General features: G+C 50.1%; 1 protein-coding gene across 1 annotated transcript; it reads right to left on the bottom strand.

Annotated features, from left to right (window-relative positions):
• Positions 1–26337: 26337 nt before the first annotated feature.
• LOC121852245 (calpain-1 catalytic subunit-like) lies at positions 26338–50874 on the bottom strand (the record flags this gene model as incomplete). Its single annotated transcript, XM_042346332.1, is given in 20 exon segments — positions 26338–26491; positions 26802–26886; positions 27236–27352; positions 28314–28392; positions 29596–29664; positions 29974–30038; positions 31041–31110; positions 31303–31365; positions 31614–31650; positions 33288–33499; positions 34971–34982; positions 35818–35987; positions 36454–36614; positions 37140–37214; positions 40043–40128; positions 41043–41126; positions 42661–42829; positions 48646–48715; positions 48718–48778; positions 50653–50874. Coding segments are annotated over 20 exon segments (2061 nt in total), but the record flags the coding sequence as incomplete, so codon positions are not given.
• Between the last annotated feature and the right edge of the window lie 639 nt (positions 50875–51513).

The following is a 51513-nucleotide window of genomic DNA, read 5'->3' as shown; positions in this document are numbered from 1 at the left end:
CGGCGTACGCGACGCGCCTGATTGCTCGGAACAACGAGAAACGTTCACATCCGTCGGCAGCATTGCAAACCGCTCAGTGGGACTGTGACGAGAGGTTCAAGGATCCTTGGCTCGATGCTGGAGTGAAATCATTTTGATTTTGCCTGCCAGAGCAGCGTCGCGCTGGCGAACGCGCTATTTCGCCTGGCGGAGAGCGAACTATTCGCCGTTCGCTTCCCGGTGCAAGGGCAGCCGTCAACATTCACGTGGTTCTCGTTGGAGTTTACTTCAGGTGAATAACCTGTCGACCAGTCACCAAGACGTCTGGACCGCGTGGAAGAGTAGGTCAATGCGCCGTATAATAGAGGATCCTCTCTAGAGCTTCCTCCGGTGGAGGTTCTTCCGCCAGGGAGTGGCGTGAGCAAGCAATTGCAGGGCTGCTCCTTTACATCTTGTTTTTTCAACGTGTCACCGCTACTCAGGCCACCGTTCTTAGCTGACTTGATGACGTGGAGCGTTGGGTTTGAGTCGCTACTATTTGTACAGGTGAAGCCAGTCGCTGAGGTGCAGCCTTATTGACACAGCCTACGAATGCAGGAAACTATCGAGACGGCAACAGAGACACACCGGAGGGTTTTCTGGAACCGTTATATTTCGCGTCGGATTTCCAGCAAACATATCCCAGCTTTGCCAAGCGTCGTCTGACCTTTGCAGCAGCACAATCATCAAAGCACACGCAGTGCTGTCATATTCGGTGCGTGCCATGCATGGCTGATGCTGTCTGTAATCGATCGCACACTGCGGTGCAATCCAGTGGAAGTCGGTTTGATCTCCAGATGCGGAAGATTAAATATTGGAAAGTTTTTTTTTAAAGAATCTTCCCCCCCCCTCCCCTCTCCGTTCCGCCTGTGGTTAGACCACAGTTACAGAGTTAGTCGACCAGCAAGTTGCGTGTGGTGGGGTACAAAGGTGGGTACAGGGACTCCTTTACTTACGAACGAACTAGGTTCCAGAGGTCTGTGCATAAGTCGATTTTGATCCCAAGTCCAACTTTACCCCTGTCGATTCCAAACACGTTGTTACGGCATGTACACGAAACACGGAGAATGGCTTTAAAAGTTGTACAATCTCCTGTAGTTGTAGATACCACCGGTTCTTCATGTTCTGCAGATGTAGATGCCACCAACGCTATTTATTGCTTGGCAGTTGAAAATACGAGAAGTCGGGCAGAATAAATACGAAGGGGGGGGGGCTCTCTGGAGCCCCCTCCCGTGGAGAGGCCCCTTCTGCCTTCCAGTGACGTGGGCAGGCAATTGCAGGTGCTGCACCTTTAACTTCACATTTCACAATGCCTTTACGACAGCCGTTTGAAGAGCAATGCAGTAATGGACAGCTCTTTTATAACATCAACGACAAGAAAAGGCGACTGTAATTCGCTGAAGAGAAGCAATTTGGAAAATATCGGAAACAAAAAAATGTGTACATCATCTGAAAAAATCGCCTCCATCAAAACAAGCGCCATGGGATCAGAGCTTGAGCAAAGTTTACGGAAAAGGAAACTGGCCCTCCGTTCGATTTTCTTTTTGGCTCGCACTCGTGCGGAGCTCAGGTATCCGGGCACAATGGTTTGCTTCTATCCTTGGTGGAGTGGGGGAATTCCACCCATTAATCGCACATTGTACAAAACTGTTTTCTGCGGCCAGAGAACACGTGTTAGGTGGCAGCAGACAACAGCGGCTACCCTCGTGGGCAACGTGACGTTATTATTTATGGGGCATTTAAATGCTGAGAACTGTTGATGGAAATAGGTGACCTCATAATTGCTTTGTTTTCATAACTTTGTAGCGGCGTTTAGTGCCAATAGGTGTGTTTGTCTTTGCGCGCGTGCGTGCACACGCACAACACATGTTTTTGATCTCGTATATACGGAGCGGGCATGTCTACACACGGGGAGAGGGGTTCTTAAAAGGGAATTCCTGTTGCTAATGATGATCTACAATGGAGATGGTAATGAAGAAAAATCACAGCAGCCAAATATAACCCACAGACGTGGTGCTTGCTACAAACCGAATAATTTCGTTTGTGCAATGCATCGTGTATAGTCATCGTCGTCAGCCATTAGAGACGAGCAGCCATGCAACACAATCTCTGGGCCCTATAGTGAACTACTGTTGTCTATGCCCCTTCAGTGGAGAAGGAACAGCAAAACTACACGAACTCTCCTCCTGAAGCCCTCTCAACGTGCCTTGGAGAGCTCCACATTTGGCTCCTGAACATATGGCCGTGGAATAGAATCATCAGCCACGGTCAATCCACTTTGGGAGTAAGGCCTGCTCAAGCCACGTGGGCCACGTGACTAACATCAGCGGTCACCGCTGATGTTAGTCAGGCTGGGAAAGTGCCTGGCTGTCTTCAGACCGCAGTGCTCTGAGGACTGTGGATATTTGAATATGGCTATGTAAAGCTTCTAGTTGTGATAGCGTCTCTCAATGATATTGTGACACACACACACTTGCACACGTACTCAGGGTAGGGGTGATGATTGGGACGAGGGTAGGCGGGGGGAGAGCTGGCAAAAGGGATGAGTGCTATTGTAAAAAGTAGACGTATCGACGTATGGCATATGCATCACTATAAGGCACATCTTTTACCTCTATTTTTACTTTGCACATCTGAGTCGTGCTGAGCCAGGATGGTACGGATTATTTTTTTCCATTGCACAAGCGGAACTGTGCCACTGATGTCACCCAAAGTTCGTAACGTCAGAGTGCATGCAAACGACGCTATTATGTCCCGCGAGGCCAATGTTGCATGGCTCGGCTTGGTAAAATGCCAGTGGAAACAAACAGCCATGCCATGCTGGGCCGGTGCTTTCAGGCCTCGAATGTGCAAATGGGATAATGGTTACTTGTTTTTGTCTCTAAACCAAACTATTACATTTTTATTTGACCAGGTAAGGCCCACGAAGCTCTAAAGCTCATTTTCAGAAGCGAGCTGGCCATAAATGATAACTCAACCAAGTGGCTTATCACGTGGGAATTTATAGCAGCCAAACATTAGTCTAAATGCATGTTTCTAAATATGGAAGGAAAAACCGGGGGACCCAGAAAATAATCCACTTGACCACGGGGAGAGAGAGAACACGCAAACTCCAAATATACCACAGGCATTAGGGTCCGGATGGAACCCACGACCTCCTGTATACCGGGCGAGGTAGTTAACATCTCCTAGCCACCGTGATGATGATGACAGAGAGAGACACGCAGACTTCAAATATACAGCAGCAGCAGGCGTCGTCAGGGTCGGGATGGAACCCACGACCTCCTGTATACCAGGCGAGGTAGTTAACATCTCCTAGCCACCATGATGATGATGACAGAGAGAGACACGCAGACTTCAAATATACAGCAGCAGCAGGCATCGTCAGGGTCGGGATGGAACCCACGACCTTCTGTATACAGGGCGAGGTAGTTAACACCTCGCCACCGCGGCGTCCCTGTGTGTGTGTGTGCGCGTAGGTTCACGGGCGGTGCGTGTGCAAGCATCGCACGCGGGGGCTCAACTGCGAGCAGTGCGAGGATTTCTACGCCGACTCACCCTGGAGGCCGGCCGAGGGACGTCAGTCGCACGAGTGCAAAAGTACAAGACACCAATTTGTGCCAATTACTTTAAGTAGGCGTAGTCACCCGCGTTCAAAGGATGACGGCTCTCGGTTGACCTTCGACCGGGATCTGAACTCAAGATCTCGACAAAATATCGGAGCTTCGCCGCTCTTGCTCTGCCGGCCGAGATAAGTCACGACGGCCGTTTGGTGGAGGCCGTACGAGTCGATAATATGTTTACGTTTCGATTTAAAGCTTTCGTGACTGCAGGGATTCATCTTCTTGGTTCTTTCGGTAAAGTGATGTAGGAGGGAAATAATAAAATAATAAAAATAAAACATAATAAAATACAATTCTCACGACGTTTCGGCCACAACGCAAGCCACAACGCAAGGAGGACGGCTGCTTGCGTTGTGGCCGAAACGTCGTGATAATTGTATTTTTTTATGTTTATTTTTATTATTTTATTATTTCCCTTCTACGTGACTTTACCGAAAGAACCAAGAAGATGTTTTACGTTTTCCGCACGTGTCGCTGGTCGATTCGTGAAGATTTCTTACTCCGGGCACGTGAGCGTGTTCTCGATTTCACATGTTTTCTAACGCTCACGATCAGTGCGCTGGTGTGCAGATTAATATCATAGTTTTTTAATAAAATACTTTGTTTAGAATATATTCATTTGCCAGTATTGCTTAAAAAAACTGTCCACATCTGGACGTCGGCATTGGCAGACTCTGCACTGGGTTTTCTCGCCATTGGTTGAGAACTATTTAAGTCTGTCTTGAAACCTCTTTACATTGGCCTTTCCCTCCTATTTCCGGCCGTTTAACCTGGTTCTTTTTATTACCTGATTAACATACACAACGCATTGGGGTCCGCAGATGGTTGCGCCTTACAAATGTAAATGATTATCTGTAGGGGGTTTGTAGTATTCTTGACAACGCGCGAAAGTTGTCCTCGGATGGGCGGCTATAACAGAGGTACGAGCGTCAAGTAATGCTTCCCAGACATGGCAATAAGGAACCGTTCAGCTCCATAAAAAAAGAAATCTGCTCAGTTTACGAGGCGGCATTCCCCACAGTGTGTCATTCATTCTAGTTGAAAAAAAAAATGAAATCCCCCAGCAAATTGCACGCGTAAACCCCCGGCACGAAAACATGTTGCGAGCGTCCGTGATTGCTGCGTTGGCATTTTCCTAACCGGGAGCACGCGCATAACAAATGCCGCGTCTCGGGGTCAATGTGTTGGAGGCACGGGTACAAATCTCCCCTGCACGGGTGGGATCGGTGGCACAAAGGGGGCGGGCGGGGGGGGAAACCCCGTGTGCGGCGATTGTACCACATCCGATCGTAAGCTGCGCATTAATCACGCGCAATCGATACGTCCTTCAAAGTTTCCAGGGCGCACCTGCAAGGGCTGCGGCGCATTAGTCGGCCGTGGTCGCTGTGCCAGGTGAGGTGTGAAAGAATTAGTGTTTTGCTTAAAGCTGCATAATTGCGTGCGGTGTATGGCCGCGTGGCAACGCGCTTGGGGAGAATTTAATATTTTAATTGCAAGTTGGTTTTTCTTTTTTTTTCAGCGAGCAAAAATGCACCGCTGTAAAAATAAAAAAAATGTGCAGAGGACAAATGATATCCTTGCGCGATGGAGCACGTCTGCGATCCAAGGCAAGGGTTGGCGGATCATGCAGATGTGCCAAATTTCCAAACTTAATGGGCTGTGAGATTTCCAGGAGATGGAAATTCTGCTCATTTACTCTTGAATGTTTTTATACAGAGCTTTTAGTGTTAGCCCCCCCCCTCCCTATGTCTGGGGATTTTCCAGGTACCGTGCTTCTCTCCCGCAAGTCAAAAGCTAATGAAGGGCATTGGCCAAACATTTCAATTAATGATCCCACTAAAATAGTCATGAGACCTCAGAGAGACATTGCTGAATAAATAACGGGCTTTATTATTATTATTGAATATCAAATATGTTTGAGTAAAGCGAATATACCAAAACATATTTGCGAGATTTAAACCATGAAGTAAGTGTGTTTGTTAGGGCCCATGAATTTGCGAGATTTTTATTGTTACATAATGTTTTTTATTTCCAGAATATATTTTAAATGCTAGATAATATATAAAAAATTCTCACAATAATGTATTATCTTGGCATTTTATTATGTTTAGTGCTCCGAGCAGAGGAGGATTGTGGAAATAGAATGAAAATCGCAGCCATATCTTATTTTCCTTTGCAGACCAACGGGTTATCTACCAGTTAATTGACGCGCATACATACAAATACAAAGAAACAATTACACGTGGCCAGAAAGCAGCCAGACGAGGTCCACAACACAACAATTCAGTCAAACCACCTCGAGACATTCAGTGGGCTCCGAGTCGTCAGCGTTCAGCTCCTCGAGACACCGTGTGCAGCGCGCACTCCCGGCCACGCGTCCCACCACCACGCGTCCCACCACCACGCGTCCCACCGCCGCATGTCCCACCACCCTGCGTGCCACCGTCATGCGTCCCACCGCCACGCGTCCCACCACCGCGCGTCCCACCGCCCTGCGTCCCACCACCCCGCGTCCCACCGCCCTGCGTCCCACCGCCCTACATCCCACCACCCTGCGTCCCACCACCCCGCGTCCCACCGCCGCACGTCCCCCGCCCTGCATGCCACCGCCCTGCGTCCCACACCCTGCGTCCCACCGCCCTGCGTCCCACCGCCCTGCGTCCCACCGCCCTGCGTCCCACCGCCCTGCGTCCACCGCCCTGCGTGCCACCGCCCTGCGTCCCACCGCCCTGCGTCCCACTGCCCTGCGTCCCACCGCCCTGCGTCCACTGCCCTGCGTCCCACCACCCTGCGTCACACCGCCCTGCGTCCCACCGCCCTGCGTCCCACCCCCTGCGTCCCACTGCCCTGCGTCCCACCGCCCTGCGTCCCACCACCCTGCGTCCCACCGCCCTGCGTCCCACTGCCCTGCGTCCCACCGCCCTGCGTCCCACTGCCCTGCGTCCCACCACCCTGCGTCCCACCGCCTGCGTCCCACCGCCCTGCGTCCCACCGCCCTGCGTCCCACCGCCCTGCGTCCCACCGCCCTGCGTCCCCCCCTGCGTCCCACCGCCCTGCGTCCCACCGCCCTGCGTCCACCACCCTGCGTGCCACCGCCCTGCATCCAACCGCCCTGCGTCCCACCACCCTGCGTCCCACTGCCCTGCGTCCCACCACCGCCGTGCGTGCGTGTTCCGTGGCTTCTCCGCCGGTCAGAGTGCAACTGCAACAACCACTCGGACAAGTGCCACTTCGACGTGGCCGTGTACAAGGCGTCGGGCAACGTGAGCGGCGGGGTGTGCGAGGACTGCCGCCACAACACCATGGGGCGCAACTGCGAGCTCTGCAACACCTTCTTCTACCGCGACCCGCGCCGAGACGCTGGCGACGCCGACGCCTGCTTGCGTAAGTGACGCCGTCTCTCCCTCCCTCCCTCCCATCGAATGGGCGGGCGATAACGACTCGGGTCCGCACGGCAAACGCTGTCGGAGCGCAGAGCCGGCGCTGCTGAGATCCTGGGTTCGCACGCCGGTTGCAGCTGCGTTACGGGCAAATCCGCTGCGTGGTGCTCGTCTTAATGATGAATAAGAATGTTTTTGAAAGTGGTCAGCCACTGGTTTTTGCTCATTGCTGAACTTTTTGTGTTTATTTTGTCGTTCTTCCCCCACACCTCCGATTAGTGTATGGTGCGAAAGAAGTTCAACGAACGAACGTACATACTTAACTGCCTCTGCGAGTAACATTGAACCGTCTTGTGAGGCAGGGTCCATTCCAGATGCCACGTAAAAAAATATCCAATTCCGATAGCTTTCTTCATTGGAGAAACACCATGGCTTTTCGTTTCGAAAAAGTGAATCACCACCATCTGCCGTACGTGCATTTAGCTGCTGTGTGAATGCAAGTTGTTTTTCATCGGACAAAAGTGCTGTATTTTGCCTAACATTGGGCACACAAAGCCTTTCACTGCCACGATAATCTGGTGGCTCAAAGCTCAAGCTAACAGTACAGCACGCAAGACTACGCAGCCGGCCCCAAATCCACGTACCGTCTTTTGAGTTGAGCCACGCGATGAGCAATTTTATTCTGCCAAGCTTTTGCCACGCGCGCGACTGCACGCGCCTGCAACTCCTTCGAGTCCTGCAGATGTCACGCAGCGGCGCGCGGCAATAAGCGAAGGCTCGGGAGGAATAAATGCTGAACACGCAGACCTAACCCGGGAGACCGCACTTGAAAAACGTCACATATATATAAAAAAAAATCCATCCGGTATAAACACCTCATGCAGTCTTCTCCACACCTCCCTGTGCCGGCCCGTCGCATCTCCGGCAGCGTGCGACTGCGAGCCCGACGGGACGCTGAACGGGGGACTCTGCGACGGCCACACGGACGCGGCGCTGGGCCTGCGCGCCGGCCACTGCCGCTGCAAGCCCAACGCGGAGGGCCCGCGCTGCGACCGCTGCAAGGCGGGATTCTTCGGCCTCAACGGCGACGACCCGCTCGGCTGCCGCCGTGAGTTTGACGCCTCCCCACGTGACCCCCACCCTACTCCCTGCGATCCACGTGGGCTCTGCGCGTGGGCCCTTCCGTCATTTAACCGGCATTTAAAACTATAAAAATATCTATTTTTATTCTTAGGTTTTTTCGGTAAAGTCATGTAGGTAAAAAAATTAAATTAATAAAAGTTAAATGAAAATAAATAAAAATTTTATTTTTATTTCACTTTAATTAATTTAAATTTAATTTTTTTACCTACGTGACTTTACCGAAAAAACCCAAGAATATGAATCCTTGCAGTCACAAAAGCTTCAAATCTAGAATTAATATCTATTTTACCAAGTAAGGCTCACTGAGCTATATAGATCTTTTTTTTCAGAAGATACCTGGCTACAAATGATAACTCAACGAAGTGGCTTATCGCGTGGATATTTATAGCAATCAAATACTCTAAGCGCGTGATGTTGATTCTAAATGTAGTGGGGAAAAACCGGAGGACCCGGAGAAAAACCCATGCGACCACGGAGAGAGAGACACGCAAACTCTAGATATACAGGCATCGGGGTCGGGATCAAACCCACAACCTCCCGCAAGCCAGGCGAGGTAGTCAGAATCTCACCACCGTGGCGCCCGACCGAACGATTTATCAACGCACGTACGTACGATGCCGTGATTGATAGGGCCGGAGTTGCGAGAGAGGGACACGGGAGTGGAGGTCATAGGCCAGAGTCGAGACTATTAATAATCATTTCAACTTGCAACACGGACGGGATCGGCTCACTGTCGAGGAGAGAGAACGACTCGGAGGCACGAGGAACCACAGGCAAGCAGGAAGGCAGCAGTCAGGCAGTGAGCTAGCATCAAAAAATTGCCCAAGCTCTATGGCCCTATATATAGCATGTTTTTAGTCAACTAAAGTGCTTTTATGACTACGTGTAGGAATAAAGCGGTGGTCCCTTGTGTATATGAGCTGCAGACGAAGGAATATCTCATTAGGCAGCTGAGATTGACTGTTTTGGGGGGCTGTAGCTGAGGGATTGGATACGACGGGTTCGATTTGTCGCCTTGGGTTACATGGTGCTCTTTCTGCCCGCCCTCTCGACTCCAGCGTCTCAACACGGTGCTGTTTCGACTTGACACGTCTATGGTGCGGTACATTTTAATGCACTACAGATGCTGTTGATCGTCCATTAGAATGGAACGTATGTTAGCAGTGAAACTACGTGTTTATAATAATGCATACATCCTCATTGCTGTTAAAATTAAGGCAATTGGGTCAAACCCTCCACCTTCCCTCTGTCCAGAGGAATCATAGTTGGGGAGAGGGCAGATTAAGTCTATTGGTTTTCCTTGGAGTCTACCAGCTGAGTCAGTGGTGAGTCAGTGGTGAGTCAGTGGTGAGTCAGTGGTGAGTCAGTGGTGAGTCAGTGGTGAGTCAGCGGTGAGTCAGTGGTGAGTCAGTGGTGAGTCAGGGGTGAGTTAGTGGTGAGTCAGTGGTGAGTCAGTGGTGAGTCAGTGGTGAGTCAGCGGTAAGTCAGCGGTGAGTCAGGGGTGAGTCAGTGGTGAGTCAGTGGTGAGTCAGTGGTGAGTCAGCGGTGAGTCAGTCCATCGTGGGGCTACATGGTGGGCGACAGAGGGCAGGCAGTGCACACATTCGCCATCCGCACTCGCCAGCGTGGTGAAGTACGGTCAACTGACCCACACGACCGATGCGGCGTTGGGAGGGCTTGCTCCAGCAGTGGCTTGACGAAGGGTTCGTGCATGAAGAATGCTGATGTATTGTAATCACATTAATAACCATAACGATGAGACCTCCTTTACCTCCTTTACCAGTGGCAACCTTTAAACTGGTACAAAACTGACACCTTTATACAAGGCATCATGTTTGCAATAACCACAACACAAGATGGAGACTAGGCTCTAAGGAAAGCTGTCTCGGGTGTGGACCAATCAACTTCAAGGACAGTGCATATCATTACCATTTTCAGAGTTGTTTCTTTTTGTTTGCATTTTGACTGCTTGTGTTGTGGTTATTGCAAACATGATGCCTTGTATAAAGGTGTCAGTTTTGTACCAGTTTACAGGGTAAAAACCTACAACCACAACGATGTTTTGCCCACGAAAGCCTCTGCGGGTCGTCTGTGTTTGGCGGCGTTCGTCACAGCCACCGCAGCACGGCGAGTGGCCCCAAGTTCGCCCCCGGCCCACTCGCGAGGCCCTGGGGCCAGGCTTGAGTTGCAGCTCAATATTAAATGATCGCCGATGCCTCGAAGCACGCTTGGCTTAGCGTCTGGCTTACTCCCAATTCCTTCGGAGGTCACTTATTCGTAATAACGACGCGACACCCGGCGGTACCCAGGATGGAAGTCAGCGGCGGCGCTTGCTGCTGCTGCTGCACCATGGACATTGTAAACGTTTTTTTCTTCTTGGTTCTTTCGGTAAAGTCACGTAGAAGGGAAGTAATAAAATAATAAAAATAAAACATAATAAAATAATTCTCACGACGTTTCGGCCACAACGCAAGCAGCCGTCATCAGGTGAAGACCAGGTCTGTCGGGGAGACAGCGTCTGAATGAAACACCACCACGCTTGGAGCGTATATTAAATCGAAATTGTAAACGTTACGCGTTGCCGCTCTGTGTGCTGTCACACGCTGGCGTCTGCGCAGTCTCTCCGTTGTGTCCCGGAGCGTTGTCGGGCGATGCACAAACTCTGCGCTCTGTCTAAACCCGCGTGCAAAATTGTGTTTTAACAGCGAACAACTGTAGATCGTTATCGTTGTTATTGTCATCTGCCACGGTCTATCCACTGCTATCCGTCACGGTCCTGCGATGCAGCAGTTCCTACACGCACGAGTTGCCGTTCGCACTCCACCTCTGCGGTGGGCCTCTTCGTCGGAACGTCTTCTCTCCTTTTGCTGCCGTTCTTTCGCCAGTCTTGACCAAAGTCCATCATCTTTTCTGGCCACTTCATTTCAAGGGGAAATGCGATGGCCTTAATTTGTATTAGTTATCCGATTCATGCACTCTCCTTGTCGCCGCTCCGTCTAATCCGAAGCACGCTTCTCTCCGTGTTTCTTTGCACACCTTTTTTTTAGCTTCTGTTCTATTATCCTCACTCGCGTGCCTGCTTCTGATTCGTATGCCACAGCGTGTTTCGTGCACTTATTATTATAAAAAAAAAATTTACTTTGGGCACATTTGATATAATTGCAGGAAACTACGCGGACATGACACCGGGCACATTTGACCTCATGATGAAAATACGGTTGAGCACCGACCTCTTGATATACAACGCTGCGTACCGGCGGTGAACCAGAGCCAGCCCCCCCCTCCCCCCCCCAACCATTCCACGGCCTCATCCTCAGGGATTAAAAAATAAATCATACAGGATGTATCTGGGGCAGGGAGGGTGGGGGGGGAGTGCGGACTTTGGTTGCAGCGTTCAGGAAGGTGTGGGGGAGAAAGTGAGCACAAGGTATAGATTATAGTTCGCTTAAGTGCGCCTAATAGCTTGGGGTTTTTCTTTTTTTTCGCGACGACTTGCCAAGCCGGCCACTGGAGTTGCTCGACCGACCGGTGGTAATCCTCGGTGAAACGCGGCGCTGCCGTGGTAAATGAACAGCGCTGGGGAATTTTTTCCCCGAGGTTCGGTTTGATGCCAACTCGCAGGCCGGCTGGCCGGGTTTTTTTTTGTTGGTGAAATTGGACGCATTCACAATTCCTTCCTGTTCACAGCTCGCGACCGAGCCAAGACGGGGGTTAGCTCTGATCGAAAAGATTCTCAAAGCCATTGCCGCTCGCACGCCTTTCCTGGGGACAGTAACAAACAGTTTCCCTGGAATAAAAAACGATCAGGGAAGGGGCAAGGGATGAGACACACACTGTATGGGGAGTGGCTGGAAATGAACGTCCGGCTTCATGTGTCAGCAACTGCTCGCAGAGAGAGAGAGAGAGACAGCTCCTGGCTAAATGCGGCAGGAATTTAATTTGCTCTATTTTAAATCGTCTCTGCATGCCTCATGTCAGCGCAGCAACTTCTAAAAAAACCTATTCTTTCCCTCCGGCCCGGCTCCTTTAAAGATGCGTTTTTACCCTTTGATGGCCGGATGAAAGTGCTGCATGATTATTACAATTTGGTGAAGTTGATAATCACGGTGAGTGGGCATCGGATTAAATTCCAGTGAGAGAAGCGATTCTCTCTTGTAAGGGCAGACCTGGCAGCAACCGATATGAAAAGTTCACAGTGCTGTCTCCTGCAAATGGTCGCGTGGATTAGCAGTCCTGGGGCTGATAGGCCGAATTAGCTTGGTTATTTGGTCAGAAGTCATACATATGTTGCAATTTTGGCCCCCGTTAGAAAATGTCTCCAACGTGTCCAGAATATCCTCCTAGCCAGAGTCATTCATGTGGCCTCCCCTCTCGCGAGCTCTTCAAAGCTCATTAAGGAGCTGCACTGGTCACCAGTGAAAAAAAGAATCATGTTCAAGGTCGCAATATTTGCTCTTATAGCAAAGACAACCAACCTACTTGAGCGATGCCATCCACCCCAATGGATCATCACGAAACGTACGCTCAACTTCCATGGACCTGCTGCTGCTGCTGCTGGGTGTGAGATCCACTCGGCTTGGGACAGCAGAACGGAGTTGTTCACCTGGAGCCCACCCAGTGATCTGGAACAGTTTCTGCCGACTGAAGTCCGCTTAGTAATGACATTCGGGTCCTTTCAAGACCGGACTAATTTTTTTAATTTTCTCTTCTGTTTCGCTTAATTTAGTTTAACTTTACTCCGTGCCTATGCGCGCTCCTCTCTCAGACTTTGATGAATGTGGCCGTGCATTACGGAGCTTGGGTTGATTGACTGGCCTACTCACGATACATTTTTTTAAACGACTCCTCGGTCACAGATACCAATGGAGCGGACCCGGAAAAGTTCCCCAGACGACCATTCTATCGTGGACGCGTTTAGATAATGATGTCGATATGTTTGCAGTATATTTCGATGCACAATTTTTTTTACAATCGATCACTTTAAATATGCCCCGTGGTTTTAAATGACGGGATAATTATCCCTTAATTTAATAATAAATAAATATTATAAGAATTTATTATAATAAATAGCACAAAAACTCAACGCATTCCGTGGCCAATAACGTATGTATGTTGAATTTCTTTCGCACCAAACGTAGCCAACCGTGATATGATGTGCGGGTGAAGGACAGCAACCTTAAACGCAAAGAGCAGCTCTAAAGAAACGAGTTTTCAATCGAGATATAAAAGTGCATCGCTCCAGTGGCTTCCTGATATCGGAAGGAGGGAGAACGTTCCAGACGGCTCCAGAAGTGCATCTGAAAGCGTGCGACGCAGTGGCCGTCTTTGTTCGATGGGCAGCCAAAATCCGCTGCGAGACTGTGGCCTTAAGGAGAAGGAGTAGAGAGACACCTTCTCTGCAATATTGACTGTGTTTCTTATTTGTTGCTGCTGAGCTCATGCATTACAACGGAACTCCCGTGTGCAAAATAGCCGGGCAACTGGCCTAACGGTACCGGCCCGTGGAACAGATCAAAATAAACTTCACGTAAAACGAAAAAAGATGCAACCGGCGACGTTTATGGCAATGAATCTTATCCACTCAATGTCTCTGGTCCTCTCTGTTGATGTGCTATGGAGAAGGGGTCATTGCCTGAAACGTCGCCTTACAATTGTATCCTAGTCACTGAGAGGCAGTCCGCCTGATGAACATGTCGAGTTATTTTTGTTGTTCATGCTTTGTGCACCACTGCCGACGCAGCATCACAAAGGAAACTGGTAAATATATAGCATGGCCCTGCCCTGAAATCGAGGCGTGGGTGTGCGTCGTAGGTGTGTGGGTTTCCACACTCAGGGCGAGTGCCCGAACACTCACACTTAGTCGGGCAACAAACGAGGCCCTGCCAACCAAACTCCACAACTCTATTCCTATTCACTTGAGAAACTGTCAATGTGGAGTGAAGTTCCCGGTGCACTGCGTTGAACCCCTGTCTGAAGACAACAGCCAAGTCGCTACCTTATTGCAGCGCGGACTGCACAATGTGTGCTCGCGAAAAAAAAAACACGTCGAGGGCATTTCACTTATTGCTTTTTCAGCCCCAAAAAAACAGGACAACACCTTTGTAAAGCCGGCGTTCTCGCGACGCACGGTCTCCTACGTCTGCGCCGAGCGCCAGTTACGAGCTCGGTAGAGAAAGTCAGCGGGCAGCGTCTGTCTGCTTGCGGTTATTGAGAGAGAGAAGCTTTGGCCTGCCTTTATTTACGTTCCAGAAACTTCGGGTCGCAAGGACCCACGGGATCCTTGAGCTCGCGGGGCAAATATCAAAACGGGTTTGGCCGGCGTACGGACGACGCGTTATTAAAGGGGGGCAATGTTGAAGAGGGTCGGCTTTGTCTTGCCGTGCCACGTGACCTTGGCGAGAAATTGGCGGTGGCCGCGGGTGGCTGCAGCCCGTTACGAGCCGAAGACGGTGATCGGTTGTGTCGTTTGCGTCACCGCGCTGGGAATTTAGCCGCTGAAGCGGAATCAGAGGCTGCCACATCTGGGATTGGAGTTGTGCTGAATTACATCAAATGCAATATTGCAATAAGACGCAAACATTGCAATAGCATACGATGGTGTCCGTGTAGAGTTCAGAAGGTTTGTGGAGCGAGACCCACGTGGTACGTAAACACAGGTCCCCATGCATTCCCGCGCACACACAGCCGCACATTTGTCGCGATGATCCATCAGGAAATGCATTATTTATAAACTCGCAGAATCCGCTAATGATTTCCCTCTGTGCACCCCTCCTCCACTCATCAAAAATGCTAATTAAAAACACATGACGAAATGAAAACCTCAAAGTGATGGGCCGTGCAGGTTAAACTCTTCAACAATTTGACACTCAGGAGATTTTCACCCACCGAATGTTAAGTTGCTTTTGAAGTCCAACCATTGACGTTTGGAATTAATGAAGCTGTTCAGTGCGTGGGGTGGAGGGCGCTGTGCCGTGAACCCGACGACCTGAGTTCGATTTTCAACCACAGCTTCCATCATGGGCGTGTGATATCTGAACTTAAATTTTGACTTAAAACTTTCGTGACTGCAAGAATTCATTTTTTTGTTTCTTCGGTAAAGTCATCTATCTATGTGACTTTACCGAAAGAACCAAAGAATATGAATATCTGAACTTGTCCGAGTCCCCCTCTCCGCCGCCCCCCCCTCAACCAACTTCACTGACCCGCGTTGAGCAGCGTGGTGAAGTATGGTCAAACCAACCCAATGCCTAAGTGACATGGGGGAGGAAATCCATACAGCATTGGCCTGACAACGCGAAATCTATAAGTTGCTATTGTAATAAAAATGTTTTAATGAATACAATTCTGTCAAGTCCAAGTGTGTCTCCCTGTGGAAACGTCACAGAAGGGTGATGCTCATCTCTGTGGCAGCCTTCACCACGCTGCCAGTGTGGGTCGGTGAAGGTCAGTAGCATGGACGCGGCAGCATAGAAGCGCAGCACAACGATTGATTTGTCTGCGCTGTCCTCTGCTGCCCGCTACATAGTCACGCAAAACACTATCCAGGCTCCATCCTGCTTGGTTCCTGAGATCTGACGGGACCGAGCGCATTCCGCTTGATTTGGTCACAGGCTGCACATGACGAATAACAGCATGTTTTTTTGTTTGTGTCTCGGCAAATCGGGCACGATAAGAGTAAGCGACTATGCAGTATTAATGATAAGATTATTTCAATATCACTTTCACGATAGATTGTGTTTGCGTCATTCTGTGGGCTGCATGGAATCCCAGTCCATTGCTGACTACGTGAGCACGTGAGCGCGTAAGTTCGATTCTTGCACAGGGCCGACGCCAGTGACGATTATCAAACTAATCCTGGGCCTTCCGAGGCCGACTCAGCCTCCAATGGGTACCTGGTGTGGTGTGTAAACATCGCCGCTGGGGAGACGAAGGCGGACCGTGGGTGGTGCTGGCCACTCACCATCCACCCGCCCCCTCGTGTGCCGTATCAGCCTTCATAGGTGCTGCTTAGGGCTGGACGATTAATCGATTTCAAATCGACATCGCAATTTGAATCAATGCCATTAGCAAATCGCAAAGGCTGCGTTTTTTGCGATTTGAAAAGTCCTATTACTTTCTTGTTGGAATTGTTTTTATTTTTTATAATTTTTTATTTAACAATTGTTCTATGTTTGATTGTTCTATTTAATTAAAACATTTTAATAAATACATGTTGGAAGCAATTCATATCTTTTAAGTTCTCATCCTTGCATTCGAATATATAGAGCAGTTCATATTTTGATGGTATCATGTGGTAATGCTCCATCACATGTTTTAAATCTATTACACAGTGAATATGAACTGAAGCTTGACTTAAAAAATGTAATCGCAAATCAAATCGCAATATCTGTCAGAAAAATCGCAATTAGATATTTCCCCCAAATCGTTCAGCCCTGGCGCTGCTCAGCTGTGACGACCGTGCCGCTGTCCGTGGTGCTGAATGCAGGTCGGTGACGTCACACCTCCAAGCCCCCACCCCGTAAATGATTGCCACGAGGGGGCGCTAAGTGGCAAGCACGAACCAGGAACAAAACAATCGATTATTTTGCTCCACGATCCGTCCGTGCATCGAATAGTGGGGGAACTTACTCGATAACCTTAGATGCAGGCAACGTCTACTTTTTTTTGTTTTGGAATGGGTTCAACGAACGGGGGCCACGACGAATCGGTACAAAGGAGACGACGGATAGTCTTTGGGTTTTTTTCGGTAAAGTCACGTAGGTACTTGATAAAGTAACTTTGCTGTGACGGTGCCTCCTGAAGACGGAAGCTTGTGTTGCCTCCGAAACGTCGTGGTTTAATTTTTTTTTTTACCTACGTGACTTTACCGAAAAAAACAAAAGTATGGACCCTTGCAGTCACGAAAACTTCAAATCGAGACGCCGGATGTCAGGCGGTACGAATGAACGGACACCGCAGATGACACAAGCGAGACGGTTCTACTCGTTCGTATGACAATACGTTCGGCGCCAAATATAAAAGTCGAGGTCAGCTCGCCACGAGAGGGTTCGGTTTGCTATATGCGATTTACGATATTGTCCAAGCGAGACAGAACAGACATGCGACGACAGACTGTACATGATTATTCCGCTTGTTTACCCAGGAAAGCATCACTGGGTCTCAAGACCTCTTTTACTGGTAGGAACCCACTGGTTCCACCAGCCCACAGGGGATTATTGTGCGGTCCGTCCGTCGTGCATGGAGGGGCTGGGTGGGAGAGAGGGCTGGGTGGGGAGGGTGGGGAGGGGCTGGTGGGGAGGGTGGGGCTGGGTGGGGGGTGGAAGGGGCTGGGTCGGGAGGGGCTGGTCACCCCGTGGTGCCCTTATAAAACTCAACGTTTAACCTACTCACGCCGGCTTGTGCCCGCCCTCACAGTCGGCCATATTTGCGGAATACACCACACCGCCGTTGACCCTGGCCATTGACCGAGCAACCCAACGTTCCTACCAGCTCCCTCCGCAGGAATGTGTTAGTTCAGGAGAAGTCTGTCAAGTCTCGCAGTCGTAGAAGGTGATGATTGCGATGCACTGCATATTTCAAGTGAATAATTTGCGGTGCACATTTTTTCTTTTCTTCCAAATTTGGACCAAGGCGCAGGCACACAATGGCCGACTATTGGGAATGACGTGACTGGATCTTTAACGTTCACTCTAAAACAGACTTCGCCTATTTTTTTCCTGGTTAATATACACCCGCGATAAAAAAAATAAAGTGACGGCCGCTGGATTCTAACCTTGAACCTCTGCAAGGCACCGCGCGACTCAACGCGCTACGCGCTGGCCATTGTCATCGCCTGAGTATAAACGAGGTAGCACAAACGAGGCGATGTAAGCAAAGACAATAAACGCGTGGGTCGAGTCGTGTCAATGGACTCGTACATCCCTACCCAGTAAAACATGTTCATGTGATAACCGTCCACTTACACTGTCCATAGAGACCAGTCCACATTACATTCACAGACGCTCCCGCTGTGTGTGGTGGGGAAGCTGCGAGCACACATTAAGGCCGCTGACACGAGGCGAGAGAGCTGTGTAGCCAGTAGCGCGCCTGGCCGCCTTTGTCTTTCTCCCCAGTGCGGATGTTTACACACAGCACCAGGTACTTGCTCGTTGAAGGCAGCATCCACCTAAGCCGGAGGGAGGCGCACAGCACGTTCTCAGACCGTGCCACTGGCGCTAGCCGCGGGCGAGATTTGAACCTACGCAAGCAAGAGGTGATTACAGGGGTCGAGGGGAAACGCAAGGGATATAGGAACGTGTGAGCGAGGTGCATTAACTTTCTACTTGCAGATATACAAAAAAACTGTTCTCAAGAGTAGGCCACCGTCAATTAACCCCTTTCATGTTAAGCAGATGAGAGTCATACAAGGAAAGTCTCTTACAATTGAAGCATATTTTACGAAACTATAACGTTTTTGTTTAGATTTCACCAGGTAAGGCCCACTGAGCTCTTTCTCAGAAGCGACCTGGCCGCATATGATAGCTCAACGAAGTTTCTGATTATATCACGTGGACAATAATGGCATCCAAATACTCGAGATGTATATGGATTCTAAATGTAGAGGGGAAACCCGGAGGACCCCTGGAGAAAAATCCACACAACCATGGGGGAGAGAGACATGCAAACCCCAAATATACAGGCGTCAGAGTCGGAATTGAACCACGACCTCCTGTATTCCAGGCGAGATAGTTAACATCTCGCCACCGTGGCGCCCTAGGTTTATTTGCCATGGCGTCATGGCTCATGTACCTCCCACCCCCAGATCTGAAAGTTACAAAGCCCCCTATTACAATTTCTTTCATGCGCGTCGCCCTTTTGCAAAGACGTACAGATCACGGGTCTCATTGTGCGGTCACCTTGACAAGTCAAGGGCGGCGAATTGATTAATAGGCGGCCCAAAAATAAGACCAGTGAGATACGGAATATTTAATGTGGACAGATACCGTCCCGCACGACGAGTCAAGGCGTCATCCAAGAGAAACGCACCCGGGACAGGCAGCTCTCAATGAACGTAGCTTCGTAGCGTAGCACGCGAGGAACGGACCCCCCCCCCAGAACATCACGGGGCTCCGGGCGAGACAAATTATCGTGCCGGTTTTTTTTTAAAATCATCATCTGCCAACGACTCAAATGCACCTGATTTCATTTGATCTCGGAAGCTAAGCGGGGTTGAACTCGAATGGCACTGGATGGGAGACCACCTGGCAATAGCAGGTGCGGTAGGACTTGGGCCACGAGGTGGTCAGAAGATGGCGCTACAGCAATGGATTCCTGAATCGATCTTTGCGGAGCGTTCCATATTACCCCTCCGTCGTGTGTGTGGTGGGGTTTCTCCGGATACTCCGGTTTAAATGAGCGCCTCAATGAATTGGACTGGTCAAACCTCCCCTCCCCCAATGCAGCACACTCCCGAAAGAGTCTTGGGGTCTCACTGAGGCTTTCTTGGATACATTTGTTTTTTTTTTCAGTTCTGCCACTATGCGAACGCGAGAAAGTCTAAGGCAGTGTCATTACGCCGAGTAACATTGCTACAAAGACAACGATCACCCATTTAGCCTTAAACAGACTTGAGGCAAGTGCTGTTAGCGAGCACCTATTAAGGCCGACACGGTACACGAAGTGGTGGGTAGCCAGCACCACGCCCGGCCGCCTTTGTCTCCCCAGTGCTGATGTTTACACACCACAATGGTACATACACACCCATCTCAATACACTGCAGTGCAGTCGGTTAGATATTCGTGTTATTTCAGATTATATTTTATCGTAAATATATTTCTCTTGTATTAAGCTTTAACTACTGTACTGCATTACCCACATTCAAAAGTATTGCTTTTTTATCACATAATCACTGATTCCAAACATATAACCCCCCAAAAACCCTCTATTATATAGAGAAAAAGATGTGTTGTTAATTTCACATTACACGTGTTAATAATAACGATGGTGAATCTAGCGGGCGGTGGCGATTATGGTCGTGGTGTGGATAGTGCGGGTGGTGGCGATGACAAGGATTATGGTGGGGCTGATGATCACGATCCAACATTATTGCGAGTCTAATGATACCGGTAAAGATGATTGATGATACTCGTGGACAGTCGGGAGAACAAAAAAAGTCTCGGCCTTTCTGGCAATAAATCAGGAGGTATTAAGATGTTCGAACACCAAATAGATACCTATATGCAAGGCGTCGAGTCTGCATTAGCCACACATACTCGTGGCAAAACATGCGAGCATGCTCTGAGAACACATGCATTGCCTTTGAAACCGATTGGTCTACACCTGAGACAGCCTTCGTTGTCTCGCCAGCTGTCGACGAGAGAACGCTAAAAGGCGGCCAGCACAAAAGCAATGCACGTGTCAACGCATTAATAGCTCGCGTTGAGCCACTGTGTGTATGGGACCCACTTCTCTCTACCCCCCTACTGCCGAGTCCTATACAACCTCGTGCCACGGCAGATCTCTTCAGCAGTGTCTTCTTGCTGTGGTTGTCCCACCTGATGACGATTGCTTGTGTTGCGATCGAAACGTCGTGATCTGTTATTTTTCTACTTACGTGACTTTACCGAAAGAAGCAAAGAGTATGGGACCATTTTTTCCAGTATCAAAATGAATGATGAACAAAAATAATATGCGTTAGTCGGGAGAAATCTGAACACACACTTGCGAATACAGACGACCTAATGACCAAGGTAAGTGGGATGAGGGCTCCCGGTGTCAAAGCAACATCATACCCGTGTGTAGTGTAAGCAGAGTTGGAGGTCATTGTCAACCAACAACAACAACCGCTGTTCACCACTACTACGTGGCGGTGACGTCACTGCGGAGCTTGTGCCATGCTAGGTGCACTTTAATTGTCTACAGCCACCACCACCACCAACAATTCGGAGTTGAGGCACGCGAAGCCAAAGTGCATGTTATGACGTTCTCGAGGCAGCAGGTGGCGTTGCGACACCGCAGTCAAAGCTTCCACGTGAGTGGACTTCCAACCCCGAGGAGACGCATCCATCGATCCATCCCGGTCTATTTATGCATGCATAGGAAAAACTCGTGTCAGAAGCAACGATATCGTTTCGAATGGTATGTTTGCATGTATGTGTGAGATGGCTTTACGTGTGACTCATCTAGCCACTAGATGCCACTACATACATTTTATTCTTTTTAAAATTGAATTGATTATTTAATCACTTTGCGAGCCTATATCCCGTATCTCCAATTTGAATCGGCGTTCGCTTACGTTACGTGGCGACGTATCAGGCGTGTGCAGCGTGCAACGGTTAAATTGTGTATTTGGAACGGAGATAAATTGGTAAATAAAACCATGCTTCAGTCCATAGTCTTAACCAAGTCAATAATTGTAGCAGTCGTGACGGTAGCGATGACATGCGCGTGTGTGATGAGACGTAATTCCCCGCCACTACGACAGGCCGAAACCGCACCTCCGATTTGCAACGGTTGGCTACGTACGGCGCGAAAGAAGTTCAACGTGCACACGTACAGACCGTCTGGATGACCGTGGCCCAATCGGCAGGAGCACGCACGTCCTTCATCAAGACCACGAGGCCTCTGCCACCACTTGAACAAACACATTCCTGCGGAGGGAGCTGGTAGGAACGTTGGGTTGCTCGGTCAATGGCCAGGGTCAACAGCGGCGTGGTGTATTCCGCAAATATGCCCGACTGTGAGGGCGGGCACAAGCCGGCGTGAGTAGGTTAAACGTTGAGTTTCATAAAGGCACCGCGGGTGACCAGCCCCTCCCCACCCAGCCCCACCCTCCCCTCCCAGCCCTCCCTCCCCACCCAGCCCCTTCCTGCACGACGGACGGACACAATAATCCACTGTGGGCTGGTGTAACCTGGCGGTTCCTACCAGTATCATTATTGCAATTGTACTCCTCCCTCTCACCGATGTCACTCACGTGCCCTCACCTCGAATCGATGTATATATGCATTCTCACAATGTTAGTTCTGTTTCTTGTCATTTGTGTTTGGGGTTTATCTGCTTAGTTTGCAGAGTTGTCTCTCGGTTCGCCTGGAATATAACCGCATATTTGCACGTTTTTTTTGTAAACGAATCCGTACTCAATTATCGCATGCACGTGTAGTGTATTGATGCATGTACGAGTTGACACGTATCCCTCAATAAGTGTTAAACCGTTTCCTACACGCATCTATTGGGTGTCAGATAAGCCCTTGAACCCCTTTCACATCCATGCATTTCTTTCGGACGTCATCTTCCAGCGAGCCGACTCTTCAAAAAATATTATTCTGTAAGCTTGGTCAGTTCGAAGCTTGGTGAATAGTCATTATGCGTGGCATCATGGTCCCCCCAGAGTCCTTTTAATATTTTCTCTCCACTAGATGGCAGCAGCCCTCAAATAAAAGCGACATTCGTGAAATATCATCACCGGCCAGAAGAGGGCATTCGCCAGGCCCCAAGCAGACACGGGACCTGCTATTCGGGTTATTTTTTAATGAATTGAATAATTGTAATTGTAGGAATATAATCTAGATTTGAAGCTTTCGTGACTGCAGGAATCCATACTCTTTGGTTCTTTCGGTAACGTACGTGACTTTACCGAAAGAACCAAAGCGTGCAGGAATATTACTCACTAGAAAATGCAATTGCACCTTTGCAAACGAACAGGCACCACCTACAAATAGTCCAACTGCTTCGCTCACACTGTGCACAGGTTTGTAACAATGGTGGCTATGCACGTGGCTGCCTCTGTGGAGGTAGCAGCGAGGATTGATGGATCACCGCACAGATGTTGTGGAGCTCCCTTCCGGTTGGCGTCCAGGAGGTGCTGTACCCTGGCTCGCCAAGAGAAGGCGGTACAGCAAATTGACTAATCGCAATCTGTTTCCACCTGTACGGGGATCGAGTGTTGCCCCCTCTCGCGTGTCCGTTTCCTCCAAAGTGCTCCGGTTTCTTCCCAGTTGTTTCATCACTCATGAAATTGGCTGAAACTATATTGAAAGAAAACCCCAATGATGATTCGGCACTCAGGAAGAAAATGTGTCCTTACCCCTGAATGAATCCAACGATGTTTACTGCACCAGTAGGTGCTGGGCTATCACCACATGTCCTCCCACAAGGTTGCGTGCAATTCCTGTCTGGGAAGCCTGGGCTGGAAGTCACTTCGTGCCCGACTTTGGAGTCACGGCAGGTCTCTACCACGCAAAGACAGAGACCCTAACAGACTTTTGGGTTAGTGCCGTCAGTGAGCAGCACCTATGAAGGCCGGCACAGCACATGATGGGGATGAGTGGCCAACACCACGCCCGGCCGCCTTTGTCACCCCAGTGGCGATGTTTACACACCACGCCAAGTACTCGTTTGAGGCCGAGTCGACCTAGGGAGGTCCAGGACCGGTTCAGATTATCGTCATTGGTGTTGACCACAATAGGAATCTAACTAGGGTCACCGCGTTTGTATCGCAGTGCACTAACCGCTCCACTACCATACAAGTGGCGGTTACGTCACCGCGGTGCTTGTGCCAGGCTAGGTGCACTTTGAAGCCGTTTGAAGTTTTTAAAGTTTCGCTGACAAGAAGTCACGGGACAGACCCAGGTGCCACGGGTTGACTGAGATGACTTGCAAATGCACCACCTGTGCTTCAGGCGCACACACAAACACACCACACACTCCCCCTCACTCTAGATAGGGCGTGATAAGGCAGCTGAACAGTTTCCTACGGGGAGGGGGGGGGCTGCTGCCCACGTGTTCCAGCTGGAGACTCCCCCTGAGCTCCAGAGCCTCGCTTCAGCAATGTCACTGGGACACGCGCTTACTCAACAAATCGGGTGCCGATGGGATGACTCTCACGGTGAGTGGGAAAACACAGCCCGAACTTAAACAATGGCAAACGAACAAAAAATTATACACGGTATAAGGACAATGAAAACTTGAGATGTTTTGAGAATTTAAAAAAAAATGATACACGCGCTCACATGAACATCCCACCAACCCCACCAAACTAAAATAAAAAAAATCTGAACGTGCGATTGGCACCGTATTGGTGCTTTTTAGAAAACGACAAATACCCAAACGTAAGCAGTAAATGAAAAGAAACCCTACCCCCCCCCATTATTCGTTATATACGCTTGCATGAATACACTGCGTAGCTATGTAGACGCGTGTGCACATTGTGTGCGCGTGCGTATATACTGCATTTAAACGACCTCCGTCAGGTTTTCAAAACGCATCGGACGCCCCCTCCCCACCCATTTTTTGTGTGTGGCACTGCAGCAGAGAGACCCCCCCTCCCCCGATGGGCTCGCGCCCAGGGTTTTTCGCCACCTTTTGATTCGAATTTCCACAATCGAGACCAGCGGCGGGCAACCAAAACCACGGCGGGCAACCCGGACCACAATCGGCGGGCAACCCAAACCACGGCGGGCAACCCAAACCACGGCGGGCAACCCAAACCACGGCGGGCAACCCAAACCACGGCGGGCAACCCGGACCACGGCGGGCAACCCAAACCACGGCAGGCAACCAAAACCACGGTGGCAATCCGGACCACAATCGGCGGGCAACCCGGATCATGGTCGGCGGGCCTCACGAGCAGGCCCCCCCTCCTGCACCCCCGGTGGGCCGCAAAGCTTCGACGTCGTCGCGGTCGTGCACCGAGCGTGACCGCCGCCCCCCACCCCACCCCACGCCATCGACATCGAGACACCGACACCGGCGGGCCATCACGAGGGGCTCCGCGGGAGGGCACGAGGCCCCGCACGAGGCCCCGCACGGTTGCCCACCAAGACACGCACGCCGGCGATTCGAGGCGGCGTGAATCGCCTACTAGGACTGTGCACATGCATGACGGTCGGCGTCCCGAAATACTTTTGGTGTGACCATACACTCGCTTGCACTTGTCACACACACATGTAAGAGAAGCATGTGTCAGAGCATACAAGCATAGACATGCTGCCCCCCCCCCCCCCGCTTGTTTGGCCTCCATTTGGCCCGGTGAGGCACGAGTTGCTAGATTAGCGAGCACCTATTAAGGCCGGCGCTGCGCCGTGATGGTGTGTGGTTTTTGGCGAGGTGGGTGTCCCGCCATCGGCTGTTCACCCAACGCACGCACGCGCTCGCACTCTGCAGCTCGATACGGATAGCAACCGACTCACTCACAAACAGATACCCCCCCCCCCTTATGGCCATACAGACTGTTAAGGCAAGTGCTGTTAGCGAGCACCTATGTACGGTGCGAAATAAGTTCAACATACACAGGCAATGCGAACAAGGGGGTGTTGTGGCCAGCATCGCTTCCAGCTGCCGCCTTTGCGTCAACAGCGCTTACGTTTACACACCGTACCAGGGTAATCATTTATGTACGAGCCGACCTAGGGGAGGCCTAGGACCAATTCACATTTAAGTCACAGACGTGAACTTTGGCCGGGCATCGAACTTGGTTTGCTGGGTGTGCAGCGCAACATGCTCACCACTCACTGTAGCTCTCCGACAGCTCTACCCCACGCATTCACTCGCACGAGCACACTCGGGTAGGCAACACGCCGACACTGTCACACATGCACGCGAACGAAGACACACACACACACGCGTGTAGGAGCGTGCACGAGCTGGAGCTCATGCGCCAGCTGACATCCGATCTCTGTTGCCGTCGCTGCTGCGTTCCTGCTGCTCGCTTCCCCCGCGCCTCCTCTCCCTCCTCAACCGAACATGGTGAGGTTCAGGAACTGCGGGGGGCAAAGAAACGAGACGACGGGCGTCATCAACGACCCAAGAAGAGCGACTTTCACACGTGGCCGATCCTCGTCCTGAGAGAACAAGGCTCAAGAATCGGCTTCCTGCGCGGCACCAGGTGAGCGGGCGAGCGACAACGCGAGAGACGTGGGTGAGCAGGTGAATGGGCGAAAGGACAAGTGAGAAAGCAAGTGGGAGGGTGAGCGAGAGAGCGAGCGGGTGGGTAAATAAATGTATGTATTATGTTGAACTTCTTTCGCGCCGTACGTAACCGACCATGCTAACCAAGCACAAAAATTGACAAAGAAATAACTGAGTGAGAGAGCACATGGAAGAGGAGGCCATTACATCGGTTAACGAGCAGATGATTGGACGAATAAATGAGTGGGAGAGTGAGCGAGCGAGTAGGTGGACAGGCAGATAAGGAGCTATGGGGCAAGAAAGTTGGCGTTCGAGTGTCGCGATGGTAAGTTGCTGGGCATGGCGGTGAGCGAGCTGGTGAGCGAGCTGGTGAGCGAGCTGGTGAGCGAGCTGGTGAGCGAGCTGATGAGCGAGCTGGTGAGCGAGCTGGTGAGCGAGGCTCTGACCGGGCAGCAGAACGTTTACGAGCTAAGTTTGACGATGCGTAGCGTCGTATGCCCCGACGAGCACAAGTGAGGGCCCACAAAAACGGTCAGCGCATTATCGCGCGGCGCTTCCAGACGCACGTCTGCGGCCGTCTGGAACGCTCTTCCTTCCGATATTAGGAAGCCATTGGAGCTATGCACTTTTAAATAATCTGGATTGAAAACTCATCTTTTAGAACAGTTTTTTGTGCTTACTTTTTTGTCCTTTCCCCGCACCTCCGATTGCCACGGTTGGCTACATACGGTGTGAAAGAAGCTCAACATACTGTACGTAAATACGCAGCCAACTCACCTCGGGCAGTTTGAGCTTAATGGTTCCATCACCATCCTTGTTGAGGGCCTGGAATATCCCTGCAAGATACAAAAACGCAACGAGATTTGGTGTCACGTTTAACCCTCGCCAGACATACCTGCCACGTGGATCCCCTGGCCATGCAAGTGAATTGCCTAACCCTAGCTAAATATCGTGGCGAATGTAGGACGTTCTGTTTTCAGCCGTTTATTTGTTTGTTTGTTGAGCAGCTGGAGGTGTCAAGGTAATCTACAAAGCCTGGAAGTTGATCGTGGTCTTCGAGCACCGGAGGCGCGCACCCCCTGGGTCTTCGGAGATGGCCGACGATTTCCGACGGTCGCCGTCTCCTTGAGACCTGTGATGGCACCCTCCACCACCCTCCCCCCCTCCACTTCCCCCCCGACTCACGGAACATGGTCTCGAGCCGCACGAGGCAGCACAGGTAGTTGTCGAAGTCGATGACTCCGCTCTCCTCCATGTAGCGCATGGTGATGGTCTGTGTCAGCTGGTCGTTCAGACGGAAGCCTGTGGAAGGATTGCGAGAGCATCTCAACAAGGAGACGTACGTGTATAACTACGTATTGTAGATTACACATTCTTTGATAATATACATACGTATGGTGAGTAATGTGTGTTAAAAAAAAGTAAAATATTAGCGTGATGCGATATAGGAGGAATCTGAAAGTATTCGTGGGGCGATTCTCAAATACGCGAGCGAAACGATAAAATTACGTCGATGAGATGAACGGGGGCGCGACGATCCCACGACTTGCCGCAAAACAAGGAGACGACTCAATCTGAGAACCGATTCGTTTTTCACGCTGCAGTTAATGGGGTGGCCTCTTCGTGGCTTTAGGGTCAAAGAAGAACCCGCAATAAACACTGAAGAACATTGATACACGTAATATTTGATGCACAAATATTTTTTCTTTGCCCTTTGTGTATACAGAATCCTAACGTGGCTTCGCTGTTTCACGCCTGCAGCGTTTGTATGAACCGATCGCATACAACGTACGTGCATCGATTCTCAAATTTCCTTATGTAATATCGCGCGTGTGTGTCTTCAGTGTTTTATGGGGAGCGGTGGCACAGTGGTGAGCGCACTTCGCCACAAACCCGGCGAACAGAGTTAAAATTCTCACTCACGGTCAATCGGTGAAGAATATCTGAGCCACTCCTGGGCCTTGCCTCAGTGGACTCGACGTTAAATGAGAACCCGGTTACGGTGCGTAAACATCGCCACTGGGGAGACAAATGCGGCCGGGCGTGGCGCTTAACACCCACCCCCTCGTGTGCCGTGTGCGGCCTTCATAGGTGCTCGCTAACAGCACTTGCCCCATCAGCCTCTTAAGGCTATACGGCGGATCTTTGTCTTTGGTGGTGAGGAGATAGTCAAAATTTAAAATAAACGTTCAGCGGAGTGATTCGGGGCGGGGTGGGGGCGGGGACCTTTGTTATGGAGTGTGTCCAAGATGACGGAACCCACCTGCTTCAGCCAGAGCGAGGCGGAACTCGTACCCGTTCATGTTTCCCGAGTGGTCCATGTCGAACTGTCGGAAGATTTGCTGCGGAAAACGACAACGGACGCAACGAGAAGACCCCATTTTTTAAAAATCGTCGACGCTGCTCATCACCCACGCAAAGATTCGCTCTCACTGCCTGCGCTCGGATGATTCGTCACCTATCCACGGTCACGATCCCAAAATCGATGCTGCTTTTTTTTGTCTTTTTTGTCTCTGTCGTCTCGCTAATTCGAATGGTTTCCCATTCGTGGTCTTGCCTCTAAAACCATTGGCCTCAACGTAACGAGCACATTATTTGCGAATACGCTTTGATAAAAATGTTCATTCTCAATCGACTTCGATGCACGTGTATCACGATCATAATAAGCCACTTAAAACAGCAAGTCGATAAATTGTAACATGCCCGTCATTTAAAATGCGACATGATGAAGACTTATAAGTGTGCTGATGGTTCAATTAGATCGCGATTCATGCATCGAATCGTACGAGCGAGGTTCAATTTATGCCGATTCGTATACTGGACAGTATTCAGTTATGGCTCTGCGTGCTGGGTTCACGTAAACCCCTGAAGAACACGATATTCTCCACTCGGTTACCGACAGAGAATGAGATTCCCGAATCGAATTCCGATCGCGAATCATGGAAACGTATCAAGTCAGGTGAATCTTCACGTCTATGAATTATGTGGCAAATACAAACTGTATCGCGTGTCTGTTTGTAAAGTGTGAGCACACACCAAAATAGACATATTATGTCTAAATATACCTGCACAATCACCATAATTCTGAAGGGGAAAATGCTTAAAACGCCGATGACAGAAAGTTTTAAATAACACCATGTCGGGTCGTTTAGCGTTTAAAATAACCTCCTTTTGCGATTAGACATTCGTTGTGAAATATATTTCAAAAGTAATGCCACGGTTGACGAATCGGGCTCCGCCTGCCACGGCCCGGACGCTCACCACGTGTCGAGTGACGATAACGTTACCACGCTACCCACAGCTCCCCGGAGTTGTGTGGCAAAAAAACGAAACCACACGCGACCACCACCGGTCCCCTTTGCTCCCCCTCGCTCTTGTCACCTCCCCCCACCGCCGCCACCACCACCACCACGAGCTCCACAAGCCGAGTGTCTGTGACACAATGGGGAACCCCGTTGCTGCCACGGGGGGCAGGGCGGGGGGGGCGGTTGTGGTCGGCTCTGGTTCAGACGGAAAAAACCCGAGTCTCGCTTCCCCGGCCACACCTGCCACGTCTTGATGCGTTGCCACAGGAAGTTGAACTCCTTGATGCCCAGCTTGCCGTTGCCGTCCCTCTGGGAAAGGTGGCGCAATGTCAAGGGCATTCAAAAAGTGACGGACGCGTCAATGGGCCGTCCTTCTTGGGTGCGGAAAGCCGCTCGACGGCGTCTGGGGCCACCAGATGGATCCCATTTGCAGCGAGTACCGGGAGACGGTAGGATTGGGACCTCACCGCAGTTACGATAAGGGGAGAAGCCCTCAAGCCGTCACTTATGGAGGTAGCCGTACCTCCCTGTGAGGGGCGGGCAGGAGCCGTGCTCCCTTTGCTGTTCGGTGTTTTCTGCGCTAATCCTGTGAGCGTGCGAGATTCTGCGAAAGGATACGTCCATGAGTGACACCATGTTGCGGCAGGCGTCCAGGCTGAAGCCGTCCGTCTTGAGGTCGGCATCTGATCGGCGTACGCACGTCGCAAGGCACCCAATCGGATCACCACAACGCGCATCCCATTACTGCTGAACAAACTTCAACAGGACATGTCACTGACACCCCAGGTGTTATATGACAACCAACTAAATGTCAACAGGGCCACAGTTCATGTGAAAGACAATTGTATATCAACAGTACAGTCGTCGTTTGACAAACTTCAATGGAAAGTGAAATCAGACATGAACAGTACGCGTGCTATGTGACAACCACTCAGACATCGATCAATAGGAGGCTCGTCGTGTGACAAACGCTCAACCACTGACGGCAGACTCGTCACACGGTGAGGAACCGCCGCCACCCCATGGAGCGTCACGTGGCCATCGCCAGTGTGTAGCACGAGGCTCGCGCGCCGCTCACGCGCGCCGCTCACGCGCGCCGCTCACGCGCGCCGCTCACGCGCGCCGCTCACGCGCGCCGCTCACGCGCGCCGCTCACGCGCGCCGCTCACGCGCGCCGCTCACGCTCGCGCGCCGCTCACGCGCGGCCGCGCCGCTCACGCGCGCCGCTCACGCGCGCCGCTCACGCGCGCCGCTCACGCGCCGCCGCTCACGCGCGCCGCTCACGCGCGCCGCTCACGCGCGCCGCTCACGCGCGCCGCTCACCGCGCCGCCGCTCACGCGCGCGCTCACGCGCGCCGCTCACGCGCGCCGCTCACGCGCGCCGCTCACGCGCGCCGCTCACGCGCGCCGCTCACGCGCGCCGCTCACGCGCGCCGCTCACGGCGGCCGCGCCGCTCACGCGCGCCGCTCACGCGCGCCGCGCCGCTCACGCGCGCCGCTCACGCGCGCCGCTCACGCGCGCCGCTCACGCGCGCCGCTCACGCGCGCCGCTCACGCGCGCCGCTCACGCGCGCCGCTCACGCGCGCCGCTCACGCGCGCCGCTCACGCGCGCCGCTCACGCGCGCCGCTCACGCGCGCCGCTCACGCGCGCCGCTCACGCGCGCCGCTCACGCGCGCCGCTCACGCGCGCCGCTCACGTTTTCCACAACGCGGTTGAGGATGTCCCGCAGCTCCGTGGGGCTGATCTCGTTGTCCTGCAGCGACCGACCAAAGTGGGAAGTCAGCGTGGGTGGCAGCAGAAGCGAAGCGCGGTTTTACAAATTAACTTAAAATGCACTCTCGGCCGATCGGTCGATTTGTGCGTTTTTCCGTCTGACGATTGACTCGATGATGGTGAAAACACGACAAGGTGACAGGTGTTGCGCTGAACAGCTGACACGACGTACCGCTCCGGCGAGCCTGGCAAACACATTGACGAAGGCCGGGTCCACTGGCACCTCCAAGTCCAACTATAACATGTGCGGCACGCAGCGGCACAAACAAAACAAGGAACAACAAAACAAACACGCACATTACAAACAAGATCCTCCACAGAACTTTACTCCAAGTCCAGCCTTCATAGCCTTCCTCTTCTACAATTATGACCGACTTACATCTGCTCGCAAATAAACGGCGCTGGCATTAAAAAAAAAGTACTTGTATAATTTCAAGAGTGGAAAAAAACGAGGGCGTTTCAGGAAAGAATGGGGAATCTCACCTCGGGCATTACAATGTCGACGTCATCGTCCATTTTTCTGGAACAGAACAGGAGAAGAAACGCTGGCATCACACAGATAACAGCTTCACGTTCGAGCACTTGAGAGGGGCGTGGGTGAGCCCCCGCTCGCCTACACGATCGCCAATTATCTTCTCTGTTCTTTCGGTAAAGTCACGTAAAAGGGAAATAATAAAATAATAAAAATAGAACCAAGAAGATGAATCCCTGCAGTCACGAAAGCTTTAAATCGAAAGATCGCCAATTAATTTTAAGGGCCCCCTCCGTGTTGAAAGCTGTGATCTGGGTTGGTCTGATTTAGAGGCATACCAATTCCACCTGCTCCACCCTTCCACCAGGGAGCAGTGGCTTTGAAATTAAGAGAGGGTGGACCCGAGGAGGAATGACTTCACGTGCACTCCGCTGGGAGGCCTGGGTGACCTTGTGGTTGACATGGCTCTCTACTGGGATGCTACACCATAAACCATCACGCGAGCTCCAGGCATCCTCGCAGCAGCTTTTGGCTATCCATCGAACAAAGACGGCCACTGCATCGGGCGCTTTCAGATGCGTTTCTGCGGCCGTCTGGAATCCTCTTCTGACATTAGGAAGGCACTGGAGCTATGCACTTAAAAATGTAGATTGAGAACTAATTTATTTAGAACTGCATTTTGTGCTTAGTTTGTCGTCCATCCCCCGGCACCTCCGATCGAATTGAGTAGGACATTGCCAAAGAGGACATTAAAGACCCATGTTAATGTATTCTTTGGTTCTTTCAGTAAAGTCACGTAGATATAAAAAAAATAAGTGAATAAAAATAAAAAGAATATTAATAAATAATAAACAACAAAAACAAGAATCTAGACTGTAGCCTGGTCCTTAATTGGAGTGAGTGTACTGGCAGTCAATAATGGAGACTATAGCCTGGTTATTAAGTTTGGTGAGTGTACTGGCAGTCTATAATGTAGACTGTAGCCTGGTTCTTAACCTCGGTGAGTGTACTGGCAGTCGATAATGTAGACTGTAGCCTGGTTCTTAATCGGAGTAAATGTATTGGCAGTCTATAATGTAGACTGTAGCCTGGTTCTTAGCCTGAGTGAGCATACTGGCAGTCTATAACGTAGACTTATTCTTGGTTCTTTCAGTAATTTAAATATAGTAAAAATAATCTCAGATGGAATTCATTGTTTCAAAGAGGACTATCAAGGTGTTAATAAAACAGAGCAAGGTCTGTTTAAACACATTAACACGTAGAGCCATCAGCATACTACACGTTTGTCAAGATATTAGGTGCTGAAGTGGGAGGTGTGAGAGTAGTGGTGATCGTAGTAAGAGGTGCAAGTTGTGGTCGTGGCAGTATTCGTTATGGTGGCAGTGGTGGTGCTGGCGGTAGTGGTGGTAGTGCTGGTGATAGTGGTATTGGTAGTGGTGATGTTGGTACTAGTGGTGTTGGCTAGTGTTGGAGCTGGTAGTGTTGGGTTTGGTGGTGGTGTTAGTGGTGTTGGTGGCGTTGGTGGAGGTGTTGTTGGTAGTGTTGGAAGTGGTGATGTTTAGTAGTCTTGGGTTGGTGGTCGTGGTGGTAACGAGAGTACTGGTGACGGCGGTGGTGGTGGTGGTGTTCATAGCGGTGGTAACGACCGTGCTGGTGGTGGTGTTAGCGGCGGTGGCAGCACTCACTCCACCGCTTGCTGCTTCTCCGAGAAGACGCGCAGGATGAAGTCGGCCTCCTGGTTGGGCTCGAAGGAGGAGGGCATGACGATGTACTCGCCCGGGGGCAGCAGAAAGCGCTGGGACACCTCGCGAGTGTTGATGAACACCTCGGAGCGCGCCTTGGACGCGTGGAATTGGAAGAAGTCCTTCTTCAGCTTCAGCTGCGGCTGCCCCACGTGCTGCGCAGAATCAGAATCTTTGTTCATCCTGGAGAAATCCGATGAGCTATGAAGCTCTTTTTCACAGATGTCCGATAGGGGCACGGGGTCAGAACGTTACAGCAGGCGGCGGTCGGGTACACGGAAATCCAAGACGCGTTTCGCCTGTCGTTTGTAAAGCTTTCATTTAGTGGGATCAATTGTGTTCTCGTTATTTACCGTCTTGTTTGTATTGTGTCTCATCGGTCCTCTCTCAATTATTTCCATGACATTGCTATATCATTGGCTTTCCAATTGTAAATTATCGGAGGTGTAACGATTCACACCCTTAGTACATTCGACACGCTGATGTGACTTAAAGTCACAATTAAATTGAAGGATTTTAACACTTCATTTGTTATTGCTGTGAATGTGGTGACCACTTGTGGCTGTTGCGTCACGTGAACCCATCATACACAATAAACACACATTTTTACATGCGTGATTCGACGCACTTATCGTGAGCTCCGCAATCAACATTAATCAATGACTCCATGCATCCATTTACACCTCTACAAATAACCTATTCTTATCCAATCAATCCAGTGGCATGCATCATAAGTGTAATCATTAATTTACATTTATGAACTGGTGAATCACTTGACTATAATTTTTCTTTTTTGTACACGGCGATCCGTTTTCCATGCCAGTGAAATTCTGTCCTGCACGCTAAAAAGCTCTGATACTTAAATGAGACGGTGTTCATGTGACTCATGGGACACTCGCGCTGATGCGATCCGACTCCCCGTTACCCCATGTCCAGCCAAGCAAGCCCGCTAGGTCCTAGAAGCCATGGCCACTGCTCGCTGGGTGGCCTTTTCATTTTAGTTCGTCAGCTCCGGTTCCCGGTTCAAGAGCCATTTCAAAACAAGCAACCCGCGGGGTTTCACGGCTTCCTGCATCTTTGGCGGACTGATTACAATCCTGGATGCTGCCTCGGCATGAAGATAATTGAAAACAACACTCAATAATAATCATATTCTTACAGCCCATGGTCAAGTCACTGCTGGATAAAGGCTTCCCCCATACAATCACACCTACAATTAACATAATTGGCTACGTGCGGTGTCAAACAAGGGAGTTGTTGGACCATACTGCACCACGATGGTCAGTGTGTGATGGGAGTGCGCCCCAGACCGTTTCAGCGACCACTCGTCACCGATGCTCGCCGTGACCAAAAATCTTATTGGGACAGCCCGGTTCGTGGTGAGGAGCGCCAAACGCTGTGGCACCAATCCCGCTCCCACCACTGCTCTCGGCATTTGAATGCGTGAACACGAAACCGTGGTGGGTTTGAACTGGGGCGGGGGGGGGGGACTTGAGCAGTCTGCCGAGTGTGAATGTTCAAGTGCGGCGCTTTTGACGGCGTGGCGTTATCCCGACGGCCGTCTCGCGGAGCCGACCACGTCTGCCGAGGGGCACATCTGTGTGGACACACCAGTGCAGAACGTACCGACTGTGGGACCTGCAGAGAAACAACAAAAAAAACGAAAAAATAGAATTAAGCGTTAAGACGCGGCGGGGTGTGCACGCGCGATTGTGGCACCTCGTCCGTGACCTCCGCGTGTAGACTCGTGACTTTACCGAAAGAACCAAGAAGATGAATCCCTGCAGTCACGAAAGCTTTAAATCGAAACTCGGCTGAAATGAATCTGCGGTTACTAATGTCCTTCCCTGCACCTCCGATTTTGTCATCCTTTCCCCGCACCTCCGATTAGCACGGTTGGCTTCGTACGGTGTGAATGAGATTCAACGTACACACGTACATACAAGGACGTTTATGTTGGCAGCCCGAGTTCTCTCCCAGAGGCTGAATTTGCTGATCCAGAGTGAAACTTGTTTTTGTCAGATGGTGGCCATGTGAAAAAACAAAACATTTCCAGCACAAACAGCCATTGTGAAAAATAATTTTGAAAAATGTGACGCGTTGACCTCCCCCATGGCACTTCGCTTTCAGCCAATTCCAGAGAAAATATTATTTTTAATAGAGCAAGTATTATTTCCAATCAACACTGCCTATCGTTTTTTTTAGCTAAACGGTGCCATTTGAAATCTGTTGAAATACGTAGCAGAGTGAATGCACAGCATTTTTTTCCCTTTTGAAATCAACACACGAATGACTGGACAGATACATAAATGAACGAATGGATGATTCAGCAGCAGCATCAGCGTTTCCCCGAGCGATCGGTGATGACGGCCGCGGGAGGAGCTGTAGGGAGGATGCTGCGGCGCGGTCGAGAGGTGCGGAGGAATCGGTTGAGCGGTGGCAGGGGGACGTGGGCGAGGGGCGGCCGCAGCACCTGGTAGATGGCGAAGCCCATGGTGAGGAGGTCGCGGCCCTGCCGGCGCTGCTTGCGTCGGTCCTTCTGCATGAGCGCCACCACGACGGTGCAGCCCTCCTCGTCGTCCTCGGGGTCGTCGTCCTCCTCCAGCAGGCTCAGCCGGAACTGCGGGTTGCTCCAGAAAGTGTCTGTGGGCACGCGGGTAAAGAAAGAAAACAAATAATGAGATTCGAGGGCCACGGCGCACGAGCGTGCGGCGCGAGGGAAAGAGCGAGTGTGTGAGCGAGCGTAAAACCCAGCGTGCAACAAGGCCAAATGAGTGAGAGTGCGAGAGCGCACGAGCGAGAGACAGGGAGAGACGCGTGCAAGCGAGCGTCCGAGAGGGGGGAGAACTATGCGATTGGAAACGCGAGTGAAAGGGACAGCGAGTGAATGAGCACATGAGGACAGCGAGTGAGAGTCCGCGCGTGCACATGGATGGCGCACGAGAGAGCGAGCGCCTTCAAGAGAATTAGCGAGCGCGACAGCAAGCGAGCGAGCGAGCATGCGAAGGAGAGACAGCAAGCAAGTGCAGCAACGGTGACCGATTGAATGAACCAATGCATGAAAAAGCGGGCTGCCGAGCGAGCGAGAGGCAGAGCGAGCGACCCTCACCCGGGAAGTTTCGGCAGCCGCCGGCGCTGCAGCCGCGCACCCAGCTGCCCTCGTGCACCACGGAGCTCCAGAAGTGGAGATTATCGTCCGAGAGCGCGTCCGCCGTCAGGTTGCAGATCTCCAGCCGTGAGAACTGGCGCAAGAAGTCGTCGTACGACATCCTGCGGGAGGGGAGGTCGGGGGTGGGGGGGCGGGAACGCACGTTAAACCACTTGCACTTTTATCAACATTGTCCTGCATTGCTAATCACCCGACAGCCGTCGCCAATTAAAGACAAGCCAAAGTTCGGTTGTGGCCATGCAACCCAAACTATGGACCACATAGTAAACCCACAGAGATACACAGACAGCCATAGAGATACATTAAAGACAGGCCACAGTGCGATTGTGGCCATACAACCCAAACTATGGACCATACAGTAAACCACACGAGTCTGCGCTCTTCAACGGAGGAGGAATATAAATTCTGGGGTCACGATTCAAGAATCAATTTCTTCTCTTCAACGCTGCCGTGAAGGTGGCGCCTCAAGTTGGCCGGTGGCTGCAGGGATCTGAAATAACCAAATCTGACATAATTCCCGTGATACGACTTGATGCACATCGGAGGAGTATCGAATGATATCCACGAATTTGCCAGACCCCAAAGAGGCCAAAGGGTGGAGAGATGGCCAGGAGGAGAGCACTCACCAGAACTCGCCATCTTCGCTCTTGACCATGAGCCGATCCCGATCGTCGTCCGACACCTCGTTCCACTGCCGCGAGCTAAGGGACGGGGCCACGCGTAAGCCAGACATACAAAGACAAAGACCCCCCCCCCCCCCGTGTAGCCTTCACAGACTGTTGGGGCAAGTGCTGTTAGCAAGTAGCAGCGCCTGTGAAGGTCGGCACTGTGGCACACGAGGGGGTGGGTGGCCAGCACCGTGCACGGCCATGGTGCTGCGATGATCATCACACACACACACCCATTATCTACATCGTGAACCATCTTCTTGGTTCTTTCGGTAAAGTCACGTAGAAGGGAAATAATAAAATAATAAAAATAAAAATAATAAAATAATTCTCACGACGTTTCGGCCACAACGCAAGCAGCCGTCCTCAGGTGAAGAACAGGTGTCCTTCAGACGCTGTCTTTCCGACAGACCTGTTCTTCACCTGAGGACGGCTGCTTGCGTTGTGGCCGAAACGTCGTGAGAATTATTTTATAATGTTTATTTTTATTATTTTATTATTTCCCTTCTACGTGACTTTACCGAAAGAACCAAGAAGATGAATCCCTGCAGTCACGAAAGCTTTAAATCGAAATCGTGAACCATTTACAGATATCCCACTGCTTTCGAGTGATCCTCTTGCGAACTTCTCTTCAGGTAATTGAATATCGTGCAGCGATGGCTTCATATCTCAGGGGACAGCGTGAAAAGAATTGAACACGTGTATTGGGATTTGTGAGTGACGTGTAGAGGCTTTGAAATAAAATGTCGTTCATTCAATAGTGTTCTCCCTTCTCATGTTAGTGGATATCTATAAATGGATCAAACTGTAGCTTAACCCGACATAACTACTATTTGTAACTATTTTTATTTTACCAGGCATAGCCCACTAAGCTATATAGCTGTTTTTCAGAAGCGACCTGGCCACAAATGATAGCTCAACGAGTGGCAGATGTGGAAATGTATAGCAGCCAAATACTGTAAATGCATGTTGATACTAAATATGGAGGGAAAACCGGATGATCCGGAGAAAAATCCACACAACCACAGGAGAAAGACATTCAAATGGAAATATACAGCAGGCATCAGGGTCAAAATTTAACCCACGACCGCCTGCATATCAGGCGAGATAGTTAACATCTCGCCACCGCGGTGAGATGTTAAAATGGCTCACACTGTAGTTCAACACCACATCATGCACATTCCCAGGCCGCAGACCGATCGGGTCTGCTCTGTAACCCGTACGCCCACTCAGAGTTGGCCCGTGGCCAAAGTGCCCGGTGACAGGTCCCGACAGCCAGTGACGGGATGGGCTGTGCACCTGCAGTGCCACAATTGCGGAGCACACTCCGTACAAAGGATACGTCATTAAACATGCATTAAATACACCGCGGGGGGCCTGCTCCTAATGTGGAAAGTGATCTCAGCCTTTCAATCGGTTGTTCGTGTTCCCTTTAAGCACCGAACAAAGGCGAATGGTACACAGGCTGTGCGTTACATCGGAAAGGTGACAGGAGCTGTGTTTCCTTCTCCGCAATGATATCCTAATTGTGCTTCCATTGTCGACTATCAAGGGGTTAATAAAAAATCCATTCACATAATTCTTGCAGAGCCAGTGCATCACCCCAACGTGTTACAGAATGGCCCGTGGAAGGAGATATCATAGAAGCACTTCCTAAATATTTTCAAGTGACCTCTTATCCACACCACGGGGGTGAGAACGTCACCATCTGCCCCGCTGCGCCAAGCAATGATCATCCTGTGACAGTCCAAACCGATACTGCATTTTCAGAGCTGGAATTTAAGCAAATTTAAGTGAAAATCAAAGCACAATTTGCTATTGTGGGGTTTTTTCTTCTTCTTCTGTGCACTCATTGGCGACTGGTCTTAGACCACCAACTCACACCACTTAAGAACCCAGTATAGTTCAGAATCATAATCAGAAATGTAGCCAGTAGAGTTAAAAATCTCTTTTTCATGAGCGACTCGACCGGCAGACATCAAAGCATTCCACAACAACATTAAAAAAACCTTGATAATAACAATTACGTTGTAAAATTACATTCCCACTTAAACTCGAGTGATTTTAATAGCGTGATGCTGCTGCGTTGGGCTTTGGGTGCACGAATAATACAACTATTGAGCACATTTGTCAATACCACAGCCTTCAAAATAAAATATAAATTAGAATGCTGTGAAGGAGGACTACTTCCCAAAACGTCGCCGATTGTTTACGTATCCAATCATGGACTGCTGAAAACTGGATGCGAAACTCAGGATATTTCTGTGGTACCTGCCAAGGAGTCTCACCTCTGAGCAAGAGGGAAACAACCCTTCTTATGATTCTATGTTTAATCGTGACGATCTAGCATTTTAAAGTTAATTACACACACATCAGATGAGCTAATATCTGTCAAAATGTTTACATCCGTGCTTTTGTTTTTTTAAGTCCTCGTAAACTGTAAGGCAAACAGCTGATGCCTTGGGCTTCCTCAGAGATTTACACCTCGGAGCATGTGAACATTTGTTCTCTCATCCCCAGAATTAGGCCTGCCCATCACCACAAAATGGCAACGATGTAGACGTCATCATTGGCCTAATGATCCACGACATGTCAGGCGTAAACATTGCCATACAACCGGGCCAACATTTAGCAACGCGCCAATCGTTCAGGAATATCTCGCGAACACCCGCAATGTGCACGGGGGGGGGGGGTGGGGGGGGTGTGAGCGAGCAACAGAGGCAGGGCGCACGAGCAGGTTGGGCGGGTGGGTGAGTGAGTCGGCAGCGAACCAAATTGGTGGCCGAGGGGGGTGGGGGGGAGCGAGACGGTCGACGAGCGGCAGAGCGAGCGAGCGAGCAGCCGAGCAGGACGAGTAATACCTGTCACTCCACGGGCCGACCCACTCGACTTGGCCCCAGGGGTTTCGGATACGGACGAGCTTCACCATGCCTCCGTTGTGGTACACCTGCCCGCACACACGCCGCCAGAAATTTGTGAAAATTTATTCTGAAGGTGACCTAAGACTAGAGAGTGCGATTTTCGCACCGTGCAAGTGGCTAACCCATTCGAACCAATATCCGCTCGACGGTGCGGTTTGAATTCGCTCACGTGCGGCTGCGCGGTCGGACGTGGGACAGCATTGCGAGTGTACCGTGCGCTAATCGGCAGACGGCTGTCTCGTGCGGCTTTGCTTTGTGCGCCATTTGCCGCATAAAGCGAGGGAAACCTGTGCTTCTTCAGGTACTGCGATGGTTTTTCCCATTATGTACAAAGGCAGTTGTGCTTTTTACACGTGTTTGCGTGTCGTTTGAAACTTGTGGTATTCCAGCCTGCGCTATTATTTCCGTTGCGTTAGGCTTTTCTCGTCAACTGCAGAACCGACGCGTTCTCCATCGGCTCCCCCTTGAACGCATGCTCTCTTAACAGCCAGCACGACAACGTCACCGTGCTGCGTCCGTTCTCTGGTCCACGTTGCCCGACACAGCAGCTCGGTGCATTTTGCGTTCGGTGTCGAGGCGGCGTTCACGAGGGACGCCAGCCGGAAGGTGATTAATCACGGCCAGGGGTGTGGCGAGAAACTATTTTTATGAAACTAAAAAAACTGGGCAAGGCTCTTTTTCAGACGCGTTCTGGCCACAAATGATAGCTCCACGGAGCGGCTTATCACGTGGAAATGTATAGCAGGCAAACACCCTAAGTGCGTGTCGATTCTAAATGTGGAGGAAAAAACCGGAGGACCTGGAGAAAAATCCACACGCTCACGGGGAGATAGACACGCAAACTCCAAACATACAAGGGGTCAGGGTTGGGATCGAACCCACGACCTCCTGTACACCAGGCGAGGTAGGTAACATCTCCTAGCCACCGAGAAGCTCGCACCTGGTCCACACCCGTGACGGAGTAGGCGTGGCCCTTCACCAGCTTCCACGTCGTGATGGCCTCCGTGTCGGCCGCGCTCGTTATCTGTTCGCGGGAATAACAGGAACAGACAAATCGATTAAAACTGAAAGGCACCAAAGATCAACCATATACAGTAGCGTTTAACAGACTGTTGAGGCAAGTGCTGTTAGCGAGCACCTATGAAAGGCCAACATGGCACAAGCTGGGGTTGGTGCCCAGCACCAAGCCCGGCCACCTTTGTCTCCCCAGTGCCGGGTATTCGTTTTTAAGGCCGAGTCGACCTAGGGGAGGGCCAAGGACCGGCTCTCATACCCGTCACCGATGTTGGCCACAAGCGGGATCGAACGTGGGTGCCCGGGTTCGTAGCGCAGTGCACTAACCACTGCACCACTGCTCCTCATACACAAACAGACTGCGCAGATACAAATCACTTCTTCAATAGCAACTGCGGTCGTGAAATGTGCGACCATCGTTTTCAGAATCAATGATTGATTCCGCAAGTCACGAAAATGGCATGGCGGCTTTTTGTCAAGTCACGAACGAACCGATTATAATGTCAAGTCAGGCTTGAACCGGTTGGCGAACGTTTCAAACCTCGCGGCACATTCCAACGCGATTGGTTAGCGGCAGGCATCACAGACCTCGAGAGCCCAGCGGCAAGGCTCGTGAGTCGCGTTGTGGTACATCCCAAAATAATAATAACAATGCTTTAATTTTGTATAGCGTCATTCATGCTAAAAGCATCCCATAACGCTGTACATTAATGATATATAAGGACCAAATCCCATGTGCAGCTACTACCAAGCAAATGAAAACCCTACGACCAAGCAAAATGTAAAACGAAATTCAGAAATGGCACCAAAATAAAAATGACAAACAACTAAAAAGTGATCACAACAAATAAATCAGTAAAATGTGTATTAACTTCTGGATAATAGCCTCCTCCCCACCACCATCATCATAATCGACTTTATAGTCAGCCATTGTCTATCCACTGCTAGGTCAAGAGGCCTCTCCATGCCTTCGCTGTCACCCGACACGTGTCCGTGATGCCACAATCCATCTCACGGAGTTGATCTCAGCAGTCCCACCTCTGCCGCGGTGGAACTCTCGACCAAGCTCCCTCCTTTGGCTGCCGTTCCGTCAGCAGTCTCGAAGAAACCCCAAGTGTGAGCATGGTTTTCTAGACGCCCGCTATAGAATGCCAGTGAGAAACCTCACGCGCAGTAAAACCCCCCAACAGATAGGATTTTATGTTTTCTTCGTGCCAAATAACAAGACACTCGCACTCATGCCAAGTGTCCAACAAGGGCGCCTTTGTGAGTGCGCATGGCTGGCTGTGGCGCGAGAGAGCGAGCAAGCGGGCAAGTAGGCGAGCGAGCATACGGATGAGTGAGCGAGCGAGCAGGTGAATTAGCTAAAGGTTGCGGAAGCAGACGAGTCAATAAGCGGGTGAACGAATGAACGTGCGAGCGTGCGTGTGAGCGAACAGGCGAGTCAGCGGGCGGGTGAATGGCCGAGATGAGCGAGTATGATAAACAAGCGACTGGGTGAGGAGGCGGGCAAGCGAGCAAGTGGAGGAGCGGGGCTTGCGTACGTCGATGGAGCAGCCCATGAGCGAGCCTCTCTGCACGCCCTGGTTGAGGAGTTTCCAGAGGTTATGGGGCGCCTTGGAGAGGGTGAACGTCTCGGTGACACCGCCCGTAAAGTCCTCAAAGCCCTCGCTCGTGCTGCCCCCGGTCAGGGCTTCGTACGAGCCGTTCATTCTGCACGTGGGGGGGGGGCAGAGGGCAGAGGGCAAATGTTAGAGAAATGGATTGCTGCTCCAAAGCTGCGTTTAGATCTGCACCACATCTGCACCTCCTCACGTGTGGATGTTGTCAACATTATTTTTCATTATCTCGTGTGTGTGTGTGTTTGCTGCAAGCCATGGAGGCGGGGTTTATTTAACTTTGCCGTAATGGTCTTTGAAGCGTCACGGGCCACGCACGGCGATATTACATTTCCCGAGCTCGTTAATTTATGCATGATGCAACGACGGGCGAGCACGCTTTTGCTCACAGTGTGGGTGTGGTGGCTAAACGTGGGCAGATGTTGTGACCGACACAGCACATTAAGTATCCGACGCATATGGGTTACACTATTACCGCTGCTGCTTTAAAAGATTAATTAAAAAGTTTTCTAAAAATCTCACGACATACACAGAATCGTATGAATGTCATAAGTGGCTCCATCTTAAAATGGACCGTGGGCAAATGCAACGCCTCCTGTGAGCTGGTCACAAGATTTATTGCGAGAACTCAACATTCCTATGACGAGGTTGACCTTACAATGTGATGATGCACATTGATAATGATGGTGACGATGCTGCTACCAACGACTTAGAGAGACGCGCATCGACTCTCGAACCATCATAAGGCGTGCATTTCAATGACAGTGCAAACTAAGACGGTGGCAACACCCTTGCAGTGCCACGCTACATCGCTCGAAGACATTGTCATTCTTGTTATTATTAGCAACGAAGCATACGTGAATGTACAAAAACAAAAACACAGCTGCAGCATGAGAACAATGAGCCCAGCCAAGTGGCTCGAAACCAGATGGCAGTCTTTACGCGGGCCCCACGACGAATGCCATCAACGTGGTGACCAAAAATCTCCCGGCCTCCAGAGCGACAACACAAGCAAACCGAGCACTGCTTCTCTCCGGACAGTGAACGGGGGTCATTGGCTACGGCAGCGAGGGATCCGCCACCCTCTCTCACCAGCAATGTGCGAGGCCGGACCCAGTGTCCCCGGATTACTGGGCATGAGGCCCACAAATTCACACGAGGCCCACAAACTTCCTTCGGCAGCCTACCCAAAGCAGGGGAGGCTGCGAAAGGAGTACAAGTTATCCATAATAGTTTTTTTTTGTGTTAGAACTCGTAAAACCTCTATTATGGATAATAACGGTCGTGAAAGCCTACGTGTTAAACAGATGTTGGGTGTTTTTAATAACGGTTTGGATGAAGGCCCTCCCCACGCGTTTTGGTCAAGGGGAGTGTTTTTTGACAATATTTCACCACGGCCGGTCAGGGCGAGTTGATGCCATGGCTGCCCAGGACCGGTTCAGATGTCGCTCGCCACTGATGTGAGCCATGGCTCGGATTTGGACTGAAGTCGCCGGGTTAATGGCGAAATACGCTCAAGCGCTACGCCGCTGCTTCTTCTTCCAAAAACCAGTTTGAAGCGGCAACTTTAAAAGATGCAAGTTTTGCTTTTCTTCCTTAACTTTTGAATGTAACCCCAGCTGAAAACCAGTTTGGTTTTGGAGTGAGCTGGACCAGGCTTGCCTAAACCTCACCAGGCACGACCAAAGGTCGCACAGTGGACATCTGTTTCCAATTAAGATGTATGGGCCACACGGAGAGTCGGTGAATTAGCAAAAAGGTTTGAATATTTTCACCGCTGGCAGTGGACTGTTAACTTTGACATTCTCAAAGTCCAGTCCCCACGCCCAACCACAGTCCACCTTATTACATTTGCCAGTCTTAATTATTCCAATGCAAACTAAGCCGTTGCTCATCCGACTGGTGAAATGTAAACGAGGTTGAGCTACAGCTTAAGGACAAGAATTTAGGAAATTATGGCTAAAAAGACAGTGCATTCCATTTGTTACGTACAGCGTATATATAGCATGTCGTTCTACTTATCACTGAGTATTTGTGACCTCAACGATGAAGCGACCCAACTCTGCAACGTTGGGCCTTGCCGTGACATCATTGGTATACAGCACCGTACTGTACTCCCATCCCGGTGACATTTACAATGCAACCTGCCCAGCTTCGTCTCCATCTACATCCATTCCTTTTTTCCCTCCTTCAACGGCGTTACGTTACACGTATGCACGCCACCACGCCTGTGGCTAAGCGTCCAAAACACTTGGTTTGTATTTTTATCACGGGATGCAACCTTGCTCTTTCAGCGACCTCTCGTTGTCACACTTGCGTCAGGGCTTTGCAATCGTCATCTCCGCCGCCGCCGCCACCACAGCTCTCAACAGCTGTGTGGTCATCCTCGTCCTACCGCCGCATCGATCAGCCGCGTTTCACATTCAGCGCGCATCGCATTCGGACAAAAAACAACGATCTTCTTGGCTCTTTCGGTAAAGTCACGTAGAAGGGAAGTAATAAAATAATAAAATAAAACATAATAAATAATTCTCACGACGTTTCGGCCACAACGCAAGCGGCCGTCCTCAGGTGAAACCAGGTCTGTCGAGAATTTTTTATTATGTTTTATTTTATTATTTTATTACTTCCCTTCTACGTGACTTTACCGAAAGAACCAAGAAGATGAATCCCTGCAGTCACGAAAGCTTTAAATCGAAAAAAAACAACGATGTTTTAACGCGCCCGATTTTCTTGGCCCGGCTAACACGCCTTTTTGTTACCCATGTATAATATTTTAAAAAATACAGCGAAGTTGAGAGTTCAGATGAAACGCCAACGTTTAAAGAAGGCTTCTGCTAATAATGCACGCACAACTAGCTCACCAAGCAGGGGGCGAGGGGGTGGCTGGGGGGTGGCACGCTCACTGCGAACAGAGAAATTACATTTTGAACGCAACAAACGCAGTCTCTGAGCAAAGTGCTCACAAAGCACAATTGGCTATAAACAAAACAAGGGGGCTCCTCCGTGCATGCGAAATGCATCGCTTGTGCCGGAGAGGAGAGGGGGGGGGGGTAAAATCCATCTGTGTGTTTCTGCCTCTGCCTTGGGCTCAGAAGCACATCCTGCACGGGGACTGAGAAGAATGTTTGGTGCTAAACGCTGCACTGTGAATTATAACTGAATAATTTTTTTTTACATTTTAAAAATATATATTGCACTTAGATTTGCAAGCATTTTTTTTATCTGTCTTTTTGGGTTTTTATTTATTTTACTGTGACTTGTTGCGTTTGTCGGAGAAGTGGCGGCGGTGTTGTTTTTGTTGATGAAACACGATTCAAGAGCTCCTGGCGCACAGGGTACTTCAAAATAAACTGGAATGAACTTTAGTAACAATTTTGGAACATCTGTTATTTGCGCCATTCTCATAGCGCGAGGCGATTGCGGAAGGAGGCGCCGGGTTTCACAGACGCGTACAGTCTGCCAGCAGGGGGCGACGTCGCTGTGGTTTTAATAAGTTAACTCATTTGTGTTGATTCTAGATTTGAAGCTTTCGTGACTGCAAGATTCATACTCTTAGTTCTTTCGGTAAAGTCACGTAGGTAAAATATGAAATAAAATTAATAAAAAATAAAATAAAAATCACGACGTTTCGGAGGCAACACAAGTCTCCGTCATCAGGTGGGACCGCCACAGCCAGATTTGCTGCATCAAGTGAGGCAGGCAATTTTTATTTAATTTTAATTTCATCATTTGTGTTGGTTTCTCTTTTGCTCAGCAGATCTGCCGAAACGCGCACCGGGTCTTCTCTCGTATCCGAATGACACCACGCGTATCGCTGTTGTAACGTTTTTTAAAAATAAAATATCTTTCATTCCACATCATTGCCATTCTGGCTCAAGTATATATGACTGGCCTAACTAAGGTTTAGAAAAGGACCCCATGCGCGTTCTGTATTTTTTTCCTTGTCTCTGAGCTTATAGCTCAGATGCTCCAGAGCTGAGATTGGGCCTAATGAACACACAACCATTGACTACGGGAGGGGGGGGGGTTCCTGATTCTTCACGTACTCAAAATGGTTCTTCCGGCTTGCGAAATTGAAAGTCCTTCACAAAAGTTTACGTTGGTTTTTAAATAGGGCGAAATATTTCGCGGGAATGTTTGGCGATTCATGGTCACGATTTGACTCAAGAATCTATTCATTATCGTCATTATCATGTTGCGCGGTGGAAGTAGCGGCCGCTAGCGGCTGCCAGGGAGGAGAAGGGGGCGATCGCGCGAACCCATCTCAGACAGAATTTATTCATTAAAATGCAATGTTTGTAGCGTCAGCTTGAGATAAAACATAAGAATGAATGCATTTAAGTATCATGCCTTTCTAAAACGATAGTAAACAAAACAATTCATTTTAATTTCATCTGGTAAGGCCCACGGAGCGATATAACTCTTTTTCAGAAGCGACCTGGCCACGTATGATAGCTCAACAAAGTGGCTTATCACGTGGAAATTTATAGCAGCCAAATACTCTAAATGCATGTTTCTAAATGTGGAGGGAAAATCCGGAGGGGACCCCAAGAAAATCCATGTGACCACGGGAGAACGTGCAAACTCCAAATATACAGTCGTGAGGGTCGGGATCAAACCCACGACCTCCTGTCTACCAGGCGAGGGAGTTAACATCTTGGCACCATGGTGCCAAGGGACCACATTTGATTTCGGATTTTTAAAGCTCGTTCAGGGATGGTCAGCTATGCGGTACAGTGCTGACCGAGTGGTTTATTTACAAGAGAGATCTATTTATACACGGCAAGCAGCTTAAAAGACAAGCAGGCCCACTTTCTTGTACAGACAAATATCTCCAGTAACAGCCTTAAATAGACTGTTGGGAACAAATCCTATTAGTGAGCACCAATTAAGGTGTTGACAGCACCACACCCAGATGCCTTTGTTTCCCCAGTGCTTACAGACTTGCACCAGGTACTAATTTAAGGGTCAATCAACCTAGGGGAGGGCTCGGGACCGGTTCAAATATCACTTGCCACATCTTCTTCCTTCGTATGACGAGGTGAAATGTGCAACGTTCCTTGTCAATGTCGACGTTATTAATCCATTATTTTAAGCCACTCACTACTGACATTAGCTGGAGCCAGAATTCAAACCCAGGTCGCCGGGTTCATCGCGTACCACACTAACCGCTGTGCCACTGCTCCCAAACACTTTACCCGAGCTATCGACAGAATGCCTAATAGCTTTTTACATTTTGTATTATCTTTCGCCCCAGGTTTATCGTAACTGAAGAGAGATAAAGTATATCTTCTAGAGTCTACTTATACACACACACACCTTCAAGCTAATCTTCAAATGCACATGAATCACATCACATGTGCATACGTGCCGCACCTCAGATTAGTACGGTTGGCTACATACATATGGTGCAAAAAATAATTTCAACTTACAAGTCTGTAAATACATAAGCGACTGTAGCCACGAACCCATGCGTCAGCTGACAAAACGACTCACCTTCACACAAACCTACTTCGTTAGCAGCAAAGACAACGATCCTCCGTATAGCCTGAACAGACTGTTGGGGCAAGTGCTGTTAGTGGGTAGTACCTATGAAGGCCGGCACGGCACACGAGGGCATGGGTGGCCAGCACCATACCCGGCCGCCTTTGTCTCCCTAGTGGCTATGTTTACACACCACACCAAGTACTCATCTGAGGCTGAGTGGACGTAAAAGAGGGTTCAGATAATCGTCACGGCGTTGGTCTTGATCGGGAATCGACCTCGGGTCTCTGGGTTCGTAGCGCAGCGCGCTAACCGCTGCGCCACCCCTCTCATCCGGGCAGACGGACCGAGGGGCACTTGCTCAACGTGCCCAGAGGCTCACGTGGGGGGGCGACGCGAGCACGAGAGCGCGAGCACACTCACTTGGCGTAGGCCTTCTCTAGGAGAGCGCTCCAGAACTCATTGCCTTCGGCCGAGTGGACGAACACGAGCTCCCGGACTTGACGGGCAGGCGGTCGTCGATCACCACGTCGACCCACTCGCCAAACTGCCAGAACTGGCCCCGGCGAGACGCACGCCACCGGCAGACACCATCCACAAGCGCCGTTACGCACTCAAATGTATACGGTATACGCGTGTCTGTGTGTGTCTGTGTGTCTTTTATCCAGGTCATGCCTCTCATTCCCCAGGATAATCAAGAGTTGACCGTAGATATATGAATGAACTCGTAGATAAACTGACAGATCGGCATAGAGAGATATATTAGGGCTTTAACAAGTAATCTAATGATGAATATTGAATCTTTAAGCTCATGGCACACATCGACTTACCTGCGTAAGAATTGATGTTTTTCATTTTCGTATACGCTGTATACAAGTTTCATTTGGCCCTTCGAACTATTAGAAGCCGCTATATTCACAACAGTGTTAAACCAATAATCAATTATTTCATCAAGTTGCAATGCAGCACTGTGAACATTTTATGAAATCGCTGAGGGCGATTGGTTAAATCAAGACAGATGGAGACATACTTATTAAGTATAGGCGGAATGATGCCATTTATTTGCAAGTGAAAAATTCCACTTGGAGACTGTAGATTCACTCTTGTGGATCGCGCTGTTATCAAGCACCCATCATGGCTGTCGCTGCACAGGAGGCGACTGTGGTGCTGTGTGACCACCCTGCCACCTGGGCGACCTTTATCTCAACATTGCTGATGTTGACCACACCACAGCACGTTTGCACCTCCAATTAGCACGGTTGGCCACATACGGCGCAAAAGAAGTTTAACAGACATACATACAGACGTACGTACATACGTTAAGAGATTTTTTTTCACCAAAATTTGTGCTGCTCTACATTACAAACTAATTCACGGGTCGCTGAAGACGGCAGCGGGTCATGGCCGTTTAATGTATGGCTCAGCCGACCAAGGATGAAGAGCCTGGGTTAGGTGGGCATCGCGCAACGACCGCGAACTGCGTGATGCACGCACGGGGAGCTCGAAAAAACCGGGTCGCGGGATCGCGCAGCGCGGGTCAGGGCGGCGCGGCGCGGCACGCGATGACACAACGACGGGCGAGGAAAATAAAAACGCCCGTGCAGTTCCTCGGGCCAACTCGCGTTGGAACGCCTCCCCGTGGCTTTCCACGGCGCCGGCCCCAGTTGAGAAATCGTTGGATGGCGGCAATTGCCAATTTCGCCTACGGTGATGTAACGCAATCGCCTGCCGCCACTGCTCACTGGTATTTGCTCAGCGCGGTTGTCCCGGACATCGCCAAAGAGCTCCGGTTCACGGCTGGGGCACAGCAGGCCCTGCCACTTTGTTTGCTCAGTACAGCCCACCTCACATATCAATGCAGGGATTGTAACAGTGTCCTATTGAGCAAAGAATAATTTATCAATTGATATTTCACTTCGGCTAACACCATTCTGTTTGCAGCTGTCATGTTCTTGTGTTTGTACAATTGTGGTGTGTGCGTGCAAACACTGGGGTTGGGTCAAGGCGAGAGATAGTGTAGCTACAGCGTGGATCGTTGCGTGCACAAACGTAAAACACAGGTTGCTCATAATAAAGGTTTTGGGTTAGATCGCGTTATTTATAAATGTGTCGTTTATTATTTAGATTTTTTAGCTGCTATAAATGTCCAACTGACAAGCCACTTTTTTGAGCTATCATTTGTGGCCAGTTTGCAAATAAAAAATAAGTTCATACCTCAGTGGGCTTTGCCTGGTGGGGTGGGGATGGTTTAGTTTTATTTGTATATTTTTGGGTGATTTGTTCACCTTTGTTGTACTTTGCACTACTGTCGTGTTTTTTTGTATTGTTCGTTGCTGTAACGTCTTGACACCGCACCCCTTACTGGCCATCTGTGATAAAGTGAAAGCTCTTTATCACAAATATAAGAATCTGATTGTGAAGTTGTCGCACCTGGAAATGAAAGATACCGGCGTAGCCACCGGTGAACTCTTGGCCCGAGGGTACGACTCGCGCCAGCAGTTTCTCGTTCAGCGTCAGGGAGGCGATAGCCGCCAGCAGCCAGCAGTCGCCTGGAATGACAACGCACCAGCCAAAACGTGTGTTAAGTTGGTTGTCCTTCCGCACCTGGTTGTCCGATGAGCACGATTGGCTACGTACGGTGCGAAAGAAGTTCTACATGCATACATAAATCGTTAACACGTCCCTAAAACCTCCAAAATATTCATCAATGCATCCGTCAAAATAATAAATCGACACATCCGTTGAAAAAGTTACCATTAACCCATGCGCCAAATCATCAACATATCCGTCAAAAATGTGTGATCAACGCATCCGTCAAAAACAATCATCATCAACACATCAGTTAAAAAAATCAATAGAACAAACGAGACGTACACTACAACCAAGACAGGACAAACGAGTTCAGGATAGGGACTGATTCTTGATATGAATCATGAACCCAGGGTTGGGTGGCTGAACTGTTACTTGCCAAGTGGCTGGCCAAATCCACCCCTGGCCATTCAACAAAAGGTTACAGCTTCAATAACGAAAACAAAACCAAAAACTTCAAATCATGGTAAGTATTGTCGTTGCTTTGACTTTGCATTAACACATACCATAGCCACGTGACTGTGACATCACTAAAGTACCATAAAGACGCTCCTGCCCATGACTTTAAAGTATTTTTTATTTAATCAAGAATGTATCAATAATGTGTTGGACAGCACGGGACACTCAGCCTAGGTGCGCATGTACAAGACACCATCTGTTTGATTTTATTTGGGCTGGTCTTATTTTAAACTACAGTACAGA

This window comes from Callorhinchus milii, unplaced genomic scaffold (assembly GCF_018977255.1).
Source record: "Callorhinchus milii isolate IMCB2004 unplaced genomic scaffold, IMCB_Cmil_1.0 Scaffold624, whole genome shotgun sequence".
In the NCBI taxonomy this organism is placed as follows: Eukaryota; Metazoa; Chordata; class Chondrichthyes; order Chimaeriformes; family Callorhinchidae; genus Callorhinchus; species Callorhinchus milii.
This window is presented reverse-complemented; position numbering and strand designations above follow the sequence as displayed.